Below are 72,089 nucleotides of genomic sequence, written 5' to 3' on the forward strand. Positions count from 1 at the left end.
TACGAAAATATGTATGAAGCTTCAGTTTAGTATGAAAAACATTATTTAACCCCATTGAGCAACCTCTGATAGTTTTCGAGTAATTTGCTGACAACTAAGTTTGGAAGAAAAACGTCCTTATTTGTAGTAGAATAAGTATCTGTCATACTAATTCCAGAAATTTTTGGGTAAAGCACGTAATGAAAACTACTAAATAATAGAGCTACAACAAGTCTATAGGCCTGACGTAAATAATAAAAAACACAAGGTCTCTTAATTTGTAGTTCAGATGTCATGTTCCACTGTGAGTTCTGTTCCAAACAATCCAGATTAGATTAGATTAGATTAGATTACATTTACTTTCACTCCAATTGATCCTTAGTGAAGAGGTCTTCCAAGATGTAGAACATGTCAGAAAAAAAATAATACGTGACAAATACTTACAACTCAAACAAATAAGCTAATGTACTATTCCACAGGTCCCAAGTGGAATGATCTTCATTTTTTTCAATGAACACTATATGAATGAATCATTTTACAATCACTAATGCACTGAATTTAAAATAAAAAAGTTTTTTTTTATTTATAAGGTAAAAAACTTGTAATAGAAATACTATAACACTTGTTTACAATGAACACATTACTGCGCTGAAATTATACAGAAGTTAGCACACACACACACACACACACACACACACCCACACACACGCACACACACACACACACTTATTCACAATGAACACATTACTGCACTCAAGTTGCGCAGAAGTTATACACACAAATCAGACGTAAAAGTTTAACTGCATGCTAGCTAAAACTTTTTCCGTGATTTTAACCAACTTAGCTACATTCATACAAAAATTATGAAGATTCTAAATTGGTTCATGACATGAAATATTATGGCTCTGAGAAAGCTGCTACCATGTGCATAGAGCGGATGACAGCAGGTGTTCCCTTAGCCGTCCGCTGCGCTAATATATAAATACAGCCTCAAAGGCAAGACTAGTCATTCCGCACCCAGCCACTGTACTAATTGCGTCAGTGAAAAGCCAGAGTATGCACTGCCTCCACTGACGTCAGAGACAGGCTCTAGTTAAACGCTTATTTTTAGTAATAATAGAAAGTGAAATCGCGAGGACTGTACATCATCCCGGATCGCTTAGGTTTCCAAGAAGTAACTGTTAGTGTACCGCCCACAATATTAACAAATGCGTGTGGCAAGTGGTGACAATTATTTTCCACTTTTATGGCGAACAATTATTTTGACTGTGAGAGGCCAGGATGAAAGACGATATAATAGGAACTTACTGTAGATGTCGCCTCTGAATTGCTCATAGTGTTGCTTAGGACAGAGAGACTTATTATTGGTGTTAACATAATGAATATTACAATGTTGTGCATGTGATAACTTTACATAATATATCTATCAATTAGAGTTCAAGATCTTCATTTATAATTATATTCCTGATCCCGATGAGAAAACAGAGAACAGAAACATTTCTTTCAGTGGGCTGGACAAGAATGTGGTCTTGCAGACTGGGAACTATGATCAATAAGTTCTCCATCGCTTTCTGGCTGATCCCATAAATAGTTCCCAGGCTCTACTAAGAGACAGCGAAGAATATTTCAAATATTGTAATATTTTTTCCTACTACTTATGACTGATTCCTCTGATTTACTGTTAATCAAATTATTAATAACCCGCAGCCACAAATATGGTTCATCGCCCGAGAATTGAACAGTGAAAGTGATCGGTAGAAAACAACGACTCGGTAGGCACTAACAGGATACAGAAGTGAAAGAGGCAGAACCAATGCCAAAAGCGCTAAGAGTTACTCGCGAGTGTGGTAAATAAACTGAGAATGTTAGCCACAGTAACCTGGATCGTGACGGAAGGAGGGAAGAAGAGGACACTAGATCGCGGCTGCCACCGGTGCTGAGGTCAGAAGACAGAGCGTCATCACAAAGCTACGTGGACCTGCGAAACACTTGCAAGCTGCTGCGCGTGCTCACTGGTATCCAGCCTTCCCTGGAACTACTTCAGTAGGCGATACCCGCCGCCATCCTCACCGCCATATCTGCTGCTGCTGCCTGCATCACGTCGCGACGCGTCGCATCACGTTTGCTGGTAGATTATACCGGTACCCTTCTTCAAGCAAGTTAAGTCAAGAATATTTAAAGTATTTGTTAGTTGCTCCCAACAAGCTACTGAAAATGACGAACTATGTGACAGAGAAGATACAACCTGTCTCTGACAATGAATCCTTAGAATCATGTTGTTGATGCTGCCTTCAGTCCTGAGACTGGTTTGATGCAGCTCTCCATGCTACTCTATCCTTTGCAAGCTCCTTCATCTCCCAGTACCTACTGCAACCTACATCCTTGTGAATCTGCTTAGTGTATTCACCTCTTGGTCTCCCTCTACAATTTTTACCCTCCACGCTGCCCTCCAATGCTAAATTTGTGATCCCTTGATGCCTCGGAACATGTCCTACCAACCGATCCCTTCTTCTAGTCAAGTTGTGCCACAAACTTCTCTTCTCCCAAATCCTATTCAATACCTCCTAATTAGTTTCATGATCTACCCACCTAATCTTCAACATTCTTCTATAGCACCACATTTCGAAAGCTTCTATTCTATTCCTGTCCAAACTATGTATCGTCAATGTTTCACTTCCATACATGGCTACACTCTATACAAATTCTTCCAGAAACGACTTCCTGACACTTAAATCTATACTCGATGTTAACAAATTTCTCTTCTTCAGAAACGCTTTCCTTCCCATTGCCAGTCTACATTTTATATCCTCTCTACTTTGACCATCATCAGTTATTTTGCTCCCCTAATAGCAAAACTTCTTTACTACTTTAAGTGTCTCACTTCCTAATCTAATTCCCTCACCATCACCCGACTTAATTCGACTACATTCCATTTTCCTCGTTTTGCTTTTGTTGATGTTCATCTTACATCCTCCTTTCAAGACACTGTCCATTCCGTTCAACTGCTCTTCTAAGTCCTTTGCTGTCTTTGACAGAATTACAACGTCATCGGCGAACCTCAAAGTTTTTATCTCTTCTCCATGGATTTCAATACCTACTCCAAATTTTGTTTTTGTTTCCTTTACTGCTTGCTCAATATACAGATTGAATAACATCGGGGAGAGGCTACAACTCTGTCGTACTCCCTTCCCAACCACTCTTCCCTTTCATGCCCCTCGACTCTTATAACTGCCGTCTGGTTTCTGTACAAATTGTAAATAGTCTTTCGCTCCCTGTATTTTACCCATACCACCTTTAGAATTTGAAAGAGAGTATTCCAGTCAACATTGTCAAAAGCTCTCTCTAAGACTACAAATGCTAGAAACGTAGGTTTGCCTATCCTTAATCTTTCTTCTAAGATAAGTCGTAAGGTCAGTATTGCCTCAAGTGTTCCAACATTTCTACGGAATCCAAACTGATCTTCCCCGAGGTCGGCTTCTGCCAGTTTTTCCATTCGTCTGTAAGGAATTCGCGTTAGTATTTTGCAGCTCTGACTTATTAAACTGATAGTTCGGTAATTTTCACATCTGTCAACACCTGCTTTCTTTGGGATTGAAATTATTACATTCATCTTGAAGTCTGAGGGTATTTCGCCTGTCTCGTACGTCTTGCTCACCAGATGGTAGAGTTTTGTCAGGACTGGCTCTCAAAATCATAAACTGAGTTTAAATGAGGATGGTTCCGTCGAACCAATAAATCGAAAATCGGAGTGTCGTTTGTCAAAAGTAGAATCTGATTTGAATTTCAATGATACTGCAAAATTATAACCATTTCATAATGACGAAGTAATTGAAGCAGAGGTTTAACAGGAGAAGATAGAAGTAATATCACTATCAGATCATGAAACTGACCTCAGTGTGTCTCAAATTCAGCCCAGTCAGGTAATGCTAGAAACTACTTTAAAATCAGTAGAAATGCCAAATGGCAATGTAGAGGCAAAAAAATTGGACCCAATTACTGTTTGCCAAATTTGAATTGCACCATAATGAAGTGAACAGTAAGACTGAATCTAGTAGTAAAGAACTAAACAGTAAGATTGGATCTAGTAGTAAGGAACTGAAGGATAATAGCAAACACTTTAGTACGATATAGTCTGGTAACAATGCATTAAAGGATGAAATGACCTCTAAACTGAGTAGTTTAAATTATAAAAATGATGCTAATCATCACCATGATTTGCAAATAAAAATAGGGCAACAGCTAAATAAACTGCATAGTACTTTCAAAAGCGAAATTGTCAAAGTTCGGAAAGATTTCAAAGATGCAGATGAACTTCTCGAAGTGATGTTGTCAGAAAGAAAAGGCAACGAATCCCTACTGTGCTCTAATCGATTTGAAGAAGGAACTAGTAGAGTACATGCTTGTCAGATTGATATTTAAAAAATAAGTGGTATTTGTGTGCAGTTATGTGAGGATGTGGACAAAAGATGTTCTGACGGAGTGGAAGCAGTAGAAGTGCGAGTAGAAGAACTAAGTACTCATATTACCAACATATAAAATAGAGTAACCTCTGGTAATTGTAGTAATACTACTATGCAGCATGTGGCTTCAGTTGACGCCGTTTTCATTGGATGTCGTCAGGTTTACGTTTTGATCCATACAAACAAATTCACCCATTAAAGTTTTGGAATGATTTTGAGCATGTTTTGCCTAGTGCACTGTCAAAAATGGCTCTGAGCACTATGGGACTCAACTGCTGAGGTCATTAGTCCCCTAGAACTAGTTAAACCTAACTAACCTAAGGACAACACAAACATCCATGCCCGAGGCAGGATTCGAACCCGCGACCGTAGCGGTCCTGCGGTTCCAGACTGCAGCGCCTTTAACCGCACGGCCACTTCAGCCGGCAGTGCACTGTCAGAGGGAGAGAAAATTTCATAAGAATTCATTTTTCAGGAGATGCTTTGAGGTGGTCAGCTGACGTAATGGTAAGATGCAAAACTCTTTCTGAATTTAACTCTGCATTTCTTAAAGAATACTGGCCACACATCAAACAAAACGATGTCGTGAGAGAGTTTTGGAGCGGTAAAAAGTTTGCTCCACGACATCAGTCAGTAAAAGAGTTCTCTAGAAAGTAGGTTTCACGGCTATCACATTTGACAGAAATGGTGAAACCGGAAATGATTATCGTGGGACTAGAAGGTAAGCTGTCTTGGTACTGGCAGAAGAGAATCATTTTCTCACCTATGGATAATGTGGATAGGTTCATTGAATATTTAGAGCGAGTAGAAAGAGTAGCTGCTGCTAAGGAGCAGATGCAAAATAATAACAGGTCTTCTAACAATCAAGTGAACAACAGAAGTAATGAGAGTTGGAACGTGAATGTTAGAAGTGAGCTTCGTAATACAAGGTGTAATTATCGTAATCAAGTTCATGATAGAGGAAGAGGGGGTAGACAGTCACCACGCTTTCGCAGCAGTTATTATGACGAAAGCAGAAATCTAAATAATGTGCCGTTCAGACAAGACGGAGAGAAAAATGCTACTCTATCTGATTCTGTATTAAATGAACGTAAAAGGTCGCGTGTGGGAAACTAAATCCCGTCTTAGATGAAACGGGCGTTCACAAGGCGGAAACAGTAACACAGCCAGTGACATAAACACAGACCACAGTCAGCCAACATACGCAAACAGAAATCACGGATGATGAAATACGAATAGACAGTACTAGTGATTTGTTAAACCACTCTCATAATACAGTTGACAGCATTTTGGACACTTCAGAAAAATGTGTCAAGGAAGAAAAGGAAAACGCTGTAGTTAACAGGGAGGAGAAAATTAATGGGCTTGAGTCTGATACGGACGAAGATGAGGTATAGGCTTACATCTTCGACAGTAATGGCAATCTGAAGGCTAAAGTTATGGTAGAGGAAGTAGAGTCCGTTTTGTAAGGTTTTAAAGAGGAGGAATTGATGGATGAAGGGGGCAGCAATAATAATGAGGTCAAGGAACGTGATAGCAGTATTGACGTGCAACAAACTGCAAAAGCGGACGACAGTGTTATAGGAGCAATTTTGCGCACGGACGCAGTTGCTCAGAGGTAGGGAATAGCTTACCTGACGTGCACCAAATGGATATAGAAGATGTCATCAAGTGCTATGATTTAAAGTTGGTGGACAGGCTGGAAAAGGCAGGTAAAATGTAGATATTGATGACCCCCAGAATCAAAGTGTGAATCTACTTGCAACTAAACACAGCACCTCAGCTGCAAAGAAGTTGAGAAGAATTTATTAGAACATGTTTATGAGAAACCTGTTTAGAGTAAAATAACTCACCCTATTATAAAGACTAACATTTAAGGAGGAACAGTGCGTTGTCTTCTCGACAGTGGCAGTGAAACAAGTGCTTTGTCCCAAGCGTTTTTTTTATTCTGTTCCCAATAAGAGTGAATTAACTGTCATGAATGAAAGTGGTTTGAAAGTAATAGGTGCTGCGGGAGAAATTTCTAGACTAGTACAGCACGAAGCTTTGATACCCATTGGTATAGGTGATGTGATGATAGATACGCTTGTTGAATCGTGCTCGGTTTAAGTGTTGATATTAATAGGCACATATTTCTTAACAAAATACCAGGGGAGGATAGATTTTGACCACAACATCTTACTTTTAACCTTACATGACTCTCACGTAGCAAAAGAACTTTTTATAAGAAGTTACATAGACAGTAATGATGAAACCTGGGAATTGCCTATTAGAGTAGTGAGGAATCACAAATTTTTGCACAAAGAGACTGAATTCGGTAGTGAGATGCAAGATACTAATGCGGAAAAGAAGTATATCCTAAAAGAAACAGGTGCTAAGGTACGGCTAACAAATCAAATTTCGAATAAAAGGGTTTTGTACAGAAAAAGAAGGCATGACACGATAGCTTCCCCCACTAGTTTTAGCGTTGGTGAACTAGTATTGGTCAAAACTAAAGAAAAATCTAAGAAAATTTCACTAGAAACAAAGAAGTAAAGAAGCCTATGCATGTTTTTCAAGGACCATTCAGGATAATAAGTAAGCCTCATGCAAAAGCATACCGCTTGGAATACACTGACGAGTAAGAAACAATTAGATCTACGAAATATTGTAGATCTGAATAAATTTAAAAATAACAGAAACTACTTACAGCCACTCTTTGGCAAATACACGATTTCGTGTACTGTACGGTCCCAGCTGGATGAAACTTTTTTTCCCTTTCACAATTCATTCCCTTCTTTTTCCATCATAGTAAGTAAGGAATATATGTCTCCATATTGTATGTATGCTATTAGTTTGTAATGTCTTCCTAGTAAATAAGAATGATTCCAGAACATGACTATACCCAAATGATGACATACAAAAGAGAGTGGCAGGTAATTTGCACGAGTAAATTCTAAAGGTTAAAATAGCAATAGGTAACTATAGAGAGTTAATAACAGAAAAAGCGTGACCAAAGTAAATAAGTATTAAATAAAATCCGTAAGAAAAGGGTTAATAACGATGAAAATAGAGAGACACTTTGAATTTAAGAGAAGTTATTGAAGCCAGAAACTCCTAAAATATGAATCAATTGACTCTTCATAAGTTAATAACTTTCAGTTCAGAGAAACTTTGTCTGAAGGTAAAAGGGAGTAATAATGTGGTGCCTCTAGGGGAAAGCCAAAGCGTTTTAATATTAATGAAAGGAGATGTGAAAGAGTGGAACATCTAAATTAATAAAATAAATCGAAAACTTGCCCAAAATGTCACTATTTAAGAACATAAACTGACCTTTAGTGGATAAAACCTATGACTTATGTCTAAAATAAAAGAGAACTGCAAAGTTTGTGATTCAGGCTAAATAACGAAGTAAGATGTCATGATTTTATGATGTAACTTATTCCCAATAATTATTTTTCGAAAGTAAAAAGTAAAAGTAAAACATATATTATTTCTGGCATCTTCTCAAATATTGGCACTATTGACGGAAAATATTTGTCCTCCCTTTGATTTAATTTGGGACCAGAAGCTTAGACTATGTTATCTGTTTCTCAGGGACATGGAGGCTTCATGAAAGGCACCCTACAAGCTGTAGTAGAGAAGGAAGCAAGGATCACACGATATACCATGGAATCTCCCCTTTAATTATAGTAATGAAATATAATATCTACAGCTAACGATATAATGAAAGTGTCGTATGGACGCTCAAATAGGTGACTACGGTGTGATTAAATATGTGAGTACCGAAAAGTGAAAAATTTTGAGTGTTTCTTTTCCAGGTAAAAACTGAAAAATTTATCTAAAAAAGAAATTTTGTAACAATCGAAAATTTTATTTCATATTTTGTGTATTATACGTACATGATTTGTAAAAGTCCATTATGTCATTTTAGCTATATATATAAGTACGAGTATTTTGTAAGTATAGTGTTAAGGAATTTTGCTAAAAATCAAGAGATCATCTCTTAATCCTCTATTTCTAATATTTAATTTTGTTTAAAAACAAAATTTTTCACAAAAATAAATAGGGGGTGATGTGGCAAACTAGCGTTTATCATTTGAGAGAACAGAGGCGAGCGAGTGTGCTGGGACTTACCCCAGTTCAGTGCTAGTAGCACGACGTCATCAAAGCGCATCTTTGCGTGGCACACAGATATTACACCATAATGTAAGAATGACATTAAATGTTAAAGTTGCTTATCGATACTTTGTCAGCAGGTGCTTCAGTATATTAATGTGTAAACTGTCAAATCTCGGAATGACCAGATGAATATTTCCCCCAAAATCTATCGTTTGAAAGAAAATCAGTGCCGCTAAGAAATAAAGCTAGGAAACCAAAAAATTTGTCATAATGTGCAGATATACGTCCAAATTAACTGGTACAAGTCTCAACGCGATTAAAGCAATAATTTGATCAGAATCCACATTTTTAAGAAAAATTGAAGGTACTAAATAGTAGACTTAGAAATACGAAAATTTCTATGAAGCTTCAGTTTAGTATAAAAACATTAATTATGTAACCCCATTGAGCTGCCTCTAATAGTTTCTGTGAAATTAGCTGAAAACTAAATTTGGAACAGAAACTTCCTTATTTGCAGATTGTTAAGTATCTCTTATGTTAATGCTAGAAAGTTTTGGTTACAGCACGTAATGAAACCTATTAAATAATAGAGCTACAACAACTTTAATGGCCTGGATGTAAATAATTATAAATACAAGGTCTCTCAAGGTTGTAGTTGAGAGATCATGCTCTACTGTCAGTCCTGTTCTATAAAAGTTTAACTGCAGGTGAGCTAAAACTTTTTCTGTGATTTTAACCAAGTTAACTACATTCGCACAAAAATTACGAAGATTTTAAATTTATTCATGACATTGTTATAAAATTTTACGCGTCTGAGAAAGCGGCTGTTTAGAGGCTGCTACCAAGGGCACAGAGCGGATGACAGCAGATGTTCGCTTGACCATCTGCTGCGCCAGTAAATAAATACAGTCTGAGAGGCAAAACTAGTCTTCACTTCGCACCCAGCAACCATACAATCCGAATCAGTCAAACGCCGGAGTATGCACTGCCTAGGATGACGTCAGAGACAGGCTCTAATTAAACGCTTATTTTCAGTAATAATAGAAAATGAAATCGCGAGGACTGTACACCATCCTGGATAGGTTAGATTTGTGAAAAGTCTTCACTTCGAACCCAGCCATCGTATGACCTGCATCCGTCAAACACCGGAGTAGACGATGCCTCGGACGACGTCACAGTCAAACTGCAACTAACCTCATATACTCGATACAAATAGGAAGTGAAATCGCTAGGACTGTACACCATCCTGGATCACTTCGACTTCACTGAAGTAACTGTTAGTGTGCCACTCGTAATGTTAACACATGCGCGTGGCAATTGGTGACAATTGTTTACCACTTCTGTGACAAGCAATTATTTTGATTATTAGAAGGCGGGGCGAAAGACGATTTAACAGGAACTTACTGTAGAGGTCGCCTCTGAACTTCACGTAGTGCTTTTAGGATAGTGGGATTTATTGTTGGTATCACCATAATGAATATTACAATGTTGTGCATGTGAAAACTTTACGAAACATATCTGTCAATTAGATCCTAAAATCTTCATTTACATTTATAGTCCTGATCCGCTGAGCAAATAGAGAATAGCAACATTTATTTCAGTGGACTGCATAAGAATGTGGAATTAGTGATTCTGAACTAAGGTCAGTATTTCCTCCATCGCTTTCTGGCTGACCCAATAAATAGTTTCCAGGCTCTACTAAAAGACGGCGAACAATACTTCAAATATTCTAATATTTTTTCCTACTACTTATGACTGATTCCTATTACTTATTATTAATGCAGTTATTAACCCGCCGCCCCACAATGGGGGACTGGAATTCGATTGTGGGAAAAGGAGGAGAAAGAAAAGTAGTACGTCAATATTGACTGGGGGTAAGAAATGGAAGGGGAAGCCACCTAGCAGAATATTGCACAGAGCACAACTTAATCATAACTAAAACTTGGTTTAAGAATTATGAAAGAAGTTTGTATACATGGAAGACGCCTGGAGATACTGGAAGGTGACAGATAGATTATATAATTTTAATACAGAGATTTAGGAACCAGATTTTAAATTGTAAGACATTTCCAGGGGCAGATGTGGACTCTGACCACAGTTAATTGGTTATGAACCGTAGTGTGAAACTGAAGAAACTTCAGAAAAGTAGGCATTGAAGGAGATGGGACCTGGATAAACTGAAAGAACCAGACGTTGTAGAGAGTTTCAGAGAGAGTATTAGGGAACGACTGACAAGAACAGGTGAAAGAAATGCAATATAAAAGAATGGGTAGCTTTTAGAGACGAATTAGTGAAGGAGGAGAGGATCAAATAGGAAAAAGATGAGCGCTAGTAGAAATCCTTGGGTAACAGAAGAGATACTGAATTTAACTGATGAAAGGAGAAAATAAAAAAATGCAGTAAATAGAGCAGGCGAAAAGGTATACGAAAGTCTAAAAATAGAGATCGACAGGAAGTGCAAAATGGCTCAGCACCGATGGCTAGAGCATACATGTAAGGATGTAGAAGCATGTATAACTGGGGGTAAGATAGATACTGCCTACAGGAAAATTAAAGAGAGCTTTGGAGAAAAACAGAACCACCTGTATGAATATCAAGAGCTCAGATGGAAAACCCATCCTAAGCACAGAACGGGAAGCAGAAAGATGGAAGGAAAATATAGAGAGTCTATATAAGGGAGATGTACTTGAGGGCAATATTATGGAAATGGACGAGCACATAGATGAAGATGAAATGAAAGATTTGGTACTGGGTGAAGAATTTGACAGAGCACTGGAAAACCTTTGTCGAAACAAGGGCCCTGGAGTAGACAATATTCTATTAGAACTACTGATAGCCTTGGGACAGCCAGCCATGACAAAATCCTTCCATCTGGCGAGCAAGATGTATGGGATAGGCGAAATAATCTCAGACTTCAAGAAGAATATAATAATTCCAATCCCAAAGAAAGCAGGTGTTGACAGATGTGAAAAATGACCTAAATACCAGTTAAGTTAGTCACGGTTGCAAAACACTAACGCGAATTCTTTACAGACGAATGGAAAAACTGCTAGAAGATGACCTCGGCAAGATCAGTTTGGATTCCATAGAAATGTTGGAACACGTGAGGCAATACTGACCCAGCGACTTAACTTAGAAGACAGGTAGCTCGGTTAAGGAAAGGCAAACCTACTTTTCTAGCATCTGTAGACTTAGAGAAAGCTTTCGACAAAGTTGACTGGAACACTCTCTTTCAAATTCTCAAGCTGGCAGAAGTAAAATACAGGCATAAAAAGGCCATTTACAATTTCTACAGAAATCAGGTGATAATTATAAGAGTCGAGGGGCATGAAAGGAAAACATGGGCTGAAAAGGGAGTGAGACAGGGTTGTACCCTATCCCCAATGTTATTAAATCTGTATATTACGCAAGCAGTAAAGGAAACAAAAGAAGAACTTGGAGTAGTAATTAAAATCCATGGAGAAGAAATAAAAACTTTGAGGTTTGCCTATGGCATTGTATTTAGTCAGAGACAACAAAGGACCTGGAAGAGCGTCTGAACGGAATGGACAGTGTGTTAAAAGGAGGATATAAAATGAACATCAACGAAAGCAAAACGAGGATAATGGAATGTAGTCGAATTAAATCAGGTGACGCTGAGGGTATTACATTAGCAAATGAGAAACTTAAAGTACTAAGTGAGGTTTGCTATTTGGGGAGTAAAATAGCTGATGGTGGTCGGAAGTACAGAGGATATAAAATGAAGAAGAGAAATTTGTTAACATCGAGTATAGATTTAAGTGTCAGGAACTCGTTTCTGAAAGTATTTGTACGGAGTGTAGCCATGTATGGAAGTGAAATATGGACGATAAATAGTTTGGATAAGAAGAGAATAGAAGCTTTTGAAATGTGGTGCTGCAGAAGAATGCTGAAGATTAGAGGGGTTGATCACATAACTAATGAGGAGGTATTGAATAGGATTGGGGAGAAGAGAAATTTGTGGTACAACCTGACTAGAAGAAGGGATCGGTTGGTAGTACACGTTCTGAGGCATCAAGCGATCACCAATTAAGTACTGGAGGGTATCGTGGAGGGTAAAAATCATGCAGGGAGACCAAGAGATGAATACATTAAGCAGGTTCAGAAGGATGTAGGTTGCAGTGGGTATTCGGAGAAGAAGAAGCTTGTACAGGATGGAGTAGCATGGAAGGCTGCATCAAACCAATCTCTGGGCTGTAGGCCACAACAATAACAACAAGAAAAATTGGAAATTTGTGGTAAGGTGGTAGGGACCAAACTGCTGAGGTCGTCGTTCCACTAAGCCTAGACATGGCTAAGTCCAACTTAAATAAGCGTACATTGTTGACAACACACACACCCATGCCCGAGAGAGAACCCGAACCTCCGACGGGGGGAGCCGCACGGACCGTAACAAGGTGCCTCAAATCGCAACAACAAGAATCGAAATCCTTATTTATATCGACGAATGAAACCTATAATGGTTCTCTTACGTCCAGTACTTTGTCTTCTACGTTCCATCCCGCTAGAATAGCTTCTTTTTTACCATTGATCCGTCTACATCGTAACTGGTCATGAGCTACATGCTTTCTTCTATCACACAGCGCCTGTATCATCTATCTAATAACATCTTCGAATCTTGGTGGGATAAGAACCTTAGGTGACTATTTAGTTACAGATTATAGTTCAGTTTTACATATGAATTGCCTTTTTATGGTGGTTGCGAGAGAAGATTAGTGTGATACCCATCTTTGACTAATGGCAGTTATGTATAGAATACTATTTAAACTACGATTTCCGGCTGCTGCAACTAAGAGCCGACATGTAATTGTTCACAGGCATTGAAACAATGTCTGACCAAGGATTCGGTAAATTAGCAGCTATTTGTTGGAAGGATTACGGCCAGACGATGCCAAAGCTGCGTTCCGCTCTTGCTACAAACAATGGAAGGCTAATATTATTCGGAACTCCGCCCCGTTTTTTTCATAGGCGTCACACGTGTGAAAGGTCACCAAACATGCATGTGGCCTCATGTATCGTCACTTGTGAGACGCGTTCCACAAGCAAAAGCGACACATGTACGTGTGTGTCACTGGGTACTGTCATCTAACGCTCTAAGACCCTAAAAATGATGAGAAAAGTGGTCCAATACGACACACTAATAAGTTAATTTTGTTTGACAGCTCATTTATTTCAATAATTCAACTAAAAAATAAGTAGTCGCGTTATGACTTTGCAGCTTCAAAAATGTTGTCAGTATGACAGTTTGGGCTGCCCGGGGGGGAAAAATGGAACACCTTTTATCTTAATAGAGTTATTCCTCTATTTTCGCTACTAAATCGTTCTTTCCCATAAGCATAAATCATAGTATAAACGTATTGTTGTTGTGGTCTTCAGTCCTGAGACTGGTTTGATGCAGCTCTCCATGCTACTCTATCCTGTGCAAGCTTCTTCTTCTCCGAATACCTGCTGCAACCTATCCTTCTGAACCTGCTTAATGTATTCATCTCTTGGTCTCCCTGCATGATTTTTACCCTACACGCTGCCCTCCAATACTAAACTGGTGATCCCTTGATGCCTCAGAACTTGTCCTACCAACCGATCCCTTCTTCTAGTCAAGTTGTGCCTCAAATTTCTTTTCCCCCCAATCCTATTCAATACCTCCTCACTAGTTATGTGATCTACCTATCTATTCTTCAGCATTATTCTGTACCACCACATTTCAAAAGCTTCTATTCTATTCTTGTCCAAACTATTTATCGTCCATGTTTCACTTCCATACATGGCTACACTCCATACAAATACTTTCAGAAACGACTTCCTGACACTTAAATCTATATTCTATGTTAACAAATTTCTCTTCTTCAGAAACGCTTTCCTTGCCATTGCCAGCCTACATTTTATATCCTCTCTACTCCGACCATCATCAGTTATTTTGCTCCCCAAATAGCAAAACTCCTTTACTACTTTAAGTGTCTCATTTCCTAATCTAATTCCCTCAGCATCACCAGACTTAGTTCGACTACATTCCATGATCCACGTTTTGCTTTTGTTGATGTTTATCTTATATCACCCTTTCAAGACACTATCCACTCCGTTCAACTGCTCTTCCAAGTCCTTTGCTGTCTGTGACAGAATTACAATGTCATCGGCGAACCTCAAAGTTTTTACTTCTTCTCCATGGATTTTAATACCTACTCCGAATTTTTCTTTTGTTTTCTTCACTGCTTGCTCAATATACAGATTGAATAACATCGAGGAGAGACTACAACCCTATCTCACTCCCTTCCCATCCACTGCTTCCCTTTCATGTCCCTCTATTCTTATAACTGCAATCTGGTTTCTGTACAAATTGTAAATAGCCATTCGCTCCCTGTATTTTACCCATGCTGCCTTCAGAATTTGAAAGAGAGTATTCCAGTCAACATTGTCAAAAGCTTTCTCTAAGTCTACAAATGTTAGAAACGTAGGTCTGCCTTTCCTTAATCTAGCTTCTAAGGTACGTCGTAGGGTCAGTATTGCCTCACGAGTTCCAATATTTCTACGGAATCCAAACTGATCTTCCCCGAGGTCGGCATCTACTAGTTTTTCCATTCGTCTGTGAAGAATTCGCGTTGGTATTTTGCAGCCGTGAATTATTAAACTGATAATTCGGTAATTTTCATATCTGTCAACATCTGCTTTCTTTGGGATTGGAAATATTATATTCTTCTTGAAGTCTGAGGGTATTTCACCTGTCTCATATATCTTGCTCACCATATGGTAGAGTTTTGTCAGGACTGGCTCTCCCAAGGCTGTCAGTAGTTCTATCGGAATGTTGTCTACTCCCGGGTCCTTGTTTCGACTCAGGTCTTTCAGTGCTCTGTCAAACTCTTCACGCAGTATCATATCTCCAATTTCATCCTCATCTACATCCTCTTCCATTTCCATGATATTATCCTCAAGTACATCACCCTTATATAGACCCTCTATATACTCCTTCCACCTTTCTGCTTTCCCTTCTTTGCTTAGAAGTGGGTTTCCACCCGAGCTCTTGATATTCATACAAGTGGTTCTCTTTTCTCCAAAGGTCACTTTAATTTTCCTGTAGGCAGTATCTTTCTTACCCCTCGTGAGATAAGCGTCTACATCCTTACATTTGTCTTCTAGCCATCCCTGCTTAGCCATTTTGCACTTCCTGTCGATCTCATTTTTGAGACGTTTGTATTCTTTTTTGCCTGCTTCATTTACTGCATTTTTGTATTTTCTCCTTTCATCCATTAAATTCATTATCTCCTCTGTTACCCAAGGATTCCTAGCAGCCCTCGTCTTTTTACCTACTTTATCCTCTGCTGCCTTCACTATTTCATCCGTCAAAGCTACCCATTCTTCTTCTGCTGTATTTCTTTTCCTCCATTCCTGTCAATTGTTCCCTTATGCTCTCCTTGAAACTCTGCACAACCTATGGTTCTTTCAGTTTATGCAGGTCCTCATCTCCTTAAATTCCCACCTTTTTGCAGTTTCTTCAGTTTTAATCATTAGTTCATAACCAATAGATTGTGGTCAGAGTCCACTTCTGCCCCTGGAAATGTCTTACAATTTAAAACATGGTTCCTAAATCTCTGTCTTACCATTATATAATCTATGTGAAACCTGTCAGTATCCCCAGGTTTCTTCCATGTATACAACCTTCTTTTATGATTCTTGAACCAAGTGTTAGCTATGATTAAGTTGTGCTCTGTGCAAAATTCTACCAGGCGGGTTCCTCTTTCATTTCTTCCCCCCAATCCATATTCACCTACTATGTTTCCTTCTCTCCCTTTTCCTACTACCGAATTCCAGTCACCCATGACTATTAAATTTTCGTCTCCCTTCACTATCTGAAAAATTTATTTTATTTCATCACACATTTCTTCAATTTCTTCGTCATCTGCAGAGCTAGTTGGCATATAAACTTTTACTACTGTGGTAGGCTTGGGCTCCGTGTCTATCTTGGCCACAATAATGCGTTCACTATGCTGTTTGTGGTAGCTTACACACACTCCTTCTTTTTTATTCATTATCAAACCTACTCCTGCCTTACCCCTATTTGATTTTGTATTTATAACCCTGTATTCGCCTGACCAAAAGTATTGTTCCTCCCGCCACCGAACTTCACTAATTCCCACTACATCTAACTTTAACCTATCCATTTCCCTTTATAAATTTTCTAACCTACGTGCCCGATTAAGGGATTTGACATTCCACGCTCCGATCCGTAGAACGCCTGTTTTCTTTCTCCTGATAACGACGTCCTGCTGAGCAGTCCCCGCCTGGAGATCCGAATGGGGGACTATTTTACCTCCGGAATATTTTACTCAAGAGGACGCCATCATCATTTAACCATACAGCATAGCTGCATGCCCTCGGGAAAAATTACGACTGTAATTTCCCCTTGCTTTCAGCCGTTCGCAGTACCAGCACAGCAAGGCCGTTTTGGTTAGTGTTACAAGGCCAGATCAGCCAATCATCAAGACTGTTGCCCCTGCAACTACTGAAAAGGCTGCTGCCCCTCTTCAGGAACCACACGTTTGTCTGGCTTCTCAACAGATACCCCTCCGTTGTGGTTGCACCTACGGTACGGCTATCTGTATCGCTGAGGCACGCAAGCCTCCCCACCGACGGCAAGGTCCATGGTTCATATATTGTACCGTAATTAAGCGTTAGAACTGTAACGATAAGAAATTAACAATATGCGTTAGAAAAATACGCGAAAATGTTTGACAAATTACATCCAGGAACTTAGAATCTTGCAACTCACATATAAAATACGTGCAGTTTCGATTTTCTGGGCAATTGATTTTTTTGTGAGAACTTGTACATAAATTTTTTGTACACATGGAATATCTATCACAAACAACATGGCTCCATTTTGAGCATCTTATACACTTCAGACACACTTCCCTTTCTTTTGATGGGCTGAATCAATCGCAATATTAGATACAGGCAACGTTCTTTTTAATCAGTGCTAACTTCTTCATCTGGAGGGGAAACGATGAACCACACGTCGCTTCACAGCGGATCGGTTGGATTTTCTCCGTTCCTTTTCTCTTTTCTGGGTCTCCTTTTCCTTTTGTTGCTAGTTAGGCTTACTGTTGTTAGTTTCTAATAGTTTTTTTTTTTTATAAATTGACGTACTGCATTTCAACAATTGATGAGATATGTAACACAACAGTGTAAAAGCGACATAGCCCTGTGTCATGTTGCCCTCTTCAATACAAGTACAGTCTTTTGCCATAACCTCGACAGATAACAGACAGGCATTATTAAAATACAGCTACAGATTTAAAATCTTACCTTTGTAAGATATCTCTCCGATGGAAAATCTTCCGAACAAATAATTAACAGAACGCAATTTTAAAAGTTTCCTAACAGAGATCTTGTTTTCATTGATTACGAAAACGGTTTCCCGCATCTCAAGATACCAAATGGAGCAGGCAAAGATCAATGGCTTTCCTCTTTTATGTCATTTTCGACCACATTCCTCTAGCTGGTTCGTTTCAGTTTGATGAGAATCCGATGCCCGTACTCATCCGGCAACCATATATTAAGTAAATGCTCTTCGGCTACGAAGTGTGTGTAAGAAGTGTGGTTTACTATTACATGAGCTCACATAACTGTGTGGAACTCTGACATTACAGATCTAGAGAGTGACACCAATGATTCTGACGTATGTGGTTATGCTAATACAAACGGCTATGAATTTATTATATAACACTGCAACGATTATGCACTCAAGAATCTTCACATTAAACAATGTCTTTAATACCGGACATTCGAGAGCGTGGATTGACAACATCTATCTGCTAACCACTACTGCATCAAACGAGTTTTGGGTGGTTGCGGGAAGAGTTTAGAGCTTCTAGTCGTTTTCAGATGCTTTCGTTACTGAGTGTAGACTTCCGAGATGAAGGACTGCGGCTTCTTTTTGGCTCCTAGATACAGTAATAAGCAGCACTACACATGGTGCTTAGTGTAACGGCAGTCCGCACTGAGTTGTGTCAAAACCAACGATGTTTCGAAGTGACTGTTATTTTCTGCATGTTTATTATGTGCAATAAGCCACCTAAGTAGCCATGAGTGTTAGGCGCCGTTACCGGGACAGGAAGGTGCGCCGGACCCAATCCGCCCATCGTGTTGACGGCAACTGCAGTCTGCTTGGCAGTTAATTATTTAACGGATAAGACCTTATATTTGTCTTATAGTTGCTGCTGTGACCGAGTGTTGCGACGCCGCATGTGCGAAACACTCTATAACCAGGGCTCAGAGGAACACGCAATAATTTTCATAAATGTGTAATCTTCGTCTCTTTAACTGCGGTTCCCCAATAACACACTCTTTTCCCTAACAAGGAATATACGCATGGATAATTTGGACGTAGTATGTTGAATTACGTCCGTGGGAAAAATTTGAGATATTTTGAAACCAACGAAGACTACATCCATCGATGCTCCAACAACAGGATAATCTGTGGTGGTGACGCAGTCGTTAGTACACTGGACTCGCATTCGGGAGAACGACGGTTCTAATCCGCGTTCGGCCTTTATGATTTAGGTTTTTCGTGATTTCCCTAAATCGCTTGAGGCAGAATCCGGGGTGGTTCCTTTCAAAGGCTCGGCCGCCTCCCTTCCCCATCCTCCCCTTATCCGATGGGACCGATGACCTCGCTGGTGTCAATGTCCTCTTCATACATTATTTTAATGAAAGTATTTAACGATAAGGCTTTTGTTCAGTATGTACCAGTTTGAATAACTCACCTAATATGATATCATTATCTACGCTTCATTATTAGAGTTTAATTGCAGTGTTCACGCCAGCTATGAATCGGAGACAGATATAACGCAGTTACTGATATTTGGTATAATATGTGACAAAATATCACTCTGATATTAATTGTAACTGGCTTGCAAGACACCAGTAACCTACGAGAGTCACAGACAGTATACGTCCGCCAGCAAAGCGTAAGTGTCGTGAATAGTTCTATGCAGTTTACTCAGCCTAAGTCAAATTCAGTGAATTTATAATCATCGTAATACAGTTCATTTATTTCTGTTGAACTACCCACCACTATGATAGTGGTTAAACGAGCGTTAACTACTCGTAAAGCTTCCTAAAAGTTTCGTATGCGTTGAATAATCACTTTAAATCTTCGCAATATTTTCTGTCTGAATACTGCTACGCATCCGACCCGATACAATGTGTAAGAATATTTACTGTCATTTGAACTTAATCTTCCATTTACTCCCTTGAGCTATAAGAATTTCCATTCGGAATTGCTTGGCAAATTTTCTTTCAACTCGAAAGTCTCAAAATTAAAGACTGTCACATTAACCATTTATAACAAATGGGATTTCTCAATATGTCTTCTGAGCACCTATTACATACAATAAATCACCAACATTCACTTATCTGATTCATCACAGCTTTTTGAAGTTCGCAGTCAGTTCTCACATGAATGCAATTAATCATTTCGTTTATTAGCAAGACAGATTTAATAATTAACTCAATCTAGACAATGAGTTCCAGGTCGTCTGCCGCCCTCTGGTCGACAGTTGGACTTCGGCTGCGCCCGGAACACCCGCTGTCGCGTTATCTGAACAGCACTGGAATACGTTACCGAAATCGATCGTGAATCCTTATACAAATACAAAACAAACATTTTCAGTACATCAATTGATATAAAACCTGTAATACACAATTGTAACACTCATTCCTAGTTTCCTGCTGTCACTCGACGGAACCTGGAAGTGTTTACCGCAAATCATTGTAGACACTGCAGTGTGGCTGCAATCCTAGATGCGGTTTTTAGGTGGTTACCCGCATCACAGTAGGTAAATACTAGACTGTTACCCAAGTGCCACCTCAGTTACACGGTTAGCAAGCATTTAAAAAAATTTAGTTCACTTTCACGCTGACAGCTGGGATACAGATATTCCGTCCCAGTGCTGGCACCAGGAAGGACATCCTGCCACCACTTGAAAAAACCATGCCGACCTTCCGCCGATGCGAAAACAAGCGCAAGAAAAAGAAAAATTGTATTTATTATACAGGGTGATTCAAAAAGAATACCACAACTTTAAAAATGTGTATTTAATGAAAGAAACATAATATAACCTTCTGTTATACATCATTACAAAGAGTATTTAAAAAGATTTTTTTTTCACTCAATAACAAGTTTAGAGATGTTCAATATGGCCCCCTCCAGACACACGAGCAATATCAACCCGATACTTCAACTCGTTCCACACAGTTTGGATAGCTGCTGTAGGACTCTCCATACAGTTGATTGTGGAATTTGCAGCTCTCTGCTAGCTCTGCGAGTCGATTTTCCTGGGCTGCGAACAAATGCTTGCTGGATGCGTGCTACGTTTTCATCACTCGTTCTCGTCCATCCAGAACTTTTCCCTTTGCACAAACACCCATTCTCTGTAAACTGTTTATACCAACGTTTAATACACCACCTATCAGGAGGTTTAACACCATACTTCGTTCGAAATGCACGCTGAACAACTGTCGTCGATTCACTTCTGCCGTACTCAATAACACAAAAAGCTTTCTGTTGAGCGGTCGCCATCTTAGCATCAACTGACGCTGACGCCTAGTCAACAGCGCCTCAAGCGAACAAATGTACAATTAAATGAAACTTTATAGCTCCCTTAATTCGCCGACAGATAGTGCTTAGCTCTGCCTTTTGTCGTTGCAGAGTTTTAAATTCCTAAAGTTGTGGTATTCTTTTTGAATCACCCTGTATACACTAAGCTGTAACACAATTTGTTTTGTCTGAAATTATTTTAATTGAGTTTTGTTACAAATTTTGATCGTTTGGGAGATGTTTCATCACATTTTATGTATAACGTTACTTGTTACACTTACTTTTATAGGCTCTCCAGTGTTTATATAAATCTGTACACAAAATGTTAGCAGTTTTTATAGGAATCTGTGCGCAAAAATGAAGAAAGAAAGCTTTTGGTTATTTTCAAAATATGCAGAAATTTCGTAGATAAAAGGGTTCCAGTCATCAAAAAATTTATATTATCATTATCTACCATTATTTTTTTCACATTCTCTATTCCGAGTTATGACATCAACGATGTCGACTACTGAGCTGCCACACGCCCCCCCCCCCCCTTATGCACTTATCTATCAGGCAGACACATTAAGAGCTCAAATGGACGGTTTAATATTTTGCCACGAGAGATTATTGTGACTTGCCAGCACCACAGAGATGTAATACAGCTATAATGACACGTGGATGGAAGACGTGGATGGAAATGACCAGAAGGAAACTAAAATTCCTGGTGGATCATGTAACGCGAAGTGATCATAGTGTGGTAGGCACCACATCTGTACGTTAGCTACTGACTGCAGTACCCAAAAACTTGTGCACAATTTTCAATGCATACTTGCAGCTACATCTGTCACCAGCCTGTGGTATTTGAAACACCAATAATTTGAAACATGTGCGAGCATCATTCATAAGTGAATTGTTATGTTTTTTATAAAATAGGATCATTTTCATATCATTTAAACATGTCAGTGGACATTAATTACGAATATTGTATTATCACATTGATATTGTAAGTTGAACAACATATGTGAACACCAAGAGTGAGCAAGAAGTTCTGAGCATTGTGAAAATAATGATTATGTTTCACACGATGTTTTGGATAACGGAACAAGGTTTAGCCAGGAGTAAAGATACAAGTACTCTCTGTTTGTATTTAATGAAGCACTCTTTGCAACCTGTTCAATAATACGTTATGCTCATTCAAATGAAGGTGGAAAAAATAGTGTGTGATAGTTTTTGACAAAAGCTTGCATAGTAACTATGAGTTATTTCCTTGTGAAATTTGGTGAGTTATCTTACTGTTACACGTAGTCGTCAAATTACAAATTCCAGGATTCAGTGTCGAGTAGTTTGGTTTCCATTACCACCTGTACTTGCTAGATTTGGTCAGGATGGGAAATCAGTGGAAAGAGGGGCATCCGGTTGTGTTGAGAGAAAACCTTCGAAAGAAAAGTCTGATTCCAGTTGCCAGAGGATTTTAGAGCAAGCAATAGGGAACTATTGACAAGAACAGGGGAAAGAAAAACAGTAGAAGAACAATGGGTAGCTTGGAGAGACGAAATAGTGAAGGCAGCAGAAGATCAAGTAGGTAAAAATACGAGAGCTAGTAGAAATCCTTGGGTACCACGAGAGATATTGAATTTAATCGATAAAATAAGGAAATGTAAAAATGCAGTAAATAAAGCAGGCGAAAGGAAATACAGGCGTCTACAAAATGAGACAGATAGGTAGTGCTAAATGGCTAAGCGAGAGTGACTATACGACAAATATAAGGATGTAAATGCGTATGCCACTAAGGGTAAGATAGAGGCTGCCTAGACGAGAATTAAAGAGCCCTTTGGAGAAAAAATAACCACCAGACCTAAGCAAATAAGGGAAAGCAAAAAGGTGGAAGGAGTATATGGAGGGTCTATTCTAGGGCGATGTACTAGAGGGCAATATTATGAAAATGGAAGAGGACATAGATACAGATAAGAAGGGAGATATTATAATGCGTGACGAATTTGAAAAAAATCACTGAAGGACTTAAGTTGAAACAAGGCTCTGGGAGTAGACAACATTCCATTAGAGCTACTGATAGCCTTGGGAGAGACATCCATGATGAAACTCTTCGATCTGGTGAGCAAGATACATGAGACAGGCGAAATATCTTCAGACCTCAAGAAGAATATAATAATTCCAATTCCAAAGAAAGCATGTGCTGAAAGGTGTAAATATGATCGACCTATCAGTTTAATAAGTCACTGACACAATATACTAACACGATTTCTTCACAGAATAATGGAGAAACTGGTGGACGCCGACCTCGGGGAAGATCACTTTGGATTTAGGAAAAATGCAGGAACACGCGACGCAGTAATGACCCTATGACTTCTGATAGAAGATAGGTTGAGGAAAGGCAAACCTAAGTTTATAGCATTTGCAGACATAGATAAAGTTTTTGACAGTAATATTCTCTTTCAAGTTCTAAAGGTGGCAGGAGTGAAATACAGGGAGCAAAACGCTATTTATAATTTGTACAGAAATCAAGTGGCAATTATAAGACTCGAGGGGCATCATAGGAAGCAGTGGTTGAAAAGGGAGTGAGACAGGTTTGTAGCTAGCCCCGATGTGATTCAATCCGTATACTCACAAAGTAGTAAAGGAGACAAAAGAAAAATTTAATCTAGGAATTAAAGTCGATGGAGAAGAAATAAAACTTTAATGTTTGCCGATGACATTGTAATTCTGTCAGAGACAACAAAGGACCTGGAAGAGCAGCTGAACGGAATGGTCAGTGTCTTGAAAGGAGGATATAAAATGAACATCAAAGAAAGCAAAACGAGGAAAATGGAATGGAGTCGAATTACATCAGGTGATGATGCGTGTATTAGATTAGGAAATGAGAAACTGAAAGTAGTAAATGAGTTTTGCTATTTGGGGAGCAAAATAACTGATGGTCGAATAAGAGAGGATATAAAATGTGGACTGGCAATGGCAAGTAAAGTGTTTCTGAAGAAGAGAAATTTGTTACCATCGAGTACAGATTTAAGTGTCAGGAAGCCTTTTTTAAAAGTTTTTGTATTGGGTGTAGCCATATATGGAAGTGAAACATGGACAATAAACAGTTAAGATAATAAGAGAATAGAAGCTTTCGAAATGTGGTTCTATAGAAGAATGCCGAAGATTAGATGGGTAGATCATGGATCTTCTGAGATGGTACTGAACAGAAATGTGGAGAAGACAAATTTGTGGTACAACCTGACTAGAAGAAGAGATCGGTTGTTAGGACACTTTCTGAGGCATCAGATAATCGCCAATTTGGTACTGGAGGGAAACGTGGAGGGTAAAAATCTTAGAGGGAGACCATGACAGGGATGGAGTATCCAGGTTCAGAAGGATGTAGGTTGCCGTAGTTACTGGGAAATGAAGAGGCTTGCACAGGATAGATTAGCATGGAGCGCTGCATCAAACTAGCCTTAGGACTGAGGACCTCATCAACAGTGGACGTTTGATTACACCAAAAGCCTACGCTTGGGGTGTACACCAAATACGAACTGGCTATGGCAATATCAGGCTATCGCAGTTAAACTGCGTGGCTTTGCGACCCAAAGGGCGACGCTAGCGTTGACGGCCGGCTGCAGACCGAGCTGGCAGCCAAGAGCACGTTCTCAATTAACGACGCACTCTTACAAACCGGACCGAAGCGACCCACGTGGCTGCCCCCCAGCCTCCTATCGGTGGCAGAGTGTGCTTCAGTGGACGTCCCTCCGCCAACTGTACTGAGACATACCATCCATCGCCAGCAGCACTACAGTGGGACGATGTTCACGTGGACTGAGCGTGGGTGTTATGCCAAACATCCGGTACTGTACCAGACCAGGCGCAGCCACTGTCTTACCCAAGAGGCAGCACCACATGTCACATGAAAGACAATCAGAATGAAAAATATTGCAGATTTTGGAAACCATTTTTTCTCGCAATAAAACTGCTCACCAAGCACACATCTAAATTTGAGGAAAAATTCGTGACATCAAATATTTCGGAATGTTTAGATATTGTCTTCCTAAATGAAGAGCTTAAGGTAGGTCTTATTTCGTAAGAATAATGTACTTTACAGTTACTGAAGTCGCCATGTCCTAGGCATTACCATTAGTTGGTTGCAGATATACATTTAAGTTACAGGTGTTTCCAAAAACACTCGAACCAAAATTTACTTCTTTTTCAAGTCGTGTGTCTCAAAAGGGACATCACTCGGTTTGCTTTAACTACTGTTTCGAAGAATTCACATTTTTCTGCATTAATATGTCATTTGTTTCTCGGGAAATCTTTCGTAATAGCTTTTAAATGACGAAGTGTAATGACGCCAAAATTCTTTCAAGGATTGTAGATGTAATTTGTGAGTTAACAAGCATTGCGCTCTCATTCAAATAACTGGCCGAAAGAGTCAGCCTGCAGGAATTGTGAAACGAACCCTGTAGTCCGATCCGTGTGCCACAAAGGGCGACAATTCACCACGAGATGTGGAAACTCATTGGCGTCTATTGTCTGTTGAGGCCTAAGCACTGTAGTGTACGAATGAGACAGACGAGAGCCTACGTCATAGTTAAAACCCAGTAGAAGGCGTTTGTAGCCAGGGAGACGAAACAGTGTTAAATATGGTGGACCGAAGATCAGCCATAAAGGGAAACATTTATGGAAACAATTGAGTTCTGTAGTAATGCAGGGAATGAAGCCACAGTAATTTTAATCTACCTTCCTTCATAAACTTTCATGGTGATCCTAGTAAAACTTGAATATCACATCTATAATAGTTTAGGATTTACTGTTAAAGTGAAATTCATAAGTTTTATGACAAAGACCTGAATGCTAAAATCTGAACGCTTTGGTCGATCTTAACGATCGACGTTTCAAACAGAAGCGCATCATTAAAATGACTAATGTTGTAAATATCAACTCTGTAAGTTCATTTGTTTAAAAGATATAGCAAATTTAAATTATCAGTATTTTCAGTTTAACAAAAGATCATAATTTCCCCCACACAAAACATTAAACGATGACAGCATGACACCTTATTGAATCATTAGGTAATAGAGTATTTGCTGTAAAGTTTAGTGCATAATAGTTACTTTTCCTCTTTATTTATTTATCAGAAAGCACATTGGTGCAAGGCTACTGGCCGTGACACTCAAAGTTAAGAAGAAAATTGTATTGGCTTTATATAAAAGAATTTAACGTTTATTATGTAACAGACACTATTGTTACTATATTTAGAATGTCAACGTGGTCGAGCTTTGATTATTTAAATGCGTTAAAATGTAAAATAATGTAGAATAAGCCTGTAGCCAATCAGATGAACGGCATCAAGAAAGGGAACTGCACTAGTTAGTTGAGCGAAGATATTCGGCGCGCGAGGAACGCGGCCGGGGACTGGCAGAGGGAGAGTGTTGGTGCAGACGCCAAAGCGGACAGTTCGGCTGGAGACACCGATTGGTACTGTTCGGATTGAGATGCGAAAGCGGCCGGTCGGTCTTTAGGTAGCTAGGAAGTGAAACGACTTAGAAAATTTCGCGTTGTGTGGTATCGAGGGACTTAGTCCCTGAGCGGTGAGCAGCCGCGTTCCTGCTATCATCGAGGTGGAGTATTGGACTTGTGTTTTGCGATGAGATTGTGAATGATCGAACTGTGTCAACTGGATATGCGCTCGAGTGTAATAGTATTCTAAATACGACCACTTTCGCTATTACGAGAGTAATCCAAAAAGTAAGGTCTCATATTTTTTTATGAGTGCAGAACTCTGTTTGTGTGGCAGTTGGTCACACTGTTATGAAGAGTGCTTCAAGCGCTGTGTAGATATTCGCACGCCGTGATCAGGCGCTCAGCCTTGGCTTGGCAGCCGTTGAGAATTGAGCTCCCGTTGGACGTTACCAAGTGCGAATTGCGATCAGTTATTCGGTTTTTGAACGCAAAGGGCACTGCGCCGATTGAAATCCATCGCCAACTCACGGAAGTGTATGGTGAGTCGTGCATGGATGTCAAAAATGTTCGTAAGTGGTGTAGAGAGTTTGCATCTGGTCGGACCGAAATTCACGACGAACAAAGGAGCGGGAGACCGTCAATTTCTGAGGAGACAGTGTTGAAGCTTGAGAAAAGCATGCGTGAAGATCGGCGGATCACCCTGGATGATCTCTGCACGTTGGCTCCTGAGGTTTCCCGAAGCACCGCTCACATAATTCTAACGGAAACATTGAACTACCGGAAGGTGTGCGCAAGATGGGTGCCACTCATGCTGACTGAAGACCACATGCGGCAACGAGTTGATGGTTCCTGCGCATTTCTTCATCGCCTTGCAGCCGGACAACTTTCTGGACTGGTTATAAGAACATTTGGCCTGAAAGCTGTTTAATCTGACGACGAGGTGAAAGAAGAGATTCGTAAGTTTCTGAACACCATGGCGGCGAGCTGGTATGACATGAGCATACAAAAACTGCCACAGCGTCTACAAATATGCATCGTCAGAAATGGTGATTATGTCGAATAATATCTAAATGTTGAAGCTGTAAACTGTTGTAAACCATTGTAGAAATAAACAGGTCTTTGTGCTTACGAAAAATAGGAGACATTGCTTTTGGGATTACCCTCGTAGTTTTCTTTCTGAATAAACATTATTCTAAGCAAATCGTAACTGTGTGGCCTACATCATTTATGGGTCATTAATTTAGTTCCAGATATTATTATTACTGTTATTATATGTTTCATTAACTTTGTTTCGTGCATTTTCGCAAACCTACCATCAGCCAGACAATTTAACCAAAGGGTCACAAGTGTCTTAATTTAGGGCGTGTAATGCGACACATGCGTTTCAACCCCTAGACGACTTTGAGCCAAGTCATTTCGGCGAAGAGGAACCGCATGTGAGCCCAAACATCTTTGTTATGTTAGCTCGCAAATTCATTGCCTGGATGGAAAAAGGCACAATACACCATCTGTCCACCGACTCTGTTCCTGGTGTACAACCGATGTAAGACCAGTAAGTATACTGACGGATTGAAATAACAGCTGTAAGCGACGGACGTTAATTCGACCAGTCAGTAGTGAGCACACCGTGTCAAGTTAGTGGACGTTGTTGTGCCACAAAACGCTATGGAGGAGCATCCCTATATCAAGGATTCAAGACATTCCCGGCAGTGTTTGTAAGAAGAGAAAAGTGTGCAAAGTTTGATCTGGAGACCTTGGCTCCTCAGCAAAAGCAACGACATGTGGTCGCCCGCCGTGGAATTCCCTGTTTCTGAAGCTCTCTTCGTGGTGTTTTATTGCTGACAGGGTTCGTGAGTGCGGCATTCAGTTTGAGAGGAGTCTGTCGGGGCACGCATATATGTGGCTCCCGAATATTGTAATGATACTAATGTAAACCAAATGTATTAACGATATATGTCTCTGAAGGGCCCTATAAAGAGGATCGCTGGCTGCGCACGACCGCCAAAGATACTGCTTCTGGTCTGAGAGAGTGGTGTAGGAGTAAGAGAGCGCTTGGCGCACTGCAGTGGGCAGCTGTCTCTTAGCGAAGGAAGATGGAGTAGGCAGTTTTCGTGATGTGCTCTGTGATGCCACCGAGGGTTAGATTATAATGTAGGAATTACGAGTGCATGTACTATCAGAAACGTAAAGATGCAAGCGGAAGTATTCTCGCAAGCAAGGTAAAGATGTTAAGGATTTATGACTTTCGTTCTGCCAGCGCATTAGTGTAGATGAGTTGGCTGATAATTAATAATTGTTGAGTAACCCAAGAACGTGCGTAAACAGATTTGATGTAAAGGGTAGTTAGATATTTCCTTTTGTAATGTTTCAAAGATTTGTTAACACAGGTATACGTATTTTGATGATTTATCTCTATGCTTTTTTAGTTAGGTTACGTTATACTTGCTGTATAGATCTCATTGTTTGTGACGCAATTAGTAAAAAAGCATCTAATTTTTCTGAGTGATGTAATATCAATTGTCAGATATTTTGGGATTCCAAACTTAACTTTGAATACAATTACACTATTAAAATGGTCAGTGTGAGTAATTCATGCAGTTCAGTACCACCTCCCTGCCAGGTCATATGTGTTTCAAAGACACTGCATTTTTCTTAAATATTTTTATTTATCAGCCAAAGAAATTTCATATATATTTCAATGTAATACGGCTAGCATTGCACACCGCTGAGCTTGTAGCCAGCATATTTCATTCCTCTTCATGAGAGATTAGAATATAACGCGATCCACCGTTGCTGCTTATGACGTAAGATGGTTTTATTTATCTGTTACGTGCACAGGTAGCAAAGCTATCAGTTTTGAACAGCGCTAGAGAATTCAGTGCCTAAATGCCTGAATGAACTTTGCAGTGACTGTATTTCTTTATTGGTATTGGTAGTTGCATTGCTCAATCAGTTAATGAAGTTTTAGCAAACAATAACACAGAGTAAGCACACTACTTGCAGGTACAACATGCTACAAGGTAACTCCAGTTTTTATGCATTCCAAATTCAGACATTCATTCAAAGTAATACAAAAAAGTATTTTTAAAGAATGTTACAAGTTCTGCAGTGACTTTTGCAGCTGTCGTAATCCGAATTTTCATCACGATGCTTTTCTATGACCGTCCGTCACGATCATTCGACACTCACAGCTGTCCGTGTTGTGAGTTAAGTAGTGCTGATGTTCTAAATCTTCGATAGAGTGTTTTTTTTTCGTGTGACTACCCGTCGGGTACACCGTTCGCCGGGTGCAAGTCTTTTGATTTGACGCCACTTCGGCGACTTGCGCGTCGATGGGGATGAAATGATGATGATTAGGACAACACAACACCCAGTCCCTGAGCGGAGAAAATCTCCGACCCAGCCGGGAACCGAACCCGGGTCCTTAGGATAGACATTCTGTCGCGCTGACCACTCAGCTACCGGGGGCGGGCAGTGCTAGTTGAAACAGTAAATACTTCTGGTACCCTGACTACAGAAGCTTCCGCCATACGATGAACAAAAATTTTTCCAGATTCGACTGCATTGAGCTCAGACATAATCCAGTCACAAGTACACAGAACACTGTTCTGACCATGAATGGCAATTTAACGTATTGGGAATATAACACAGGTACCGTTCGTGATCAAATACAATACTGCGACCAGCACACTCAGCTAGCATCTGCAGTTACGTTGAAGCACGAATTCCCGTCGTGTTTCTATATTTTTGTCCAACGACTGTACATAGGAGTGAATCTGATGACGATTTTGGAGGAATGGTACCTTCAATGACAAATAGGTAGTGACTAAAATACCCATTCCTGCGTATGTAGCTCTATTCAAAAAGTATGTTTATTGACAGATGACGTAGATACTAGCAACATATTGAGGACTCGCTGAGTTGCTGTTAGTGGTTCAAATAGAACAGTGCAACTGGCAAACTGCTGGCATTTGCTTTTATGTCCAAGCATGTATTTTCGTGGTGTTTCCGTTTTCTTGTTGAGGCACTATGAATACGAGTGAACCTGATAACAGTTTTGGGACATTGGTACCTTCAGTGATCAGTAAGTAGTCACTAAAATACCCATTCCTGTCCGCGCAATTCTGTTCCAAAAGTACGTTTAGTGATAAATGAAGTAAATGTTTTTCTGATGAATGCCATGGAGCACATAATTAAGTGTTGCATTATAAAAATTGTCAGCGGAGATAACTTCTATAGCTCAAGTCCATAAGCGATAGTTAAGGAGTTGACAGGTGGTTATCAAAGCTTGGTTGCCACATTTGTAGTAAGTTGTTTAAGGAGGGTAGGACGTCTAACGGGCCGACTTGGAGCAGGAGAGGCACCACAGGACATTTTATTTTCTACCGTCTATACTTTTACAAATAAATTCATAAAACTCTGTCAGCATGACCAGGAAGGATTCAGGATCCACACTCGTAGCAGTGGAAGTGCAAAAACATAACAAAATAAATTTTTTTTAGATATGAAATTTCATCATTTTTTCACTTACTGTTGGCTGCATTTGTTGCTATAGGTAAATTTTTCTTCACAAGTAAGAGAGATTCTTTGATGAATTTTGCGCAGCGTACAAACCATACTTACAGGTGTACGAAACTCTAGAATTTTCCAAATCTAATAAAAACTGTGATAAAAATTGAGATAATTAACTACAAAATTTGATTTGTTTCTAAACATAAAGTTTAAAACGTAACAGCTCATTCATTTTTTAATAAATTAAATAGATTCTAGAGTTTCAGACACCTGTAAGTATGGTCTGTATGCTGTGCAAAATTCATCGAACAGTCTCTCTTACTTACGAAGAAAAGTGTACCTACAGCAACAAATGCAGCCAATAGTAAATGAAAAAATGATCAAATTTCACATGTTAAAAATATTATTTTGTTACGTTTTTGAACTTCCGCTGCTACGAGTGTGAATCCTTCCTGGTCATACTGATAAAGTTTTATGAATTTACTTGTAAAAGTATAGACAGTGGAAATTAAAATGTCCTGTAGTGCCTCTCCTGCTCCGAGTCGGCCCGTTTGACGTCCTACCCCCCTTAATGGAAAGTGGGCATAAAACCTGAAACCTAGGTCATACAAAAGTACTGGTTCGTGAAACAAGACAAAAAGTTGTTCATTTAGTTTATGGAACACTTATCGACAGTAGCACCGTTATCTTCCGTAGTTTGGGTCGACGGAGGCACAGTACCGCAGGCTTCCTTGCAGGAGTTGCTTCTCCAAAGTAGCGACTACCGACTACTGCCAGGCCAGGGTGCTGGGCGAGCAGCGGGAGAGTAAGGCGGGTCTGCCTACGGCCCGGGCGCAGCCGCGGCCCGCAGACGCAATTAGCGCGCAGGCGACGGCGAGGTGAGGCGCTCGCCGCCAAATCCCAGCCACAATTACAAAGCTTGGGCCCGGACGAGGCCGGGCCTGGGCAGCATTCATTTAGATAAAGCTCACACTTTGCCGGCGGCGCGGCTCGGCTCGGCTTTCCTTCCTCAGCTCCTGGCTGCTCTCCGCTCTGTAAGAACCTTCCCCCGACCCAACCCAACCTGCCCATCCGGACCAACCCCCTCAGCCCGCGTCGCTGCTCTGGCCGGATCTTCAGATGCGTAAACCTGCCGCCGAGCTGCCAAGTCCACGCCATGCCACAGCCGCTCTTCCAGTAAATTGAGTTTTATGAAAAACAAACGGGAGCAAAGCAAACGAAAAATGGGGGAGAAAAAAAGGAGACAAATACGTGCAGAGAAAGCGTAGATGGCTGGCGCTGCTGAGTGAGATTGTGGAGCTGCTCGTCATTTTCTTGCAAGTTCACAAGATATCCTTTCACTTCTTCCTCCTCAAACGTTAACACTTACCTCCCCTCATCTCCCCTCCACCCATCCGTTCAACCCTACTCTCTGCACTTGCTACATCTTCAAATACATACACCTGCCACTCCACTCGCAGATCCGCTCCCTACCGTCATCACTTTTGTAGTACATTGTATCTTTTGGAAACCAAATGGGAGCGAAAGAGGAAAAAACTGAGAGGATAACAGGAAAGAAATAAAAGCACGAAAAACCTAGGTGGTTGACGCTGCTGTGATGTTTTACAATCGTGTAACCTTTCCTTGCTAATTCGCAGGATATCACTTCATTTTCTTCTACCTACCGTAGTTCCTCCACCTTAAATATGAAAACATAGATATCTAATGTAGCCAGGCACAAAGTTCGCTTCTCGGGGTCACAGTTTACTAAAATTTCTACCACTTCCCCTCCCGAAACCTAGCTAGCTATCACCTCCACCAAATAAGCCAAATATGCCTATGATAATAACAACAATAATAATAATCCCCTGTGGGAATGTTAGATCTGCCATCGGGCGCCCCCCCCCCCCCCCCTGCAGGCGGCAGATAGGGGAAAACTTCTCAGATATCGATAGCACTGGCGAAACTACTCAGGATGCACAAAAAACTAACTTACGCCTCAGCCCATTAGTGTCCGTTCCACCACCCAGCGGCTAGTGGTAAGTGATCGTTCACTAAATGGTGTGGCTACTACAGATATGTCTTGATCTCAGTGGCCGAGCGGTTCTAGGCGCTACAGTCTGCAACCGCGCGACCGCTACGGTCGCAGGTTCGAATCCTGCCTCGGGCATGGATGTGTGTGATGTCCTTAGGTTAGTTAGGTTTAAGTAGTTCTAAGTTCTAGGGGACTGATGACCTCAGAAGTTAAGTCCCATAGGGCTCAAAGCCATTTGAACCATTTGTCATGAGCTCAACAACCAAAACTTTACCAATTGTGATGTCCAAAGGTGATTTCGCAACCACCTTCAATTTGAAAAATGACGATGGAACAACAGAAAAGATATCCATTACCCCCAGCCCCAGTAAATACATTCGACTGAATCGGATTCTGGGGGTCCCAGGAACATCATGAGAAGTAGAGAAGTCAGAACTTCCGGAAACCTCTTCGCAAATAGTATACCAGCATGCTCAACACAAATACGCTGGTCAAGATATACAAAATCAACAGCTTACAGATATTCTGCAAAAGTTTCACATCGAAATCCTCGCAATATAAGACACACATTTCACAGATGAAAACCACTTCATCACAGAAAACTACAGGATGGTAGGGGGTCATAGGTAATTTCATGGGCACTTCTCTAGTATTTGGATGTCATGAACGCGTAAGCGCCTCTGTACTGATTGAAAATACACTACTGGCCATTGAAATGGCTATACCATGAAGATGACGTGCTACAGACGCAAAATTTAACCGGCAGGAAGAAGATGCTGTGATATGCAAATGATTAGCTTTTCAGAGCATTCGCACAAGATTGGCGCCGGTGGCGACACCTACAACGTGCTGACATTAGGAAAGTTTCCAACCGATTTCTCATACACAAACAGCAGTTGACCGGCGTTGCCTGGTGAAACGGTGTTGTGATGCCTCGTGTAAGGAGGAGAAATGCGTGCCATCACGTTTCCGACTTTGATAAATGTCGGATTGTAGCCTATCGCGATTGAGGTTTATCGTACCGCTACATTGCTGCTCGCGTTGGTCGAGATCCAATGACTGTTAGCAGAATATGGAATCGGTGGGTTCAGGAGGGTAATACCAACGCCGTGCTGAATCCCAACGACCTCGTATCACTAGCAGTCGAGAAGACAGGCATCTTATCCTCATGGCTGTAACGGATCGTGCAGCCACGTCTCCATCCCTTGGTCAACAAATGGGAACGTTTTCAAGACAACAACCATCTCCACCAACAGTTCAGCGACGTTTGCAGCAGCATGGACTACTAGCTCGGAGACCATGGCTGCGGTTACCCTTGACGCTGCACACAGATAGGAGCGCCTGCGATGGTGTACTCAACGACAAACCTGGGTGCACGAATGTCAAAATGTCATTTTTTCGTATTGTAGGGGTGCAGTACCCTTACGTAATATCGTTCATGCACTATGCAGAGATCATACATGGTTTTGGTCGAAAAAAAAACAGTGGGACGTAAATCAAAAATTCTCACACCGCCAAATTATGCAAGATATCACGGTACAATGCGTGAGTTTATGCAAAGGTACTGGAACGACAATGCATATTTGGACGATCCGGTTAAAGAAGAAGAGCTAATGCTTATATTAATCCAGAAATTAACATTTTTGGTGCGTGAGAAGTTAGCACTCACACCACAGTTAACAATGGAGCAAGTGTGTTTGCTAATTGACCGAATGGAATTGCTCAATGCCGAACGCGATCAAAGTGAGCGACACAGTAATAACAATTACCCGAATCGTCATAACTGCCCAGCGCGGGATGGAATCCCAAGTTACGAACGACCGAAAGTATTTGATCGCCGAGATGATGATAGACACAGGAAAAACGAATAAAATGTTCAAGACGGATTCAGGTCAAATCATCCGCCGAACCGGTCACACAATGACACAGACAGAGGACAGTATCGATCGCCAGAACGTGCAAGAAGCCGCGATCGCAATCAGCGGGATTCTGAACAGTTAAACTAAGCAAAGGTTCGGAGACGACCCGCTCCGGAACTGTGTCACAGGGACAATGGTCGGATATTATGATAAATGCCATAAAGTGTGGACATGTAAATGATGTCAACGAAGATTTGTGTCGAGAAAATGAAGAAACTAATAAAGAAATTCTGATGCCATTTGTGGAAGTCGAAATATGTGGTATTGTTATGGATGCATTAAACAATTCAGATGTTATCATTTAGTAGTTTTCACAATAACGGGAGTGGACAACAACGGGTCTTATGACAAGGAGGAAAGATATATATTATGCTAAAATAATTAAAATATAACTTCACCTACAGTGTATGCGAATAATATAGCTCGGTGCGAAACTGGGGGGAGGGTACAGGATGAATCCAGGTTCTGTTTACAGCATCATGATGGTCGCATCCGTGTTTGGCGACATCGCGGTGAACGCACATTGGAAGCATGTATTCGTCATCGCCATACTGGCGTATCACCCGGGGTGATAGTATGGGGTGCCATTGGTTACACGTTCGGTCAACTATTGTTCGCATTGACGGCTCTGTTTGAACAGTGAACGTTATATTTCAGATGTGTTACGACCTGTGGCTCTACCCTTCATTCGATCCCTGTGAAACCCAACATTTCAGCAGGATAATGCACGACCACATGTTGCAGGTCGTGTACGAGCCTTTCTGAATACAGAAAATGTTCGACTGCTGCCCTGGCCAGCACATTCTCCAGATCTCTCACCAATCGAAAACGTCTGGTCAATGGTGGCCGAGCAACTGGCTCGTCACAATACGCTAGTCACTACTCTTGATGAATTGTGGTATCGTGTTGAAGCTGCATGGGCAGCTGTACCTGTACACGACATCCAAGCTCTGTTTGCCTCAATGCCCAGGCGTATCAAGGCTGTTATTACGGCCAGAGGTGGTTGTTCTGGGTACTGATTTCTCAGGATCTATGCACCCACATTGCGTGAAAATGTAATCACATGTCAGTTCTAGTATAATATATTTGTCCAATGAATACCCGTTTATCATGTGCATTTCTTCTTGGTGTAGCAATTTTAATGGCCAGTAGTGTACAAGCTCGCAGTGTCATTAGAGATTCTGTGTCACCTGGAGGCTTGCTTGTCTCTGCTTTGAAAGATGCGCAGGAGATGATGCGGACTTGTAAACTCCCTCTTCATTAATCTGCCTACTGGACTGCGATATAACTGACCGTGATTGCAAATGCCTAACGAATTTTTACGGGCAGTAAGGCTATCATTACGGAAGGAAAATGACACTGTTGAGTTGGAGAAAGGTGTACAACAGAACCTTCTGATGAAGGGTCTATTCTAAACTTAAGCTACATACTGGAATGGGTGGAATATAGTGCAATAGCTCACGAAACACTAAGGGGGGAAAAGGGTACCACGTAATATTTAATACAAAAAATATACTGACATACAAAAAAATACTGATTAACTAAAACGGGGATAATTAAACGGTCGCCAGCGCACAGGATTCTTAAGAAAGGTAATGGCAAATGAATTTAAACAAATAATCACCGGCGTGTCAACAGAAGGCTGTCACGCTTTTTCACGGCACAACAGTTCACGAGAAAATAAATGAATCATGAAGCACTGAGTTTACAGTTACTTATTACGAACTACTAAGTTTGGAAAGTAAAGTAAAAGAAGTTATTGGTTATACAGATGAGTGGCTGTACTTAAACTTCGTTGTGTAAAAACAAGAACTTTCAGTAACCTCAGTGTAAAGGAATGCAATGTTTAGGAAAAGGCAAGCAATTTAATTTTGATTATTGAAAGTTTGGATTGAATTTATTCTAAGCAAATGAGAAACTGATTTTACCTTTGAAATAACAAGAATAAAATACATACCAAGCCAGCAGAAGTGACTCGCTAAGCTAAATACAGAATAGGTGAAACTGCTCGTTATTAATTTGTGCTGCATCTTTAGTTGTTAGTGAATGCCCCTGATATCTAGAATTTCATATTATTTAAGGCTCTGTTATTCAGTACAAGAATGAACAGTTACCGAGGCAGAAAATTTTGACTGTAACTGGTCATTAGCGGACACATAAAAGTGGCCGTAAGTAGTTAGTCTATTTTCACTCGGTGATTTCATGGAAGGGAAAGGGTCATTGTCCAGTAATAATGTCTGAGGACAATGCCAACACAGCTGCCGTACAAGTTTTAACGATTGCAGGCTTTATTGCAGTTAGTCATACTTTGTGAAAGAAAGTTTATAATTTTTCACTTAACAGTCTTACGATGTTGTAGCTGTGCGGACGAAGAAGAAAGTAGCCGTCGACAATGCTCAGCTGCAGCTGCTGCTCCTAGATGAGAACCCCGAGTCGTCTCCTGAACCACGGATAATTATGGGACAGTCAATAGTTAGAACTGCAGCTTCTTGTGCCTGTCCACTCCTAACGTGCTCTCAATGTTCGCGGTCAATGAATTAGGCGTGCCTATACCGACGCGAGCATACCTGCACACTGTGTCGGCGGGAGCGTTCAACACAAACTTCCGCACTCTTTGTTCAAGTGTGTGTGAAATCTTATGGGACTTAACTAATAAGGTCATCAGTCCCTAAGCTTACACACTACTTAACCTAAATGATCCTAAGGACAAACGCACACACCCATGCCTGAGGGAGGACTCGAACCTCCTCCGGGACCAGCCGCACAGTGCATGACTACAGCGCCCTAGACTGCTCGGCTAATCCTGCGCAGTTCCGCACTCTTTCATGACTCAAGCTGCCCTGCTTCCTCTCTGCTCGCAACGCGACAGAGACTCTCCATACGCAAAGATAAACAACGGCACAGCTACTGCCATTTCGTCGTTGCTATCGATACATTTAAATAAAGTTCCATTGACTATCGCTCAGATATTTACAATTTTCCCATTATAATTACAATCAATTATATACAGAACGAAAGAAATACACTATCACATAGATTACGTATTAAATTTAGCTTCCGTAATTAATATTACAGATTCAGAATCAGATTTACAGTACAAGTTATCAACGGATATTAAACGGCGAAAAATTCTGAATAGTGCAGAAGGTACACTGCTGGCCACCGTAAATGCAACACCCTGAAGGAAGCATCCGAATCAAGTGAAATTTACACCATGGGTTTACAGCGATGAGATATGCAACTGATTAGAATTTCAGCGTAGACGCACATCACGCGCGCCTGTGGCCCCACCTCATAGCGCCATTTAAGGCTTGGCGATTTCAACGAGTGTAAGTTCGGCACGTGTGTTTGCCTTGTGGTTGTTTCACAAGACGATCAGTTATGCCTCGTAGACAACAGCGAACATCTTTTGATCAAGTATCCGAGTTCGACAGAGGAAGGATAGTGGCTTACCGACATTGTGGATTATCATACAGAGAAATCGCTAGTCGTATTGGACGAAACCAAACAACTGTAATGCGGATATGTGACCGTTGGATGCAGGAGGGTACGACGGACCGACGTGGTCGATCGCACTCACCTCGGTGCACCACTGCACGTGCTGATAGACAAACTGTGCGCATGGCAGTGACGGATCGCTCAGTGACATCCCGAACCATAGCACAGCACATTGCGTCTGTAACGCATCATCCAGTGTCTGCGCGTACCATTCGACGCCGTTTACAGCATAGTGGTCTGTCCGCAAGACGTCCATTGCTTCGTCTACCATTGACGCAGAACCACAGACGTCTCCGTCGCCAATGGTGTGATGACAGACAGATGTGGACGGTAGAATGGAATGACGTTGTCTTTGCTGACGAGGCACGCTTCTGTCTGCAGCACCACGATGGTCGGATTCGAGTGTGGAGACACCGTTGAGAGAGGATGCTGGACAGCTGCATTATGCACCGCCACACTGGTCTTGCACCGGGTATTATGGTATGGGGCGGTATTGGATATTACTCTCGCACGCCTCTAGTACGCATTGCCGGTACTTTAAATAGCCGGCGCTACATATCCGATGTGCTGGAACCAGTTGTCCTTCCTTACCTTCAGGGCTCGGCCACAGCCATATTGCAACAGGATAATGCGCGACCACACGTGGCACGCATTGTCCAAAGGCTCTTCGTCAATAACCAGATTGAATTGCTTCCCTGGCCGGCTCGCTCTCCGGATCTTTCGCCGATAGAAAACATGTGGTCCATGGTTGCTCTACGAGTGACCCAGATTACATCCCCAGCTGCCACACCAGATGATCTTTGGCAACGTGTGGAAGCTGCTTGGGCTGCTGTACCCCAGGAACACAACCAACGTCTCTTTGACTCAATGCCGAGACGTGTGGCAGCGGTGATCTCCAACAATGACGGCTACTCTGGCTACTGATTCTGGCAGGAACCACATGCCACAGACGTCTGTAAACGTAATCATTTGATACTTGGTCAACATGTTATCTACAAAATAAATCTTGTTGTGCTACCTCTTGTCTTTCTTGGTGTTGCATTTACGGTGGCCAGCAGTGTATTTTATCTGCAATTTCGGCGTTACGCACTGTTGATCGTGAGATGAGGAGACACAGTATTCGGCAGTGGTATGCCATGAGTAGCAGCACGGCACAGGCCGAATGGTACGGTTGCTGTTATATTCTGAGGAAGTCGAACATACTGGTCTACTGATTAATTATTTGCGATGAGGAATGAGAATGGAACATTTTGAGAAGAATAGTTTATTACGACTATTTTGCTGAGTAATGGAAGTGCATTTAATTTGAGGTAATTGATTTTAGATTTTGTATTTTATTGCGGCAGCTTGTAGTTACGCATTCTTGTTTCACACATCCAGAGTCTTCAGTGTAGGGAAAGATATACCAGCCATGCATAATTTTCAATCTGAATGTGGGGGTAGGAGTAAATGTTGAATATTAAATGTCATTTTTACGGGCTGCATTTTTGAAAAGATCTCATTTGATGCAAGGACAATTTACATTTGTTCACTTAATAACTCTAATGCTTTGTGTATTTATGTTCACGAAGCAAAGAAAGAGATAATTTTTCAATATAGAACTTTTCTAATCAGAAAACTAATTTAATATAATGATATAATGCTATAATTTATCCGTAGTCATTGTCCTTAACCAAAGTCCATGCCAAAATATAAATTGTAATTTTTACTTCTTCAGTTTTGTTATCAACCAAGTATGCTTTGTCCTTTTTTTTTAACAACAGAGAGCACATTACACCCCGTTCAGCTCAGTTGTTAATTGCATCTCAGCAAATGCGACTCGCTTTCAAGAAGAGAACAGTGTCACAATGTTTCCATTTTGCAACAGGTAAGTTAAACATTAATAATGAAAAGAAGGAACGTTGGGTTTTCCCGAGGTCAGTTTTTCAGTTTAGAAGCTTAATGATTCACAGCATTGAATTCAGACGGTATTGTTGCCATTAAGAATGTTTAAACAGACAGGGAACGAGATAGGCATTTTTAGTTACTTTCTCGCTGTCAGAATTTGCGAAACATTCTCACAGTCCAATTCTTATCAGATAGTCACTGATAGCAAGAAAGACTTTTAATGAATGGCAACATTCATATTATTTTTAATACGATAACATTCAAGGAAATACAAAGGGAATCCTGTTGTCTGAATTGAAACACCGCATTTCACAAATCAGTCAACAGACAACATCCTTAACAGACAACATCATATATTAAAATTTAGTATCAGACAAAACCTCTACAATAATCTTCAAATCAGAACTCTAAAGATACAGAATAAACAATGCACGTGCACCAACATAGGATCACAACAGAGAAAAACCACAAAAAGTGGAAGACTTTTGGGAATGTATGGAAGAAATAACAAATAAAATACCGAAAGACATGTTAAAGCTAGGCAAAGAGAAGAAGTACTAGCAAATCACAGGCGCACAGACAGCACACAAACGCACCAACAAGAACGGGAAACATTCATACTTTTTTGCCAAAATTTTAACTTAAAAATTATTTCAAAACAATTTCTAATACCAAAATGGAAGCCGACAACGTGCAAAACGCCTAAAAACATACAGGAAGAATTGAAAATACATCACATAACGAAAAAAGCAGAAATACAAGCGAAATTCTAAATGTGAGAACACATTTTCCGGGTCTGACCATCAGTTGCTGCAAGCAAAGATTAGGTTAGTCCCAAGAAACAGAAAGGCTACACAGAAGAAAACTGTGAAACCGGACCCTGAAATCTTGAAGATAAACAAAGGAGAAGTATTTAAGAAATTAAAGTTCTACACAAAATCAAGCATACCTTTCGACGAAAATTCATAATCCAATCCGTTGGGGTTACCTCCTAGGAAATGAAAACATAGATCATGTAACGTAGTTTGTGATCAGGCCATTTTACGCAGAATACAGACCTGGAAGCACTTGAGCGGTAACAGAACGAAAGAGGCATGGCAGGATTTCCACAAGGTCCAAAAACAGTCTGCGAAAGATATTAGAAGAGTGAAAAGGGTACACGACAAAATTGTGGAAGACTTCAAAAGAAATAACTCGAAAAATTTCTACAGAATATTCAGGAAAATATGAAGTGTTATAAGCCTCTAAACACTTTCTTCAAAAGATCAGACGGATATCCCGAAGCAAATACTAGAGATTGATAAACTCATCAACAGTGAGATGCCGAAAGAATGATTACACTTCATGAAAACATTACCAACCCAGATTTAAAACCACCTTCAATAACAGAGGTAGAAAAGATAATGGAACAACTAAAAAGTCAGAGCCCCAGGAAAAGACGTTATTATCACCGAGATCTCGAAAGTCAATGACCAAACCATCACGAAAAAAATCCATAATATTCTCACAAATGTATGGAGTACAGAGAAAGTTCCACAAGAATGTAAATGAGCGTTGATGCAACCACTCCACAAAAAAGGGAGACAGGATTTTCCCTAATAACTACAGAAGTATCTCATTTTCACCGGTTACCTGCAAAATTCTCTTCAAGGCATTACTCAGCAGACTAGAACCACAAGCTGATACAAAGGTAGGGGAATATCTAGCAGGCTTCAGAAAAGGTAGATCCTGTACAGAACAGATCTGGAACCTGCGAACGCTCCTGAAGGTCAGACAGACGAACATCACTGTAGCCACATTCTAGGACTTTAAGAAGGCCTACAACTACACAGACAGGCAGATTCTCTTTCAGACATAGAAAAATATCTAATATACAGAAAAAGTATTATACTCATAGAACAGACACTTACAGACATCACATCCAAAATAAAAATTATGGGAGAAATCTCAGATCCTTTCGAGATACATACAGGAGTTCGACAAGGAGACGGTCTGTCACAGCTTTTCTTCAACATAGTCTTTGACAAAATTATCAAACAGTAGGAAGAAAAGGAAAAAGGAATGAGATATGGAGAACTTCTGCAAACAAGATAATCCTAAAATGGCTGGCTTTTGTGGATGAGCTGGCGGTATTCACCCACAATAGTCAAGAAGCACAAGAAGTACTAGCCTACGTACATTAAGTCTCGTTGAAACGGGGTATAGATAGCGTATGAGGAAAGGCAATACATGCAAATAACAACAACAACCAAGCCACGTGTACAAAATAAGGAAAGGTTAACACAGAGAAAAATTCAAATATCTTAGGGAATGTATACAAATTAAAGGATCAAACGAGGTTTCCAACATAGAAAGAACAGAAAAACTTTAGAGACGTAAAAACTGACATGGACGCTCCATAACAAAAGAAGTATCTCAAGACAGGCCAAACTCAGACACTACAGTACAGTTGTGCTACCAGAAGCACCCTAAGCACCAGAAACGACCACAATCAGAGCGTCAGGCATCACAGAGGCAGAAAAAGTAGAACGTAAAATCCACATTAAAATTTTTGTAGTAGTACACAGAGATTGTATGCTGGATGAAGTGACCAACCATATTCTAAGGAGATACGTATAGAATGAACAACAACAAACTGACAATGAGGATTTTTGATGTAGTAAACAGTTCAATAAAAGTACAAGATTCAAGAAATAGAAGACCTAAACAATAGGAAAGATTAGTATTGAAATGAAAAACGAAAGGGACAAATTCAGAACCAAAATTAAGAACTGGATATTTGAACTGAAGGAAAGGAAGAAAACGCAAAATACGGACAGAGCAAAGGAAACAAGAACACAACCAAAGAATGAAGAGGTTTTGGGAAAAGAGAAACTAGAAGTAAAGAAGAAAAAATGAATATTCATGTAAGATTCAAGTTAGCCAATGTCCTGAAACCAAAATTGTGTAATAATAATAATTCTAACACTTAGAAATGATTTTTTTTTCGTTTCCTTGTTCACGTTTGCGCCCTACTGGACCACAAAATGCACAACACCGGGTACTGTGTCCAGGCCAGTCACTTGATCACTGACACTGTCTGTACATACAGCTGTGGCCAGTGGGTTGCCATATTCCAAACGTCATCCAGCAAAGTCAGCATGCAAGAAGGCAATCTAAATTGTGGCTGAACACACTGTGTGCTGACTAACATTGGCAGACCACCACAACAGCAACACACCACAAGTCAACAGTGACATTAAATTTCGCTCTATGTACATTCCACACTCCAGCAGCCTCCCCGGGAAGCACTAGCACTGCCCGCCAGCAGCGCACTCCCCAACAACTGTGGCGCTGTGAGCTTGGCACTACACCACAGTTTATTTGAGAGGGTGCATGACCACTGGACAACAATGTACGCTCACTCAACTTTGGCTCATCTAGTATCCCTTCCATCGATAGCATTTACTTGAGCAGCAGCAAGTCAAGCACAGTCTGTTATTCTGACTGGGTGTGAATCCAGTGTGGCATTGGACTCCAATTGGATTCCTGCCTAGACACTCACCAGGTACCGTAAAACATCACTGTTTGGTGAGCCTATTGGCACACTCACTTTCTGGCGAGCGCCATTACTTGAAGCACTGGTCTCCCATTCGCTACTACTGACGGCCCGCCAGCCAATAGAGCAGGACACCAATCACACATCGTCTAGGACATCGACTAGACAATCGACGAAGGATGCCGATAAGAACACCAGCTGAGAGACATTATCGATGCACCCAAAGTTTGTATTATTTTCTGTTTCATGCCAGAAACGGTGAAATGTTCACTTTTGAATTTACCATCAAATATGTTCCTTTCAAGTAACCGTGGGAGCTGACTTTATTCCTTGCTGTCCTTGCCACCATGTAAGGCCAAAAGACGTTAAACAAGTTAATGTAAGACTTACTTTCATTCCCTGAGAATGTTCTTTTACACTGCCATGAGACAAAGTTGTCGTGATCTCCCTTTTTCTGCCAGAGCGAAATGTCTGGTCATGAATTTTCGCCTAGTAAATTTTCTGTATGGTATGCTCCCTTCATGTCTTGTCTTAGTGCACCGAACTGCTTCACTGTTCCAGTTCTGTAGAATGGTAGGTTTACTGACTCGAATCATAAGGTTACTGAAGACGCTGCATAACAGTGATGTTTTCAGTGTGTCAGTTAGACATCAGTGCACTGTTCTCATTGATTCTCTTTCAAGCTGCTGTATGCTACTTATCTATCAACGATGGTGCCCGGAATGACCCCGCAGTTCCACACGCATCCACTACGGCCGTGCGGAGATAACTGTGTGCAGAATTCAACCTCCTGCTCTTCGGTAGGAGTCGGACGGCTGCCAGCATTATGTTAGTACGTTACATAAGGAACATTTGTTTGGCCGCAGCAGATGGCGATGGCATGTTGTCGGTGCTGCAGCACAAAGTCCTAGGAGCGTCTTAGTGCCGGCAGCGACGAACGCAGCCTGTCTTGAGCTCTCAGCTACTGCTGGTGACGCCCAGGCGTCTCCCTGTTCGGTGTGGGCCTGCCTCTTACGTTGTTGTGGTGCCATTGGATCCCAGCGATAAGAATGCTTCTGCCTCAGAATTCAGACATATTTATGCCATTATGAGGTGCATTTGATCCACTAAATCTGTACACTTAGTCACATCCACCATAACAAGAGAAGTGCCCTGATGTGTTGCAATTGATCCATATGCTGTTTTGCACTGATCATGGCTAGCCTCATTTTGCAATCCTTTAAATGCATGTTATTCTGATCCACATGCTGCCATATTGCAGTTACCAGCACGCGACTGTTATGCAGTACTTCACGGCGGCTTCTTCACTACTGCTTATTACTTTTGCTAAAAGTTCGTGAAGCAGCACTACACGAAGAAGGCCAGATTACTTGGGTCTTACTTCAGCCCCGTTCACTATCTAAATAACTTCTAGCCTTAAACTATAAAGGAAGTCCATACTATTAGACTGGCTATTCTTAAGTACTACACAAGTAGTATATTAACCTCCAACTTCATAAATCTATTTATCATCCCTTGCTCAGGGAATGCTGTCTATGAGAACGCGAATTACCCTTGGATCTCGATTCTGCATGATACTCGTTTCAGATATCTAAAAACTAGGCAAAGCAAAATCAGTGGCACTATGTCACTTGAAACAGCAACACTCAAGGCCACGTTTAACTGACGTCTATCGATACTTTTCCACATGCTGCAACAATTACTCTGTAGTGACCCACCATTCCTTTGTGGCTATCATCCGACTTAGTGAATGGAACAAGCTTGTTTCCCATGTGTCGTTTGTGAAGGTAACGTTTCATTTCCACAGCTTCTCTAGATGTACGTCTGACCAATATAGCTTCAGCTGTGTTACATTCAACAATGTAACTCCCTTCATCCTAGCTGGTAAATAGAACACAACACGTACAACCGTTGATCAGTTGTCCACTGCGTTGTAATACCTAACGTCTTGCTCTCATGAGCTTTCAGTGTTTATAGCAACTAGCAACTACAACTACTACGTCATCGTACACTTAGGTAGCATACGTCAATGGGTAGCGACATGCACATATACAGATGGCAGTATTATCACATACACAAGTTACAAAAGGACAGTGAATTCGAGGAGCTGTCATTTGTACTCAGCTCATTTACACTCCTGGAAATGGAAAAAAGAACACATTGACACCGGTGTGTCAGACCCACCATACTTGCTCCGGACACTGCGAGAGGGCTGTACAAGCAATGATCACACGCACGGCACAGCGGACACACCAGGAACCGCGGTGTTGGCCGTCGAATGGCGCTAGCTGCGCAGCATTTGTGCACCGCCGCCGTCAGTGTCAGCCAGTTTGCCGTGGCATACGGAGCTCCATCGCAGTCTTTAACACTGGTAGCATGCCGCGACAGCGTGGACGTGAACCGTATGTACAGTTGACGGACTTTGAGCGAGGGCGTATAGTGGGCATGCGGGAGGCCGGGTGGACGTACCGCCGAATTAATCAACACATGGGGCGTGAGGTCTCCACAGTACATCGATGTTGTCGCCAGTGGTTGGCGGAAGGTGCACGTGCCCGTCGACCTGGGACCGGACCGCAGCGACGCACGGATGCACGCCAAGACCGTAGGATCCTACGCAGTGCCGTAGGGGACCGCACCGCCACTTCCCAGCAAATTAGGGACAGTGTTGCTCCTAGGGTATCGGTGAGGACCATTCGCAACCGTCTCCATGAAGCTGGGCTACGGTCCCGAACACCGTTAGGCCGTCTTCCGCTCACGCCCCAACATCGTGCAGCCCGCCTCCAGTGGTGTCGCGACAGGCGTGAATGGAGGGACGAATGGAGACGTGTCGTCTTCAGCGATGAGAGTCGCTTCTGCCTTGGTGCCAATGATGGTCGTATGCGTGTTTGGCGCCGTGCAGGTGAGCGCCACAATCAGGACTGCATACGACCGAGGCACACAGGGCCAACACCCGGCGTCATGGTGTGGGGAGCGATCTCCTACACTGGCCGTACACCACTGGTGATCGTCGAGGGGACACTGAATAGTGCACGGTACATCCAAACCGTCATTGAACCCAACGTTCTACCATTCCTAGACCGGCAAGGGAACTTGCTGTTCCAACAGGACAATGCACGTCCACATGTATCCCGTGCCACCCAACGTGCTCTAGAAGGTGTAAGTCAACTACCCTGGCCAGCAAGATCTCCGGATCTGTCCCCCATTGAGCATGTTTGGGACTGGATGAAGCGTCGTCTCACGCGGTCTGCACGTCCAGCACGAACGTTGCTCCAACTGAGGCGCCAGGTGGAAATGGCATGGCAAGCCGTTCCACAGGACTACATCCAGCATCTCTACGATCGTCTCCATGGGAGAATAGCAGCCTGCATTGCTGCGAAAGGTGGATATACACTGTACTAGTGCCGACATTGTGCATGCTCTGTTGCCTGTGTCTATGTGCCTGTGGTTCTGTCAGTGTGATCATGTGATGTATCTGACCCCAGGAATGTGTGAATAAAGTTTCCCCTTCCTGGGACAATGAATTCACGGTGTTCTTATTTCAATTTCCAGGAGTGTATATGAAAGGGCATTCGACGTGATTACGGCCGCACGACGAGAACTAATAGACTTCGATCACCTAATGGTAGTTAAAGCTTGATGGACGGGACATTCCATTTCGGAAATCGTTAGCGAATTCAATATTCTGAGATCAACTGTGTCAAGAATGTGCCGAGAATATCAAATTTCAAGCATTAAATCCCACAACGAACAACGCAGTGGCCGACGGACTTCTACACCTGCATCTACATCTACAGCTATGTAGATACTCCGCAAGCCACAGTATGGTGCGTGGCAGTGGGTACTCTGTGCCATTACTTGTCATTTCCTTTCCTGTTCCACTTGCACACAGAGTGAGGGAAAAAGGCTCCTATATGCCTCCCCATGAGCCCTGATTTATCGTACTTTCGTCGTTCTCATGCGCAGTGTATGTTGGCGGCAGTCAAATTGTTCGGCAGTCAGCTTCAAATGCAGCTTCGCTAAATTTTATGAATAGTGTTTCTCGAAAGGAACGTTTCCTTCCTTTCAGGGATTCCCATTTGAATTCCTGAAGCATCGTACGTGTTGTTCGAACCTACCGGTAACAAATTTAGCAGATCGCTTCTGAATTGCTTCGATGTCTTCATTCAATTCAACCTGGTACGGATCCCAAACAGTCTGGTAGTACTCATGAATAGGTCGCACTAGCGCCCTGTATGCGGTCGCCTTTATAGGTGAATAATTCTTTCCTAAAATTCTCTCAATGAATTGAAGTCGCCCATTCGCCTTCCCTATCACAGTTCTCACATGTTGGTTTTATTTCTTATCTCTTTGTAACTTTACTCCAGATATTAAAACGACATGACTGTGTCAAGAATGACACTAGTAACACTATATCCGAACTTAACAGGTTTTTTCTTCGAACTCATCCGCATTAACTTACATTTTCCACATTTCGGGCTAGCTGCCACTCATCATTTTAACTAGAAATTTTGTCTTCACTTAACGACCGAGAGCAGCGGCGTTTGGGCAGAGTTGTGAGTGACAAGAGACAAGCAACACTGCTCGAAATAACAGCAGAAATCAATGTGGGACGTAGGACTATTGTATCCGCTAGCGCAGTGTGGCGAAATTTGCCGTTAAACGGCTATGGCAGCAGACGTCCGATGCTAGTGCCTTTGTTAACAGCACGGCATCGCCTGCAGCGCCTCTCCTGGGCTCGCGACCGTAAACTTGGAGCCTACACGACTGGAAAACCGTGACCTCGCCAGATGAGTCCAGATTTCAGTTGCTAAGAGCTAATGGTAGGGTTCGAGTGTGGCGTAGATCCCACGAATCCATTGATCCAGGTTGTCAACAAGACACTGCAAACTGGTGATGGCTCCTTAATGGTGTGGGCTGTGTTTACATGGAATGGACTAGATCCTCTGGACCAGCTGAACCGATCATTGGCTGGAAATGGTTATGTACTTAATTTGCAGCCTTTCACGGACTTTGTGTTCCCAAACAGCGATGGGTCGTAGCTGTTCACGGCTGGTTTGAAGAACATTCTGGACAGTTCAAACAAATGATTTGGCCACCAGGTCACCTGACATGAATCCAATCGAACATTTATAAAACATAGTAGAGAGGGCAGTTCGTGCAAAATAACCTGCATTGTCAACTCTTTCATAATTATGGAAGGCTATAGAGACAGCTTGGCTCGGTATTTCTGCAGGGGACTTCCAGCGACTTGTTGAGTAGATGTTACGTTGAATTGCTGCACTACGTCGGAAAAAAGGAGGTCCGACAGAATATTAGGCTTTATTCCATGACTTTGGTCGCCTCAGTTTATATTGTGTACGGTCAGTCTGAAAATAGGGCTTTGGTCGCATCACCACATTGACATTCAAGTCCCTCAGGTTTCTTCCTGAACAACTGCATGGTGCTAGTACTTCCACCTGTACTACCTCCCTCTGGCATCGCAGAAGTTCACTGTCGGTCAGTATCATGTGGCAACCTCCGTTTTCCGCCGCTGGTAGTACCCCATCGTCTCTCTCTTGCAAGGGCCTCCCAACTCCAGCTAGCATCTCTGGATTTAAACGACACATGCTTGTTCGTTACCACAATCCTCACTGATGTTCACAATCGTGCGTTATCTGTTGGCACACTCATAGTTGACCCACGGTAGTAGAAAGGAAAATTCTGGCTGCTCGGCTCCGCTAATAATTGTAATTTCGGCCGTAATTCTCCTTGCATCTTTCTCGAGCACCTCAGGTATTGCTCATGTGGAACAATAGCCCACTTAATTGTCCATGTACAGTCCGATGAACGGCTCCTTGCTCATTACTTAACTGCACCCTTGTATCCTAGATACTACCCACTGGTAACTACAATAGTCTTGTCGACGTTATTTTCGCATCTAATACTTGTAACTGTGCTTGAACTGCCTTCGAAACCTGATTTAGACTGCTAGGTGATGTTTCAGCATCATCCATGAGTTCCTTAGTAAGCCCTCGAGGCACGCATGTGTCGTTCAACACGCTACTCTCCAAATTCAGAATCTACATAGAATGCCACTCCATAATCGCTTTATTCGCCTCCGCTAACTACCTCACACGTTTCACTGTTTTGTTCAATTCACTCAAGTCGCTTGCGTCCTCAATACACTTTTCAGTATTCTACCTCCAGCATCTGTCCACCCCTCCTTGACTGATGCAGCACCACTTCTATCACTTCCTACAACTGAAATCTCAATCGTTCGTGTGAAACAACCAACTTCCTATGTTCATTTGACTACGCCCTAAGCACTCCTTTACTATATGCTAATTGTCATAAGCCAGGAAACACCTAGTCTCTTTATTTCAATTCACAGTCGCCATATATTAAATACTAAAGCCAATGACATTCTGTGGATGAATAGTAGGTAAGGATCTCGCAAGACCCCACTCCGCCCCCAACTAAGAGGAACAGCACTGCCAACACTAGCATCCTTTATCTCGTCTTTCACTGAATGGCAAGTGAGAACAGGGATCAAAATCAACTCCCCTCCACTTTGAAGCCTGCTGTCTCCAAGCACCATGCCTTAGAAACCTGTACAGTTCGCCAAAAGAATAACACCCAAAGACTCAAAAACACAGTACTTATCAACTACTTTCTCGGCCTCACAGTATACTGAGCCTGAGGTATACGGAGCTCCCGTTCCCGTTGCTCATCTTTCCACTTCTTTCTCGTTGCCCTTGTCTTCGGTTTCATTAACACCTGTCGTGGAATTGCTTCTGGCGTACTCTTCAATGCTCGTAGAAGCCCGACATGCAGAATTGTTGACATCGTTGGCAACTGCTGTCTCGCATTTACTGATGATGTGTTTTCAAATACTTGCTACAGGCTCTGATAACGTGTAACAAACTATTTCAGTTTCCATTTCTACATCTACATCTACATACATACTCCGCAATCCACCATACGGTGCGTGGCAGAGGGTACCTCGTACCACAACTAGCATCTTATCTCCCTGTTCCACTCCCAAACAGAAAGAGGGAAAAATGACTGCCTATATGCCTGTGTACGAGCCCTAATCTCTCTTATCTTACCTTTGTGGTCTTTCCGCGAAATGTAAGTTGGCGGCAGTAAAATTGTACTGCAGTCAGCCTCAAATGCTGTTTCTCTAAATTTCCTCGGTAGCGATTCACGAACAGGACGCCTCCTTTCCTCTAGAGACTCCCACCCGAGTTCCTGATGCATTTCCGTAACACTCGCTTGACGATCAACCCTACCAGTAACAAATCTAGGAGCCCGTCTCTGAATTTCTTCTATGTCCTCCCTCCATCCGACCCGATAGGGATCCCAAACGCTCGAAAAGTACTCAAGAATAGGTCGTATTAGTGTTTTATAAGCGGTATCCTTTACAGATGAACGACATATTCCCAAAATTCTACCAATGAACCGAAGACGATTATCCGCCTTCCCCACAACTGCCATTACATGCTTTCTAAAATGTAGGTTTTTACGGCCGGAAATGTCACGTCCATTATAATTATCCGGGCTGTAATGCCGTGGTCGATTGGTGAATTCTTTGTCAAATCCCAACGTTTCATCCCCGTCTGTGGGAGACATCTTCAAGGGGGTCTGTAGCTCGATGGAAGGTCCAACACACCTACTGGCTCGCTACTGTAGGTCCCCCGCAGACGGGGACGAAACATTGGGATTTGACAATGAATTCACCAACCGGCCACGGCATAACAGCCCGGACAATTATAATGGACGTGACATTACATGCTTGTTCCACTTCATATGGCTCTGTAATGTTACGCCCAAATATTAAATCGACGTGACTGTGTCAAGCGCTACACTACTAATGGAGTATTCAAAAATTACGGGAGTCTTTTTCCTATTCATCTGCATTAATTTACATTTATCAATATTTAGAGTTAGCTGCCATTCTTTACACCAATCACAAATCCTGTCCAAGTCATCTTGTATCCTCCTACAGTCACTCAACCGCGACACCTTCCCATACACCACAGCATCATCAGCAAACAGCCGCACATTGCTATCCACCCTATCCAAAAGATCATTTAAGTAGATAGAAAACAACAGCGGACCTACTACACTTCCCTGGGGCCCTCCAGATGACACCCTCACCTCCGATGGACACTCACCATCGAGGACAACGTACTGGGTTCTATTACTTAAGAACTCTTCCCGTATGCTCGTACCTTATTAAGGAGTCTGCAGCGGGGCACCGAGTCAAACGCTATCCGAAGGTCAAGGAATATGGCATCCGTCTGATACCCTTCATCCATGGTTCGCAAGATATCATGTGAAAAAAGGGCGAGTTGCGTTTCACAGGAGCGATGCTTTCTAAAGCCGTGCTGATGCATGGACAGCAACTTCTCTATCTCAAGGAAATTCATTATATTCGAACTGAGAATATGTTCGAGAATCCTGCAACAAACCGATGTTAAGGATATTGGTCTGTAATTTTGAGGCTCCTTCCTTCTGCCCTTCTTATATACAGGCGTCACCTGTGCTTTTTTCCAGTCGCTTGGGACTTTACGTTGGGCAAGAGATTCCCGATAAATGCAAGCTAAGTAAGGAGCCAATGCAGTAGAGTACTCTCTGTAAAACCGATTTGGAATCCCATCAGGACCTGGCGATTTATTTATTTTCAACCCATTTAGCTGCTTCACAACCCCAAGGATCTATCACTATGTCCTCCATACGGTAATCTGTACGAGACTCAAACGGCGGTATGTTTGTACGATCCACCTGCGTGAAAGATTTCTTAAATGCTAAATTTAAAATTTCAGATTTCGTTTTGCTGTCTTCCGATGCCAGGCCAGACTGATCAGTGAGTGACTGGATGGAAGCCTTCGACCCGCTTACCGATTTTACGTAAGACCAGAATTTCCTTGGGTTTTCAGCAAGATCTTTTGCTAAGGTATGACGGTGTTAGTGGTTGTATGCTTCGCGCATCCCCCTTCTTACAGCAGCACGAATCTCTAGTAACTTTTGCCTGTCCTCATTCTGCCCATCTTTCTTGTACCGCGAGTGCAACTGTCTTTGCTTCCTGAGTATTCTCCGAATTGCGCTGTTAAACCACGGTGGGTCTTTTTCGTCTGTAACCCACTTTTTCGTCACATACTTGTCCAATGCGCGATTTACAATGTGTATAAAATTTGCCCATAATTCTTCCACGTCCATCGTATCGGAAGTAAATGAAGTCGATTCATCTACTACGTGGGATGCTAACAACTGCTTATCTGCTCTTTCTAGTAAGAATACTCTCCTAGCCTTCTTAACCGACTTTTTAACTTTCGTAAACATAGTCGTAATGACAACATCATGATCACTAAATCTTGTCTCAACACTGACACCGTCGATGAAGTCTGCTCTGCTCGTGGCTACCAGATCTAAAATATTTCCATTACGCGTTGGCTGTCGATTTAGCTGCTCAAGACAGTTTTCGGATAATGTGTTCAAACGTAATTCACACAACGGCTTGCCTGTGCCACCTATAATGAATCCATAGACATCCCAGTCTATACTAGGTAGGTTGAAGTCGCCTCCGACTAATATAGCATTATCCGGGTACTTCTGCGATACAGAATGTAGACTCCATTAGAATGATTCTAGAACTGTCGCGGTGGAACCTGGTAGCCGGTAATAACACCCAACAATTCACTTTATTTCAGTTAGCCCTGTTAAACGTGTCCAGATAACTTCACAATCACACTCTACTTCGACCTCAGTACACACAATATTTTTGTCAACTGCAATGAAGACACCATCTCCTACAGTGTCTAATCTGTCTTTCCGATACACGTTCCAACGCTCTCTACCTTCCAGAGTACATGAACTGTAAAATATCACCCACTGGCCTACATTGAACTGAGGCAACGTTTCAACTCATTTTACGACCTCTTGTTACTTCTCTAACCCTTTAGTCTTCGGTTGCTGTACGTTCTTCCACACTTCGCTCACCATTCTCACAAATACTCAGACCCACTCCTCATTCTTGCCATCTTTCTGTCTAATCCCGTCGAAGATAGTCGGAATCGTCTTATCGTACATCACCTCAAATGGCGACAACCCTATGCTAGTGTGCACTTTGGAGTTACACACACTCACTGCGAAGCATAATCAGATGCCCCAGTCTGAATGGTCTGCATTCACGTAGTAATTAAGCATATTCGCAATTGTCTGATGAACTAGTATTGTCCTTGCATTAGCTTGTGGATGAAGTAAACTGGTTTTTAATATACACTCCTGGAAATGGAAAAAAGAACACATTGACACCGGTGTGTCAGACCCACCATACTTGCTCCGGACACTGCGAGAGGGCTGTACAAGCAATGATCACACGCACGGCACAGTGGACACACCAGGAACCGCGGTGTTGGCCGTCGAATGGCGCTAGCTGCGCAGCATTTGTGCACCGCCGCCGTCAGTGTCAGCCAGTTTGCCGTGGCATACGGAGCTCCATCGCAGTCTTTAACACTGGTAGCATGCCGCGACAGCGTGGACGTGAAACGTATGTGCAGTTGACGGACTTTGTGCGAGGCCGTATAGTGGGCATGCGGGAGGCCGGGTGGACGTACCGCCGAATTGCTCAACACGTGGGGCGTGAGGTCTCCACAGTACATCGATGTTGTCGCCAGTGGTCGGCGGAAGGTGCACGAGCCCGTCGACCTGGGACCGGACCGCAGCGACGCACGGATGCACGCCAAGACCGTAGGATCCTACGCAGTGCCGTAGGGGACCGCACCGCCACTTCCCAGCAAATTAGGGACACTGTTGCTCCTGGGGTATCGGCGAGGACCATTCGCAACCGTCTCCATGAAGCTGGGCTACGGTCCCGAACACCGTTAGGCCGTCTTCCGCTCACGCCCCAACATCGTGCAGCCCGTCTCCAGTGGTGTCGCGACAGGCGTGAATGGAGGGACGATTGGAGACGTGTCGTCTTCAGCGATGAGAGTCGCTTCTGCCTTGGTGCCAATGATGGTCGTATGCGTGTTTGGCGCCGTGCAGGTGAGCGCCACAATCAGGACTGCATACGACCGAGGCACACAGGGCCAACACCCGGCATCATGGTGTGGGGAGCGATCTCCTACACTGGCCGTACACCACTGGTGATCGTCGAGGGGACACTGAATAGTGCACGGTACATCCAAACCGTCATCGAACCCATCGTTCTACCATTCCTAGACCGGCAAGGGAACTTGCTGTTCCAACAGGACAATGCACGTCCGCATGTATCCCGTGCCACCCAACGTGGTCTAGAAGGTGTAAGTCAACTACCCTGGCCAGCAAGATCTCCGGATCTGTCCCCCATTGAGCATGTTTGGGACTGGATGAAGCGTCGTCTCACGCGGTCTGCACGCCCAGCACGAACGCTGGTCCAACTGAGGCGCCAGGTGGAAATGGCATGGCAAGCCGTTCCACAGGACTACATCCAGCATCTCTACGATCGTCTCCATGGGAGAATAGCAGCCTGCATTGCTGCGAAAGGTGAATATACACTGTACTAGTGCCGACATTGTGCATGCTCTGTTGCCTGTGTCTATGTGCCTGTGGTTCTGTCAGTGTGATCATGTGATGTATCTGACCCCAGGAATGTGTGAATAAAGTTTCCCCTTCCTGGGACAATGAATTCACGGTGTTCTTATTTCAATTTCCAGGAGTGTATTTACTTTAATAACCAGTCCAACTATTTGCTCAGATCCAATATAAAGTTCATCCTTCCATATGTAATTATAGTCTACGCCACCTGAAAGTTCAGTATCCACCTACTATGTAACAGCCTCCATGACTTACTGCCTCATGCTCTCTCATTGGTTTCCCCTCGATGTAATGAGAGAAATGATCTGTTGCGGTTAGCAGAAAACGATTGTCTCCTGGTGTTGAATGGCCCTAATACGTCCACCCCAATGAAACTAAATGGTTCCATTGCTTCTGGCAACCTCTGAAATAATACCTGTTTCTGATTCAAATCCGCAGACTGCACATGTTATATACAATTTCTGACGTCTGATCGACATAATTATTCCTTCCCTTCCACCAGTATTTCCCTGCTACCCACCAATTCGTCGACCACCGTCCCCCATGGCCTGATAAGATGTGATCATAAATTTCACATAGTACTTCTTGCTTTAATTTTGCTGCTGTAACCATCAGTGGTCATAATTCCGTTTCTCTACACAATAAACTGTAATGCATACCAAACTGCTGTTTACACTTCTTGTCAACGCTCTGTACTGTTCGTCATTCAGTAAAGTCCAAGCTCAGTGTTTTTAGTACCGCTGTTTTCTTGCTTAACACACCCACATTTCTGTGTTTCTTCCCTGGTTTGTGGATTACTCACAGTCTCTGAATTTTAACACCCATCTCATGAGTCTGCTGGACGGATAATTCAATCGTGCTGCTCACATATTAGTCTTGCTTGCATTACGAACGTATTTAATCATGTGAACCGCAATACACCAGACGCGAAATGCTACACCTGGAAATCGTTCTGAGGAGCAATGGGTGCTCCACCCGTTATATTAGAAGTATAACAGTGTCAAACACTCGGCGAAGTGACACATCAGGAAAATAAATGTCGGGGACGGCCTTTCTGCCGTACATTCCCAGTGTGACGGACATAATCGGTCGTATATTGTGCGCAAACGCGGCATAAAGACTATTTACAGACCGGAAAAGAAAGTCGAAGAGTGTCTCAGATCGGCAAAGGAGAAAATAGATCCACCTGAAATGTCGAGAATGTACCTCATATCATGCACATGCGGAAACCTTTATGTTGGAATGACTGGACGATCAATCAACACCATGATCACAGAACATAAGTGACATTGCAGGTTTGAGCAGGTGAGAAATCGGTCATGGCAGTGTACGCGCTGTGTGAGACCGACCATATAGTAAAATTCGCCGACACGGAAGTTCTCGCTGCAGATACGTGCTACCACACCAGCTTGTTCACAGAAACTATATAAATACATGATAACAGCTTCAACAAGGAAGAAGAAAGCCTTATGGTAAACGGATTCTTGCTTCCAGTGCTACAAGGAACGACCGTTGCAAGAGGAGAACCGGACCGGAAATGACCCCGAGGAAGCCCTTGGACGTTGGCACGCCAGGTACATATAGTCTGCGGCCGCAAGCACAACTCAGATTCACCGCCAGCAATGGAGGGTGAAGCTTTGACAATGCCAGCCACTCGCACCTGGTGAATCGTCAGGAAAATCATCAAACAAACGTCGCTCGAAGAACTCGGCACAGAAGCCAGTAGAAAGTTTGTGAACAAGTTGAAACGATAGCGTTAACAATTTTGAATGGCTTTACTGTTAGTACATTCTTTAATTCGACAAACTCTCCCTGACACTCAACTGGCCACACATGCTTCAGACCCATCTTCAACAACTGCGTAAGCGGTCAAGGAATATCTGAAGACCCCGCCAAAAACTTTCTAGAATAATCTGTGACGTCCAGAAAAGACTGTAACTTCTTGGTTGTTTCTAGTTCAAGGCAATCTGCCACTACTTGCACTAATATAGGACCAGGTCTCACACCATCCTTACTAATTACGTGGTCTAAATACATTGAAGACAAAAAAAAGCAATACCAAAAATAATTAACGTTCAGTAATGAAATTTCTGAATACGTTTTTCTATGTAACATAATTAAGTGATTAACATGGCAAGATCACATGTTAATGAAAGTACGAGGTAAGCCATTGCACATGTGAAATGCTGGTACATTAATAATCGGTGTAACGGCCAGAATGTTGAACCCAAGCATGCAATCGTGCATGCATTGTGTTGTAGTGGTTCCGGAAGTCAGTTTGTGGAATAGAGTTCCATGCCTGTTGCACTTGATCGGACAATAAAAAGACGGTTAAAGTTGTTTGTGTATGGCGCTGGGGTTGTTGTGCGATCATGTCCCATGTGTTCTCGATTGGAGACAGATCTGGTGATCGAAGAGGCCAAGACAACATGTCGACACACTGTAGAGCATGTTGGGTTACAGCAGCGGTATGTGAGCGAGCGCCATCCTGTTGAAAACACTCACTGGAATGCTGTTTTTAAATGGAAGCACAGAAAGTTGAATCACCAGAGTGACTTACAAATTTTGCAGTCACAGTGAGTTGGGATAAGGACGAGAGTGCTGTCAGACGAAATCACTTTCTAGACCATAGCTTCAGGTGTAGATCCAATGTTGAAAGTAGGCTGTTTAGGTTTTTATGTTGGTGACGCCACGTAGCGCTCTGAATGAAAATCACTGACTGTGGTGTGTGCAGTCTGTCGCTGGTTGGACTCATCGTTGGAATATTCGTTTGAGTAGTGTTGGGCAGTTGGATGTGAACAGCGTGTAGCGTTGGGCAGTTGGAGGTGAGCCGCCAGCAGTGGTGGATGTGGAGAGAGAGATGCCAGAGTTACTATAAGCGGACGATATGGACGTGTGTCCGCCAGAAAAAGGAAATTTGTAAAGATGGACGTCATGACTTGATAGATATATATATATGATGACTTTTGAACATTATTAACTCAAATACAGTGTTTGTTCTCTATCAAAATTTTTCATTTGCTAACTGTGCCTATCAGTAGTTAGCGCCTTCAATAGTCAGGATATTTTATTTAGCTGGCAGTATTGGCACTCGCTGTATTGCAGTAGTTCGAATAACGAAGATTTTTTTGAGGTAAGTGATTCATGAAAGAGAAGCAAACCAAGCGCTGTATCATGTGTGAGATACAGAGGCGAGCGTGTGTGCCGGGACTTACCCCAGTTCACTGCTAGTAGCGCCATGTCACCTTAACGCGACTGCATGTAGCGCACAAGTATTGCACCACAGTTTAGTATGAAATTAAAATCCAAAATTTATGTTTAAAACTTTGTTAACTTATAGTTTAATGTATTAATGTTCCAAATACCAAGTCTTGATGTTCTAATCTTAATAGTTTACGGAAAAACGCCGTTTAAGCGAAAAATCAGAGGAGCTAAATAATGACGCTAGGAAGCCAGAATTTGGTCAGAAGGTGCAGTTAGAATTTATAAATAAGTGATGCTGGCTTCCAAATCCATAAAACAAAAATTAACGCCAGAATCCACGTTTTTCGGAAGAATCAGAGGCGGCAAATAATGGACTTAGACACTTGAAAATTTGTATTATGCTTCAGTACACCCCAAAAATAATAACAGAGAGTCCACGTTAATCTTCCTCTTATAGTTTTTGAGTAATTAAACAATTTTATAACTAAAATGTACCTAAGTGTTGTAGATTAAGTACTTGAAATTTTAATGATAGATGATTTTGGTTAAACCAGATGATCAAATATATCAAATAATAGGACTGCACCAAGTTTAAGACTTGTAACATAAATAGCAACTGATATAAATCTTAGCAAAGGTATGGTTCAGAGGTAACAATCTACCGTTAGTTCCACTAAATAAATTCCATTAAGCAAAGTTTTCATTCTAGCGATCTGAAACTTTCTACGTGCTTTCAAACTGCTTATCTGCATACCAGCAAAATTTAATGACTGTCTGAAGTAATTGGTAGCTATATTATTAAAGATAATGTGCCCGAGATAGCGATCGTTTGTAGACTGCCGCCGTATGCAAACAGACAGAGACAACAGATGTTTTCTCTGGAGTCCGCACCGGCACCTTATAAATACAGCCCCTGAAGCAGTAAGAAGGTTCACTTCGCTCTCAGACATTGTGAGGTCCACACCAGTTAAACGTCTGGTCGCGCTCTGCCTAGTATGACGTCAGAGCCAAGCTGTGACAAGCGCGTATTTGGCAGTGAAAACCGATAGTGAACTCGCGAGGACTGTACACCGTTGTGGATCGTTTAAAATTCGGTAAAATAACTGTTAGTGTGTCGTCCGTGTGAAATTCAATTCCGCGTGGGAAGTGGTGAATTTATTTCCACTTTTATGGCGAGCATTAATTTTTGAACATTTATTGCGAACTTTCAATTGAGTAATGTTAGTCAGGGCGAAAAACAATCTGGTAGGAAGTTACCGTAGAGGTCGCCTCTGAACTGCAAAAGTTGCTGTTAGATTAGAAAGACTTGTTTTCAATTGAACATAACGCAATTTTAAGTGTTGTTTGTGAGAGACTTTAATTAAATTAAATCTTGATTGGAACTTTAAACTTTTACTGAAGTCATAGTCCTGATCCCGCAAAGAAATGGGAAATAGACACTTTTCTTTCAGTGGGCTGGACCGGAATGTGGCCGTGCAGACTAGAAACTAAGGTCAGTATGTTTCCCTTCGATTTCTGGCTGACCACCAAATTAGTTGCCAGGCTCACGTGATTGAAGATGGCATCAAAACTTTAAACCAAACCATATCAGATGTAACTTACTCGCCGCCCCACAAAAGGTATAGGTTATTGTTAGACAGAGCCACTCTTTTGTAGGAATTACTGAAGTCAGATTGGGTTAGGCTAAAAATATTGTGTGTCAGTTTAGTGATGATCAGAATAAGTAAAAAAAGAAATGTCTGAGTACGATCAGTTTTGCTCAGCTGTTTGAAAATCAAATAACCTAGAAGTTTACCAGCAAAGTAATTGATATTTTTTCTAAGGGGATGTTTCAGTGTGTCTAGTACGCAGACGGGTCGGTTGCTGACCCTCGACATGCTTCCTTCTAACCAAAATAAGGCCATCACTGGCAGCCTGGTAGTTCCATCTTTCATCAGAAAACACAACAGACCTTCACCCTGTCTTCCAGTGACCTCTGGCTTGACAACACAGAAGTCGCAAAGGCGGTGGTTTGGGGTCAGCGGAATGCATGCTACAGGGCATCTGGCTCAGAGTTGTCCTTGAAGTAACCGATTTGCAGCAGTTGGTTGTGTCACTGTGGTGCTAACTGCTGCTCAGATGGCTGACGCAGATGTAGTACAATGTGCCATGCGCCGAACACGATGGTCTTCCCTCTCGGTAATGCTACTTGGGCATCCGGATACCGACCTTCTTGCGACCGGTCATTCTCGTGACCACAACTGCCAGCAGTCTTGTACAGTGGCTACATACCTGCCAAGTCTTTCTGTAATATCGCAGAATGGTAAGAATGTCGTCTTTCTCTCCTTAAAGGCAATCTTGACTATCATCGGCTCACCACATCAAATCTGAAAGATCACGAACGCTCACTAACGTTACAGTGTGTACCTGCATCTTCATAGTGGCGCTACCAGCTCCCCTCTTATGCGACAGGGGAGAAATACACGTCATCTTTCAGACGTAGAAACACGCCTACTAACTTTCGTTTATGACGCACTCCGTCAGTCTAGTTGACTTTTTCAAGTGCAAAGTGGCATTTCTTAGTAGTTAGTGTGAAATGAATTACCCTTAACCTCTTGAATACTTGCCTCAGAAGTTGACTACGCTCCCGCATACCTCTCGAAAAGACGATTATGTAATTTTGACAGACAAGACACCTACGTGATTTCAAATCTTTTAGTAACTCCGTCCATTTATCGCCTGAATGGTGCTGGTGCATTTTTTTAAAAAATTCAAATGTCTGTGACATCTTATAGGAGTTAACTGCTAAGGTCATCGGTCCCTAAGCTTACACACTACTTAAACTAAACTATCCTAAGGACAAACACACACACCCATGTCCGAGGGAGGACTCGAACCTCCGCCGGGACCAGCCGCACAGTCCATGATAGCAGCGCCAAAGACCTCTCGGCTAATCCCGCGCGGCTGGATTTTTTAACCCAAACGGAAACCTTCTACACTAAGAGTGTCCCAAAGGCGCTGAAATCGCTCTATCCTCTCGAACCACTTCTAACTAATGCTAGTCATTCTTCGTCCATTGTCGAGGAGTACCAGCACTGCGTCAAGATTATCAGTCGTTCCTGCAATGTTCGGTTTTCGGTAGGCGTCTGTCGTAATCTTACTATTTAATTGCAGTACTCGGAACAGCATCGATATATTTTCTTGAGTACAGTTACATTTCGCTTCCATTATGCCCTCAGGCAGATGTTGATAAATTCTTCTAAAGATGGTTACAGATATCATGGTATTCTGTATGGTAGCTGGCAGCGACCATTGCGGAAGAAACATATCTTGAAATTCTAGCAACTGTTCTTCTATCAGTGTCGTCTCGGTCCCCTTAAACTGTTTTAATGTTTCACGAAATGTGACCTTTTACAGACGTCCCTTCGCGTGCAGCAATCATCCTCATCCGGAATCTCCATTGTAACGAACAACACTATCTTCAACAACCTAAACTACTCAGCGCCAAAATTATCCACGTTGATGGGTACTAGCTCGTCCGTCTTCCGTGTCTCTCTAGTACCCGTGCAATACTAGGTCTCGCGAAACAACCCTCTGCATACAATACCCCATTATCTTGCAGCGGTTTCACTATACACAACAGATCATATGATACGTCAGGCTCCACTGTCATCCATAATGATTTCGTGGTGTCACTATACACACAGCTTGCGAATTAGACCTTAATGTTTTCTTTCTATTGCTTAATAATTTTGCGCAAGATTATGTTGAAGAAAAGCAGTGAGAGACCGTCTCCTTGTCGGATACCTGTATGTATCTCGAAAGGATCTGAGATTTCTCCCACAATTTTTATTTTGGCTGTTGTGTCTGTAAGTGTCTGTTGTATGAGTAGAATAGTTTTTCTGTACATTCCATAATTTTCAAATATCTCAAACAGAATATGCCTGTCCGTGGAGTCGAAGGACTTCTTAAAGTCCTAGAATGTGTCTACAGTGATGTTCGGCTGTCTGACCTTCAGGAGCGCTCCCAGGTTCCAAATCTGTTCACTACAGGATCTCCCATTTCTGAAGCCTGCTTGGTATTCACCTACCTTTGTATCAACCTGTGGTTCAACTCTGTATGTCATACATGATGTAAGCATGACAAGAAAGGGAATCTGGGTCCGCTGGAGGTATTTACATTTACATTTCTGTTCACCTTTGCTTCAAATGCTCCACAAACTTTGAGCTTTTTACTTAAATACAGATATGTTTTGACTTACCTTCTGCTACTAGAATTTTACACAGGTACTCCAACACAATATTCTCGTGTGCCCTTTTATTTGAGATAAATCTGCCTGATGATAGACTTCCAAACATCTCAGACACATTGTTTACATAAAATAAATTGTGATTGGTAATGGTATACTTGTAGCTTCAATTGATTTCAGCTGATAATGAAGAAACACTGAACTGAATAGAAGTAGTATGTTGATAGAAAACATCCTGAAGCATTACGGGATAATTAATTTAAGAAATATATCGTTTCTCAGTCTCTCTCTCTCTGCAACACCTTCAAGGACAGAGTTCCTCTACAGCGGACTGCGTCGTGTGCGGGGCCATCGGTTACAATTCACGGTAACATTTAGTACTTGTGCAGCACAAAGTACATGTACGCTGTTATCCATGCACATGACTTTGACACGAATATGATGTGCTTTTTCAGCAGCACAATGCACGTCCCCATATGGCTGCTGAGACGCAACATGCCTTCCATCGTGCGCAACCCAGATCTCCCACCAGTTGAACACGTATGGGGTATGGTGAAGCGAGAATTTGCTCTTTCTCCGGGGCCTACGAGTACGACGGGTGTTCAATGAGCAATTTAACACAATATTTTTCTAGACGGTCTCAGAAAAAAGACGTGGAACTTGTTGTGAGACATCGTGGAATGTTCCCGCTTCAGCCCCTATGGTTTCACGAGGTTCTGGTAGGTGGCGGCGCCATACGTGGCCTTAGAAATGGTGTCTGTAACGGAGACGTGTTCCGAGCAGACAGCTGCCGTCGAGTTTCTTTTGACAGATATTCATATGCGCTTGCAGAATGTGTACGTAGACCTAGAAGTGAACAAAAGCACGGCGAGTCGTTGAGTGAGGCGTCTGTCATCATCGCAACATCGCAACCTCTCCTGTCACGCGTGCCGGCCTGGCGCACGAAGTTGCGACTTCTGTAATGGTGGAACGTGTGGACACAATCTCTTGAGGTGGTCGACGGATCAAAAAAAAAAAAAAAAAAAAAAAAAACACTTCACTTTACAACTGGGCTTCTCTACCGGTAGCGCTGACACACTAGTCCATCTGTTGGGGTACTTGAAGGTGTATGACCGCTGGGTTCTTCGTCACCTAGCAGAAGACCAAAGGGAGCAACGTCAGAGACGATCTGTGAGGGGAACTGCTTGCAAGTTACAAGGTTGATTGTGAGTATATTTTGACGAACGTCGTCACAGGCGGTGAAACGTGGGTTCATCACTTCGAACCGGAGACAAAACGGATATCCACGGAACGGTGGCGCAGATCCTCTTCCGTGAACAGAAAGTTCAAAGCCGCTCCCTCAGCCGGTAAAGTCAATGGCGGGGTCTCCTGGGACTCTGAGGCGGTTATTCTGATGTCCTTCTGTCACGGTGCATGATCAGCACTGAAGTGCCTTCTCTATGACAACCCAGGGCCTCACTCAAGTATGCGGACCTGAGAGGAGGTCATAAAATTTCACTTGACTGTTCTTCCTCATCCACCCTATGAAACGGATCTCGCACCTCCTGAATTTTGTCTATTTGTCCAAATGAAATTTACAGTCCGTGGGAAGCAGTACGTGGATAAATGGGACGTTTCTAATGCAGCAAGACCTTGGTTTGACGTCGACCAGTTGAGTGGTGCCATACGGGAGTACAGGTCCTCCCAGTAAGGAGGCGTAAGGCCGTCGCTCTGAATGGAGATTATGTTGGATAATATGAATTTGTAGCCGAAACAGTGGGGAATAAGACGGTGTATTGTAGTCCTGAATAAAACCAACGTTTTTTAAGAAAAAAATGTGTTGCATTATTTATCGAATGCCGCTCGTAAATTTCCCGCGTTGCAATAAAAGGTGAAAGATGCTTTCTGTAGTCTATCGCAGGATGCCAACCTCCATCTTTATGATGCAGAGAGACCCACCTGTGTTGCCACCAGAGGGGCCTCTCTGTGATTTGATGCCACCAATTTGGCATGCTTTACAGTGACATGTGTGCTTAATTTTGTCTGTGTTGGTATCGTATATTCTTACAATGATGAACTAGCCGCCACATCATTCTCAATAAAATGCTTTGTACTTGAAGATGTTGCATTTTTTCCAGCAGTATAGACAGCAGTACATATATACACCGAAGAGTCAATATTGTGTAGGGCCCTGGCGAGAACACAGATGTGTCACTACATGACGTGGCATGGACTCGACTAATGCCTGAAGTAGTGCCGGAGGGAAATGAGACCATGAATCCTGCAGGGCTGTCCATAAATACGTAAGAGTCTGAGGGGGGTGGAGATATCTTCTTAACAGCATGTTGCATGGCATCCCAGATATGCTCAATAATGTTCATGTCTGGAGAGCTTGGTGACCAGAGAAATTGTTGAAACTCAGACGAGTGTTCCTGGAGAAACTCTGTAGCAATTGTGGACGTGTCGTGCTGAAATCGACCAAGTCCGTCAGCATAAACAATGGACGTGAATGGATGCAGATGACCAGACGTACGTGTCAACTGTCCAAGTCGTATCTAGACGTATCAGTGGACCCATATCAACACAACTGCACACGTCCGACACCACTACAGAGCGTTCGCCAGCTTGAACAGTCCCTTGCTGACATGCCGGGTCCTTGGATTCATGAGGTTGTCTCCATTACCGTACACGTTCATTCGCACGATACAATTTGAAACGAGACTCATCCGAGCAGGCAACATGTTTAGAGCCATCAATAGTCCAATATCGGTGTTCACGGGCCCAGGAAGTGATCAAGGGTAGACGAGTGGGCCGTCGGCTCCCAAGGCCCATGTCGATGATTTTTCATTGAATGGTTTAGTGCTGACACTTGTTGATAGCCCAGCACTGGAACCTGCAGCAGTTTGTTGAAGCGTTGCACGTCTGTCAGGCTGAACGATTCTCTTCAGTCGTCGTTGAACCCGTTCTTGCAGGATCTTTCTCCGGCCGCAGCGATGTCGGCGATCTGATGTTTTACCGGAATATTCACGGTATCTTCGTGAAACGGTCGTACGGGAAATTCCCCACTTCATCACTACCTCGGAGATTCTGTGTCCCATCGCTCGTGTGCCGACTATAACACCACGTTCAAATTCACTTAAATCTTGATAACCTGGCATTGTAGCGGCAGTAGCCGATCTGACAACTGCGGCAAACACTTGTCGTCTTAAACAGGGTGTCTCACCTAACTCTGCCGCCTCAAATTGTTCTGCAACAACAATAGATATTCAATAACGGTTTTCACCAGCATGAACGTACGGCAGAGGCTTAGGAAACCAAGTACTATGCAAAATTTTAAAACGTAAACAAATACTATTTTCAACACAAACTTGTGTATTTTTAAATGGACACCCGCTATTATTTGTATGCTATCAATAGCATGAAAAATTACAAGAATAGTGGCATTGGTTGCATCGCAATACGTCAATTACGTTCGAGAAGCCGGCCGGAATGGCCGTGCGGTTCTAGGCGTTACAGTCTGGAGCCGAGCGACCGCTACGGTCTCAGTTTCGAATCCTGCTTCGGGCATGGATGTGTGTGATGTCCTTAGGTTAGTTAGGTTTAATTAGTTGTAAGTTCTAGGCGACTGATGACCTCAGAAGTTAGGTCGCATAGTGCTCAGAGCCATTTGAACCATTTGAACATTCGAGAAATTGCGAAGCGAAGTTGACGCCTGGAATAAATGAAGCGCACAGCTAGCGCATCTCCTGAGATTCAAGCATGCATCTCACGCTGTCGATAATGGTGATGTGACTGACCTACTACGTCAGTCGAGTGTTAATGTAGGGTGTGGTATTGTATGACAACACATCATTGGCCCATATTTCATTGCTGGTACTCCTAAAGGGGGATAGTTTAGCCCCTTCTTGAGCTGTACCTTACTTGAACCGGTCCAGCTCCTATAATGTGTCAAATAATGCGGTATCAGAATGACGGATGTCCTTGGATAATGTTTATTGTTGCGAAATGACAGCTAGAGATACAATTAGTGGTAATACAGTCGGTTTCACGTTTCTAAACCTGATAATTTCTGGAATATGTGGTTTGTAAATTATAGCAACGGCGACACAGTTTCTGACGTAATGCATCGCATGTAGTACTGTGCTAAATGTAAATGTAGATGTCGTGTGACTAGGGTCTCCCGTCGGGTATACCGTTCGCCGGGTGCAAGTCTTTCGATTTGATGCCACTTCGGCGACATGCGCGTTGATGGGGATGAAATGATGATGACTACACAACACCCAGTCCCTGAGCCGTGAAAATCGCCGATCTAGCCGGGAATCGAACCCTGGCCCTTCGGACTGACATTCTGTCACCCTAACTGCTTGACCTCTCACCTACCGGGGGCGGACCTAATACTGTGCTCAGAGCAGGGGTTGCCTGCACTGGTGCTTGTATCCTGCTGTAAACATACCAATATCACTTCGCACGCTCTACCTTCAGTGTACAAGTGTCTCCTAATCTGGTTTGCTGAACTGCTCTCATCCTGTAAGGTAATTCACATACATTGCCACATTAAAACCTGTTTTCCTGTGGCTTGTTACATTTGACGTCATCTAGTCGATATGCCGGCATTCAGTAATGCAGAAACACTAGATATTATTTTAATTTATGGCGAATGTCACAGAAATGCAACCGCAGCTGTGACACTGTATGCTGACCGCTTCCCAGATCGGCGATCTCCGTCATGTCGAACCATTGGCAACATCTGAAAGACGCTCACGGAGACAGTAAGCTGGGCTCCCACAAAACTTCGACATACAATGCCAGCGACTGGCAATGGAAACGACATTGCTCTTCTGGCTGCTGCAGCGCACAATCCTCGGGTGTGTGTACGGAAAATTGCAGGAGGCGTAGAAATAAGCCACAGTAATGGTGCAGAATCGTGCATCGGCATCGCTTTCATCATTTCAATATCTCACTGCACCAAAAATTGTACGGGGATGACTTTGAATCCCGCATTGCATTCTGTCGTTTTGCATTTCAGCAGTTGCAAGGTAATCCAGTATTCCTAAGTAATACGTTGTTTACGGTCGCTGCTTCATTTACAAAACATGGAAATGTGAATCTGCAGATCATGCACTACTGGTCCGTGAAAAATTCACGCTGGATTCACCAAGTTCCTCATCAACGACAGTGGAGTGTCAGTGCTTAGTGCGGTATCATTGCTAACTGTATTGTAGGTCCCTATTTTTACCGTGGAACATTGAATGGACAGCGATATGGATAATTTCTTCAACACACACAAGCGCTCCTCATGGAGGATCTGGGATTGGAAGCTCGTCTGTCAACGTAGTTCGAACATGACAGATGTGCCGCACACAATGCAAAAGTTGCTAGAGACGTTCTAGATGCGACATTTCCAAATAGGTGGATGGGGCGGAGAGGCACTGTGCGATGTCCAAGTCCCCCGACTTGACGTCATTAGACTTCTTTCTCTGGGGCGAAGTGAGAGATAGAGTGTATCAAAAACCCCCAACGACAGTAGAAGATATCCAACATCGTATTCCTGCGGCGTGTACGGCAATATCTGTAGAAACTCTACAACCCCTGTAGAATACTCTCTCGTTACCCGTCTGTAAACGTGTATTGATGCAAACGGAGGGTCAAGATGTGGGTGTATTTTCTATGTTGGATGTAATGCACAACAATACAGTTTCTGTGGGCGACAAGGCACTAGTAAATGTGTTTATCAAAGTGCATTCGAGAGTGTTATATCTAATTAGAAGTCTAGTTGTCATTTCGCTAGAATAAACATACATTTACAATTTTCATTGGACGTGTTACTTGTTTACTTTTGTGGATTGTGCATACCTTCCCATTGTGTGAGCCCCTGAAACGGGCAGCGTGAGGAGCACACTTGAAAAAGAAAAGAAACGGCTCTGAGCACAATGGGAGATAACTACTAAGGTCATCAGTCCCCTACAACTTAGAACTACTTAAACCTAAGTAACCTAAGCACATCACACACATCCATGCCCAAGGCAGGATTCGAAACTGCGACCATAGCGGTCGCGCGGTTACAGACTGTAGCGCCTAGAACCGCTCGGCCACCCCAGCCGGCAGAACACTTGAGTCTCAGAACGTACACTGACTGTGTGCTTCATTTATTTCAAGCGTCAACTTCGCTTCGCAATTTCTCTGGATGTAATTGACGTATGCGATGCAACCAACACCATTATTTTTGTGATTTTTCATACTATTGACAGCACACGAAATAATAGGGGAGGGTTACATTTAAAAATACATAAGTTCGTGTTGAAAATAGTATTTGTTTACGTTTTAAAATTTCGCAAAGTACTAGGTTTCCTAAGCCTCTGCCATACGTTCATGCTGGAGAAATGCGTTTTTGAATTTCTATTGTTGGTCCAGAAATATTTGGGTTGGCAGAGTTAGGTTAGACACCCTGTAGAGGCGTTGCTGAATGCAGCGATATATTCTGCCTGTTTGCATATCTCTGTATTTGAATAGTCATCGCTAGGCCAGTTTCTTTGAGGCTTCAGTGTATGTACAGGGTGTCACAAAAAGGTACGGCCAAACTTTCAGGAAACGTTCCTCACACACAAATAAAGAAAAGATATGTGGACAAGTGTCCGGAAACGCTTAATTTCCATGCTAGAGCTCATTTTAGTTTCGTCAGTATGTACTGTACTTCCTCGATTCACCGCCAGTTGGCCCAATTGAAGGAAGGTAATGTTGACTTCGGTGCTTGTGTTGACATGCAACTCATTGCTCGACAGTACTAGCATCAAGCACATCAGTACGTAGCATCAATAGGTTAGTGTCCATCACGAACGTGGTTTTGCAGTCACTGCAATGTTTACAAATGCGGAGTTGGCAGATGCCCATTTGATGTATGGATTAGCACGGGGCAATAGCCGTGGCGCGGTACGTTTGTATCAAGACTGATTTCCAGAACGAAGGTGTCACGACAGGAAGACGTTCGAAGCAATTGATCGGCTTCTTAGGGAGCACGGAACATTCCAGCCTCTGACTCGCGACTGGGGAAGACCTAGAACGACGAGGACACCTGCAATGGACGAGGCAATTCTTCATGCAGTTGACGATAACCCGCGTCAGAGAAGTTGCTGCTGTACAAGGTAACGTTGACCACGTCACTGTATGGAGAGTGCTACGGGAGAACCAGTTGTTTCCGTACCACGTACGGCGTGTGCAGGCACTATCAGCAGCTGATTGGCCTCCATTCTGCGAATTGTTCATCCAACAATGTGTCAATCCTCATTTCAGTGCAAATGTTCTCTTTAAGAATGAGGCTTCATTCCAACCTGATCAAATTGTAAATTTTCACAATCAACATGTGTGGGCTGACGAGAATCCGCACGCAATTGTGCAATCACGTCATGAACACAGATTTTCTGTGAAGGTTTGGGCAGGCATTGTTGGTGATGTCTTGATTGGGCCCGATGTTCTTCCACCTACACTCAATGGAGCACGTTATCATGATTTCATTCAGGATACTCTACCTGTGCTGTTAGAACATGTGCCTTTGCAAGTACGACACAACATGTGGTTCATGCACGATGGAGTGGCTGCATATTTCAGTCGAAGTGTTCGTACGCTTCTCAACAACAGATTCGGTGAGCGATGGATTGGTAGAGGCGGATCAATTCCATGGCCTCCACGCTCTCCTGACCTCAACCCTCTTGACTTTCATTTATGGAGGCATTTGAAAGCTCTTGTCTACGCAACCCCTGTACCAAATGTAGAGACTCTTCGTGCTCGTATTGTGAACGGCTGTGATACAATACGCCATTCTCCAGGGCTGCATCAGCACATCAGGGATTCCATGCGACGGAGGGTGGATGCATGTATCCTCGCTAATGGAGGACATTTTGAACATTTCCTGTAACAAAGTGTTTGAAGTCACGCTGGTACGTTCTGTTGGTGTGTGTTTCCATTCCATGATTAATGTGATTTGAAGAGAACTAATGAAATGAGCTCCAACATGGAAAGTAAGCGTTTCCGGACACATGTCCACATAACATATTTTCTTTCTTTGTGTTTGAGGAATGTTTCCTGAAAGTTTGGCCGTACCTTTTTGTAACACCCTGTATATAGAGGGACAGAGAGAGAGAGACAGAGAGAGAGAGAGAGAGAGAGAGAGCGACCTCCACAGGACGGATTATGGCGAGGAACTGCATCAAACCAGTGTGAACACCACATCCGTGACAAAAACAACCACAACAACGACAACGGTCTGCACCATTTCAGACCGCCTTGTGATTTCTTTAAACGGTTCTGCTGGTAGTGCGAAAAGTATTTGGTGACGACTGGGTCGCCGAACCTCATGACAGCCTACTCCGGATAACTAATGCCCCGACAACTGGCCCCTATAGGGGACATCAGAACGGGCCCGGTCGTCCACGCCTAATGTGCTGGGAGCGCCGCTGCCGGCAGAGGTGAGCCGCGTGGGCGCGTCTTTTGAAAGGAGAGAGAGTCAATGTTTCATGTAACCCTTCTAATTACCGTAATGGATGCTGCGGCGCGCGCGCCCTGATGCGTGCCACTTCCAATCTATCATCCCTCACCCCCAACCTCATCCTCCCACCCCTTCCCCCGCCCCCCGCCGACACAGCGTGCTTTCGCCCGCACCATCGCGCCTCGCCACCACCCCTCACTACCCCTGCCGCCCCCGCCCCCTTCCACAAGCGCCCGTAATCAGCAAGCGCCGCGGAAATAATGAGCTGAAAAACGAGACCGCTTGATGGAGCGCCTCAGGTAATTTATACACTTCTGGAGCCCGCCACGAAGAGTGAGGCAGTGCACTCTTTCTCGGCTCCCCTCTGCCTCCTACTTTGCTGCCGCCCTCATCCAGGCTGACAGTAAGAAAAAGAAACGACCACCAATTCTTTCTTTTAAATGCTGAGTTTAGTCCCCTCTCCTCTCTGGTTGAGAGATACTGACTGTATTTACAAGGTGCAACCATTCATTCATTCTCTCGAATTTCAACGTACCTACACCGGATGATTCGACCTTCTTTTCAATAGCGGCGACGTTACTCTCAAACTAAAGTGCAACAAAATTTGTAATGGACAGCACGCTCACTTTTGCGAAGATTCAAAACGAAACTCTCAGAAAAAGAAGAGAAAACTGCAAATCAAGGAAACATAA

The sequence above is a fragment of the Schistocerca piceifrons genome, chromosome 5 (assembly GCF_021461385.2).
Source record: "Schistocerca piceifrons isolate TAMUIC-IGC-003096 chromosome 5, iqSchPice1.1, whole genome shotgun sequence".
Lineage (NCBI taxonomy): Eukaryota > Metazoa > Arthropoda > Insecta > Orthoptera > Acrididae > Schistocerca > Schistocerca piceifrons.